Source organism: Acomys russatus, chromosome 6 (assembly GCF_903995435.1).
Source record: "Acomys russatus chromosome 6, mAcoRus1.1, whole genome shotgun sequence".
Lineage (NCBI taxonomy): Eukaryota > Metazoa > Chordata > Mammalia > Rodentia > Muridae > Acomys > Acomys russatus.
Window position 1 is genome coordinate 42,143,950 of NC_067142.1, and position 72,089 is coordinate 42,216,038.

At 37.7% G+C, this 72,089-nt stretch overlaps 2 protein-coding genes across 2 annotated transcripts; one reads left to right on the forward strand and one right to left on the reverse strand.

Annotated features, from left to right (window-relative positions):
• Positions 1-27,788: 27,788 nt before the first annotated feature.
• Positions 27,789-57,396, reverse strand: Rgs13 (regulator of G protein signaling 13). Its single transcript, XM_051147538.1, has 6 exons — positions 57,274-57,396; positions 55,913-55,981; positions 50,468-50,537; positions 46,717-46,778; positions 29,108-29,274; positions 27,789-28,057 (listed from the first exon to the last, which is right to left on the reverse strand). Exons 3-6 carry the CDS (start codon positions 50,530-50,532, stop codon positions 27,875-27,877), a joined length of 477 nt encoding a protein of 158 aa, XP_051003495.1. The 5' UTR covers positions 50,533-50,537; positions 55,913-55,981; positions 57,274-57,396; the 3' UTR covers positions 27,789-27,874.
• Positions 52,018-52,514, forward strand: LOC127190501 (60S ribosomal protein L27a-like). The gene has a single exon (XM_051147536.1). It carries the CDS (start codon positions 52,036-52,038, stop codon positions 52,348-52,350), a length of 315 nt encoding a protein of 104 aa, XP_051003493.1. The 5' UTR covers positions 52,018-52,035; the 3' UTR covers positions 52,351-52,514.
• Positions 57,397-72,089: the final 14,693 nt, after the last annotated feature.

The following is a 72,089-nucleotide window of genomic DNA, read 5'->3' on the forward strand; positions in this document are numbered from 1 at the left end:
GGAATTGATGGGTAACATTTCTAAAGAAGTTCATAGCAAATGGAACAGTTTTATTTGTGTGGATCTAAGCCATGAAGGAGTAATTAAAAAAAAAAAAAAAAGCCCAGCCAGTCATGCTGTCATCTACAACAAGAACATAAACTAGTATTAGGTAACAAAATGGGTTATGATGAAGCTCGCTGTTAGAATGCTTGGGCATGTGAGAAGCTCCAGGTTTGATCAACAGCACTAACTACAAATTGGGTAAAAGTAAATATTGTTTGAGTTCAAAGTACTCTAAAAAGAGCTATGTGTAAGGTCTAAGTTCTATTATGTCACAGTCACGAACTAAAAATTTAGGTACAGTCTTTTTTTTTTTTTTTCAGCACTTTTTTTTTTTATTAATTTATTCTTGTTACATCTCAATGTTTATCCCATCCCTTGTATCCTCCCATTCCTCCCCCCCCCCCATTTTCCCATTATTCCCCTCCCCTATGACTGTTCCTGAGGGGGATTACGTCCCCCTATATATTCTCATAGGGTATCAAGTCTCTTCTTGGCTACTTGCTGTCCTTCCTCTGAGTGCCACCAGGTCTCCCCCTCCAGGGGACATGGTCAAATGTGAGGCACCAGAGTACGTGAGAAAGTCGTATCACACTCTCCACTCAACTGTGGAGAATATTCTGACCATTGGCTAGATCTGGGTAGGGGTTTAAAGTTTACCTCCTGTATTGTCCTTGGCTGGTGCCTTAGTTTGAGCGGGACCCCTGGGCCCAAATCTGCCTATCATATTGTTCTACTTGTAGATTTCTAGGACCCTCTGGATCCTTTTATTTTGCTGTTCTCCCATGCGTCTCTCATTTAGAGTCCCAATAGGATGCCTTCCCCTCTGTCCCAGTTTCCTGGTAAGTGAAGGCTTTTGTGGGACATGCCCCTTGGGCTAGTATGCAGATATAAGTGAGTATATACCATTTGATTCTTTCTGCTTCTGGGTTAACTCACTCATTATGATCATTTCTAGCTCAATCCATTTATCCACAAATTTCGGGAATTCCTTGTTTTTAATAGCTGAGTAGTATTCCATAGTGTATATGTACCACAGTTTCTTTATCCACTCTTCTACTGAGGGACACTTAGGCTGTTTCCATGTTCTGGCTATTATGAATAAGGCTGCTATGAACATGGTTGAGCAAAGTTTCTTGTTGTGTGCTGGAGCATCTTCTGGGTATATTCCAAGGAGTGGAATAGCTGGGTCTTGAGGAAGCCCTATTCCCATTTTTCTGAGATAGCACCAGATAGATTTCCAAAGTGGCTGTACTAGTTTGCATTCCCACCAGCAATGAAGGAGTGTTCCTCTCTCCCCACATCCTCGCCAGCATGTGGTATCGCTTGAATTTTTGATCTTAGCCATTCTGATGGGTGTAAGATGGAATCTCAGAGTTGTTTTGATTTGCATTTCCCTGATGACTAAGGAGGTTGAGCATTTCTTTAAGTGTTTCTCAGCCATTTGATACTCCTCTGTTGAGAATTCTCTGTTTAGTTCCAAGCCCCATTTCTCAATTGGGTTATTCGGTTTGGTGGTGTTTAATTTCTTGAGTTCTTTATATATTTTGGATATTAGACCTTTGTCAGATGTAGGGTTGGTGAAGATTTTTTCCCAGTCTGTAGGCTGTCGCTTTGTTCTCTTGACAGTGTCTCCTGCCTTACAGAAGCTTCTCAGCCTCATGAGGTCCCATTTATTAATGGTTGACATTAAGGCCTGGGCCGTTGGTGTTCTGTTCAGGAAGTTGTCTCCTGTGCCAATATGTTCCAGGCTCTTTCCCACTTTTTCTTCTAAGTGGCTTAGTGTCTCTGGTTTTATGTTGAGGTCTTTAATCCACTTGGATTTGAGTTTTGTGCAAGGTGACAAATATGGGTCTAGTTTCATTTTTTTACACATAGACCTCCAGTTAGACCAGCACCATTTGTTGAAGATGCTATCCTTTTTCCATTGAATGGATTTGGCTTCTTTGTCAAAAATCAAGTGACCATATGTGTGTGGATTCATATCTGGGTCTTCGATTCGATTCCACTGATCAACCAGCCTGTTGCTGTGCCAGTACCATGCTGTTTTAATTACTATTGCTTTATAGTACAGTTTGAGATCAGGTATGGAGATTCCTCCGGAGCACCTTTTATTGTACAAGATTGTTTTAGCTATTCTGAGTTTTTTGTTTTTCCATATGAAGTTCAGAATTGAACTTTCAATGTCTTTAAAAAATTGTGTAGTTATTTTGATAGGGATTGCATTGAATCTGTAGATTGCTTTTGGTAGGATGGCCATTTTTACTATGTTAATTCTCCCGATCCATGAGCAAGGAAGATCATGCCATCTTCTCAGGTCATCTTCAATCTCTTTCTTCAGAGTTTTGAATTTTTTTTCATACAAGTCCTTCACTTGCTTAGTTAGGGTAACTCCTAGATATTTTATATTGCTTGTGGCTAATGTGAAGGGTGTGGTTTTCCTAATTTCTTCCTCTGCAAGCTTGTCATTTGTGTATAGGAAGGCTATAGACTTTTTTGAGTTAATTTTGTATCCAGCCAATTTGCTGAAGGTGTTTATTAGCTTTAGGAGTTCTCTGGTGGAGTTTTGAGGGTCACTTATGTACACTATCATATCATCTGCAAAGAGGGATAATTTGACTTCCTCCTTTCCCATTTGGATACCCTTGATCTCCTTTTGTTGTCTTATTGCTCTAGCTAGAACTTCGAGTACTATATTGAAGAGATATGGAGAGAGTGGGCAGCCTTGCCTTGTTCCCGATTTGAGAGGAATTTCCTTGAGTATCTCACCATTTACTTTGATTTTGGCTATTGGCTTGCTGTATATAGCCTTTATTATGTTGAGGAAAGTGCCTTGTATCCCCGATCTCGATAAAACTTTAAACATGAATGGGTGTTGAATTTTATCAAATGCTTTCTCTGCATCCAAAGAGATGATCATGTGGTTTTTTATTTTCAGTTTGTTTATATGGTGGATTACATTGATGGATTTCCGTATATTAAACCATCCCTGCATGCCTGGAATGAAGCCTACTTGGTCATGATGAATGATATTTTGATGTGCTCCTGTATTCGTTTTGCAAGTATTTTATTTAGTATTTTTGCATCTATGTTCATAAGAGAAATTGGTCTGAAATTCTCTTTCTTTGTTGAGTCTTTGTGAGGTTTAGGTATCAATGAGACTATGGCCTCATAGAATGAAGTTGGTAATTTTCCATCCATTTCTATCTTTTGGAGTAGCTTGAAGAGTATCGGTATTAGCTCGCCCTTAAAGGTCTGGTAGAATTCTGCACTGAAACCATCTGGCCCTGGGCTTTTTTTGGTTGGGAGACCATCGATGATTGCTTCTATTTCTGTAGGGGAAATGGGACTATTTAGCTTGTTTATCTGTTCTTCATTCAACTTTGGCAAGTGAAATTGTTCAAGAAAATCATCCATCTCCCTTAGATTTTCAAATTTTGTGGCGTATATGCCTTCAAAGTAGGATCTTATGATTCTTTGAATTTCATCAGTGTCTGTTGTTATGTCTCCCTTTTCATTTCTGATTTTGTTGATTTCAATACTGTCTCTCTGCCTTTTAGTTAGTTTGGCTAATGGTCTGTCTATCTTGTTGATTTTCTCAAAGAACCAGCTTTTGGTTTTGTTGATTCTTTGGACTGTTTTCTTAGTTTCTAATTTGTTAATTTCAGCCCTGAGTTTGATTATTTCCAGGCGTCTACTCCTCTTGGGTGTTTCTGCTTCTTTTTTTCTAGGGCTTCCAGTTGTGTTGTTAAGATGCTTATGTGCGATGTTTCCAATTTCTTTTTAAAGGCACTTAGTGCTATGAATTTTCCTCTTAGCACTGCTTTCAATGTATCCCACAAATTTGGGTATGTTGTTTCTTCATTTTCATTGAATTTCAGAAACTCCTTGATTTCTTTCTTTATTTCTTCCCTGACCCAGGTGTCATTTAGCAGAGAGTTGTTTAGTTTCCATGTACGTGTAGGCTTTTTATTATTTCTGTTGTTGTTGAATTGCAGCCTAAGAGCATGGTGATCTGATAGGATACAAGGTATTATTTCAATCCTCTTGTATCTATTGAGGCTTGCTTTGTGACCTACGATGTGATCAATTTTGGAGAAGGTTCCATGGGGTGCAGAGAAGAAGGTGTATTCTTTCTTGTTTGGGTGAAAGGTTCTATAGATATCTGTTAGATCCATTTGACCCATGGCATTGGTTAATGATGTTATTTCTCGGCTTAGTTCTGTTTCAATGACTTATCCTTCAGTGAGAGTGGGGTGTTGAAGTATCCCACTATTATTGTGTGGGGATCGATGTGTGGTTTAAGCTTTTTTAGGAGATCTTTTACAAATGTGGGTGCCCTTGTATTGGGAGCATAGATGTTCAGAACTGTGATGTCATCTTGGTTGACTTTACCTTTGATGAGTATGAAGTGTCCTTCCTCATCCCTTTTGATTAATTTTGGTTGAAAGTCTATTTTGTTCGATACTAAAATGGCTTCACTGGTGTGGATGTTAGGAGGTTAGCCCTGTTGTTCTGGTCTCTCACAGCCAGTGATCCTCAGTCCCCCTCTGCTGTGGATCCTGCAATTGTTCTGGGTCTCTGAATGAGCGTTGGGTCAGGCCAAGGTATCCACAGCCTCTGTGTTCCCTGCCAAGTCCAGCCAGGAGCACTGGGACCGAACCACGGGCAGAACTCAGCTAGATTCTCAGAGCCTGAACCGTCTGCCAAGCTCAGCTAGGGATTCTGGGCCCAAAATGCACACAGGGTCCAGCCAGAATTTTTGGGCTGGGACTACGCACCAAGCTCCGCTAGGGCCTTTTGGCCCAAAGTGCGTGCTGTGGTCAGTTATTGACTCAGGGTCCGAACTGACCACCAATCTCAGCCAGGAATTCTGGATTCAAACTGCACACTGTGTCCAACCAGAGTCTTAGAGCTGGTGGAACCGAGAGCTCTGTCCAGCCTGCGCCACAGCGGGAGAACTGCGGCTGCTCTGAGTTAGCGCCAGTGGTGGAACAAGTGCTCCGCCCAGGCTGTGTCACTGCAGGGGAGTTGCCACTGAGCTGAGGTGGTGCCTAGGATGGAACTGAGCACGTCACCAAGCCTGCGCCACAGCAGGAGAACTGCGGCTGCTCTGAGTTAGCGCCAGTGGTGGAACAAGTGCTCCGCCCAGCCTGTGTCACCGCAGGGGAGCTGCCGCTGAGCTGAGGTAGTGCCTAGTGTGGAGCTGCGAGCTCAACTGAGCCTGCGCCACAGCAGGGGAGCTGTGGCCACGCTGAGTTAGTGCCTCAGGCAGAATTGCTTGCTGGGCCGGGCCAGTACCCGGGACTCTGGGGCCGAACTGTCCGCCGAGTCCAGTCTGGGTCCAAAGGCTCCACGCGACCCAAATCCTGCCCCGAGTCCCCTCTCCCGTAGCAATTCCCACCAGCCACCACACCAATCACCTCCACCGGAAGCCTACGAGCTGCAAACCTCAGCCGCCGCTGCTGGTGCCGCTGGTGCTGCTGCCTCTGCCGCCGCCGCTCCGATCAGAGAAAATCCACGCTCCTCCCGTGTGCAGGGGCACGCAGGTCCTCCGCACCCTGGTCCCTCCGAACCATGGAGCACTCCCGCTGCCGTGATGTTCGGACCTCGGTGTTCCTGGCTCAGAAATCTGTGCAATTCCCTGAATTGTTCACTGGAGCCTCCAAACGCGGTCCACACTGCTCGCCGCCATCTTGGATCCTCTCGGTACAGTCTTTTTTAAAAAATATATTTTATTAATTTATTCATATTACATCTCAATTGTTATCCAATCCCTTGTATCCTTCCATTCCTCCTTCCGTCCCATTTTCCCCTTACTCGCTCTCCTATGACTGTGACTGATCTTAGTCTGATTTTATTGACAGATTTAGATGTTTGAATGAGTTACTTTTCTGTTGCTGTGATAAAGTATCACCAAGGCAAATTATAGAAGACAGATTGTATTTTGGGTTATAGTTCCAGAGGATTCCATAATGGCAGACATAGCATGGCAGCAGGTCTATACTGCTGAAACTGAGAGATCACACCTTTAACCTAAAACATGAAGCAGTGAGAACAAACCACAGCACGGGGAGGCTTAAGCTCTCAAAGCCAGCCCCCAAGGACATGCCTCCTCCAAGAAGGTTGTACCACCTACATCTTCCCAAAGAGCATGACCAGCTGGGGACCAACTGTTCAGATGCCCAAGACTGTGGGGGACATTTCTCGTTCACTTTAGTATTGTCCTCACTAAAATATACCAAAGAGGGAAGAGTATAATCACACACACACACACACACACACACACACACACACACACACACATAGACACACACACATACACACACATGCTACCCCACACATGCATGCATATGCACAAATGCAGTGCTACCCCATAAGTATTTTTGCCAAGAAATAAGTCTATTTAAGAAAAAAATCTTGCAAGAATAATGTCTTTATTATTGAGACTAACATCTGTGAGGCATGGACATGATATTTATATAATTTGTTAGTACCAGAGAAGACAAGCTTATTAAAAAATTTTTTTTTATAAAATAGAGGTTATAGGCATCCTATTGGGACTCTAAATGAGAGACGCATGGGAGAATAGCAAAATAAAAGGATCCAGAGGGTCCTAGAAATCTACAAGTAGAACAATATGATAGGCAGATTTGGGCCCAGGGGTCCCGCTCAAACTAAGGCACCAGCCAAGGACAATACAGGAGGTAAACTTTAAACCCCTACCCAGATCTAGCCAATGGTCAGAATATTCTCCACAGTTGAGTGGAGAGTGTGATACGACTTTCTCACGTACTCTGGTGCCTCACATTTGACCATGTCCCCTGGAGGGGGAGACCTGGTGGCACTCAGAGGAAGGACAGCAAGTAGCCAAGAAGAGACTTGATACCCTATGAGAATATACAGGGGGACGTAATCCCCCTCAGGAACAGTCATAGGGGAGGGGAATAATGGGAAAATGGGGGGGGGGAGGAATGGGAGGATACAAGGGATGGGATAAACATTGAGATGTAACAAGAATAAATTAATAAAAAAAAAAAAGAAAGAAATATTCTCCTTAGGGATGACTATAATGACAAAATAAATGCATGCAGAAGAATTATGATGTAATGGTGTCGGGGAACATTAAGGGATAGAAGTATTTATGTTGCAGGATTTGGTGAATGATGAGGAACCTCAGTGGGATTTCCTATTTTGTTCTCCACTGGAATACCTTAAGCTTGTGCTTTTCATCTTGCATAATTAGGCCATGATTCTACTTGTAGGCAGAGAATTAATGTACCTGATAGTTATCAAGGTATTTAAATAGCAGCGATTTGGGAACTGCAAATGTTTTTGAAGGAATTGATTGTAGAAATGCACTATGAAATGACACAAAGAGACTATAGAATTTTGTTCTCTGGGTAGTGAAAAGTTGCTATGACTTTATATAGGTTGTTTAGTCTCTCAAGACTGTCTATTTTTAGCATCTATTTTCTGCCTGGCAGGGATTTTAGATGATTGTCATTTACTTATCCAATTTTAAAAATAAGACATTAGTACTTTGTGTTCCAAAAAGCCTTTCAGAACAGGAAACCCTCCAGGTAGTGGAAATATTTAACCATAAATAGTAGAGGCATTCAACCTGGCCAAGTATGTGGTTTTGGATTAAATTCATCTACATGTCTATTTAGAGTTTTATTGTAGTGGATCCCTGGTATGTGATGTCTAACTTACTGCTTTATAAATATTTAGGGTAGAAATGACTCAATAAAGTAATATCCATGAGGCAAGTTTACACTACAAAACAATTTTCTCTAGACAAACTTTAAAATTATATTTAACTAAGGTAAAGCAAAACCAGAAAATATTTGCTGATGATTCCTCTAGACATATGGATTGTTTTGGCCAGGAAGTATAGTTAGTTTTAGTGCATTATTAAGAAAACTGAGTATATGAGCTTGAGTTCTTGTCATCTGTCTTTCAAATCCTCTGGATTTACATGTTTCCAAGGGCTTGTCACTGCTTTCAGGCAACACACGAGGCATATAGAATAGAGGTCATAGGCACCATCTTCATCCATTGTGGGTAATTTTTTCAATATGTGAATGTTAACATTTCCAGCTAGATGCTCCCATTGACACTGTAAACATATTCAAGGGTCTTTAATATTTTGCAGTATAGAAAAAAGTAGATTTAAGGTGAAACTTAAGGAACATGATTAGTCTTTATAACCAAAATTACTTTGAATTGCTTCTTGAAGAAGATGTTGTCTAAGTTCTAGAATATTATTAGTTATAAATTGTCTGAAATATATAAAGAGAAAAATGTATATGCTATTGAAATTGTGACCATGTTTGGGTAGAATTAGCTTAGTGTCTGCTTTGAGCATAGCAATGCAGTTGGAAGCTGTGAAGTAGAAAATGTTTGCCTAATGAATGACCCATTCTCAATTGATATTTACTTTAAAAGTTCTATTTTTCTATATCAAAATTAGCATTAGAGTTGGGTATGATAGTATGTTTACATAATGCCAGCACTCGGGAAGATAGGACATGAGTTTGAAGGCAGCTTGGGCTATAGAATGAGCTCCTGTCTAGCTGTGGCTATAAAGTAAGACCTATCTCAAAATCAAAATAAAAACCTAAATAATTAAACACAACAAAACAAAACAGAATAAAGCAAACAAAGCAAACAGGTAGGCAAGCTGAAGAATATTTCTCTTCCCTTGCTTCTCTGTGGAGAATGTAAAATAATGTGGCATGGACTGTGATTGCCTTACCCCAAACTGAAAATACCATATAAATGGAGGAGGGAGGCCTGTCTCATGCCCTGTGTGAAGCCTGCAGCTGGCATTCTGCAGTTTATTGTTTGAGCAGAACCTTCCCCCCACACCCCAATCAACCCCCAGCTATAGCACAGCATGACTAAAGAGACTGCTTGCATTTAGATAGATCTGTATCTCAATTCCAGTCCATGATTTCCCCACCTTGTAACAATGAACCTCACAGTTCCTGTAAGCACCAGTTTCTCTAACTACAAAGGGAATGTAAACATGCAATGTAAAGTTCCATCAATATGACACAAAATATAATGTATTTGGCATAGTGATCGGCAAATATTTATTAGTCGGTGTGGCTGTATCAGAATGTAATGGTTGATCTCAATTTTGAATATTCTGTACATGAGAAACTAGACTAAAAAAAAAAAAACCAAGATCCTGATACCCAGGAAACTCTTATATGGTAGATTAGGAAGACATAAAAAAGAGTAATGTTACCATTAAAGCCCAAGACCTAGAGAAGGAGAAGAGAAAAAAAAACTATATCAGATTGACTCTTAGCCATATTAACTGGTGTTTTGCTTATTCCATTGTGAGAGAATGTGAGTATCTATACAGATTCTCATTGTTAACTTAAAATATTGTTATCTACTTGTATAATGCATTCACATATGTTCTAGTAGAACTTAGGTATGCATCCACATGCATATTATTAAACTTATGATTAGCCTTCCTAAAGTACTCAAGATTTGATTATTTCATTAAATGTTGGAAGAAGAATATCATTATTATGGTTACACATAAAGTACTGGACTAGAGTCCTCTGCTGAGTGAGAAAAATCAGTGGTTTTGGAATATTGCCAAACCTAAGGCTTGGGGTCAGAACTGCAAGCATTTGGGTTTTGCATTTTCCAAGTAAGATTAAATAGCATTCTTATTTTCTCTGAAATTTGATTTTTCATCTACGAACTGAATATAACATTCCCTCCTTTGTATAAAACAGACTAAAAATTGATCATAAGTAGGGCCTACTAAACTCTTCCAGCTGGGTTCAGGTAGACTTCCCCAGCTTACGTTTGTTACAAGCACAGCTGTTTCCACAGTGCTCTGTTAATCATTACCATGGTGTACCGCTTATGTTTATTACACCTCACTAAGAACAGCCACTGCCCATCTAAATTTATATTTTGCCAACATTTACTCTTACAATGTTCTTGATTATGATCGGATTTATTTTTAGATTCCTAGAAGCAGAGAGAGAGAGAGAGAGAGAGACAAATTACACTCCTTGGCTTGCATTGTTCTTTTCCCCTTTTGTTCAATCTGGGACCACGGTCCATGGGACAGGGCCACCCACGTTCAGGGTGGGTCCTTCATTGCCATTTAAACATTTCTGGAAAGGCTTTTTCAGCAGACACCTAACGCTGTGTCTTTTCTTTACAAATTATTTCTTTTATTTTTGAGATTATAATACAGTGACGTCATTTCCCTCCTGAGATTATAATATAGTGACGTCATTTCCCTCCTGCCTCACCTCCCTCCAAACTCTCCCAAATCCCTTCCTTTCTCTGTTTCAGACTGTTGGTTTTACTTTTCATTACCTGTTGTTACTATAAACAAAACCTGTTCTGTCTGTATAATGTTAGTTGTATGCTTTCAGAGCTGATCACACGGTATTGAATAACCAATTGGTGTGCTCTTCACTGAGTGTGGCCTTCTCTTGCTCTTAGTATCTCTTAGTTGCCTGTAGTTTCTTTGTGTAGTGTTGAGGCTTTGCCGGCTGTCACTCCTATCTGTGTTAAGAGGTTTATCAGGGTCTTTCTTGCTCAGTTCATGTTTAGGCAGGTCATGTTGGTGAGACTGGACGAGTGCAGTTTCTGATGTTTCTACGAGTCATAATCTCACAGCAAAAATCTTGATCATCTGGTATAATCTTTCTGCCATTTCTTCTACAATGATCCTTGAGCCTATAAATAGATGTATTGTAGATGCATCCAATAGATTGGGCTCCACAACTGCATTTTGGTTGGTTGTCATTTTCTATACTGTCTTTGTTGCAAAGAGTTTCCTTGATGAGGGCTTAGGACTACACCCATCTGTGGGCATAAGGACAGACTGTTAGGGATTATATTGGTTTAATGAAGTGATGATTGTAGGTTCTTCTCCAAGATCCATGACTTCATTAGCCCCGGGCAATTGGCTGGATTTTGAGTACTAGGCATAATTTTTCTCTTGCTGAGGGCTCTTGGTCCTATCAGGCAACTGTTGGTTACTGCCAAGGCATGCAAACCTCTATTGTACCGTTAGGTTTATCATGCCATGCTCCTTGTTGTTGTGGGTTGTAAGTGTCATAGACTGTGTATGAAATACATGGTGTCTTCAGCAATAGAGACTTCACCTTCCAACCTTGCAAACAAGCTTAATAGTGACAGCCTGTGACATTTTGTGAGCCTCTTGGACAGCCTTGACTAATAACCCAAAAGAGTGTCTCTCATGCCTGATGTTGGGGTTTTTGCTAGATTTCCTTTATCTCTTGGAGGGAGGACAGTCAACCTAGATGAGAACATTTCATTTAAATTACATATGCATATTTATTCACAGATGTGCATATTATGTTATTTTGGTAGATAGTTAATAGTATGATTCCTCATGACTTTTCTAGGCACACTTAGTGTTATTTTACGCACCTCCCTCATCCAGTATTTATCTCCATTTACCCTCTATAATTAAAGGCCCCCAAATTTCCCTGTAAGATAAATTGTATCTTGCTATTTTCTTCTCCATAGCTTCCTTACTCCCTCACCCAGTAATGATGTTTTTTTTAAGTTTCCTGGTTTCTGTAGTTGCTCGAGGATATATCATCACATCAGAAGACTTGGAGCTAGTAGCCTCAAATGAGAGAACATAAAGATCATCCAGACCCAGACACACAAAAGCATGTCTTCTCAGTGATTCCATGTCTAGCAGTGTCAACAACATTAGCCATCACAGCTAAACAACCTGTAATGCACAGGTCATGGTCACCCTCTCATCAGAGTTATTCAGTCCAAATTGCCAGTAGGGCTAAGGCTGAGAAACTCTGCTCTGTCTGGATAAATGTGTGTGCTGGAGGAACTGGAGATGATAAAGTTTTATGTTACATCCTACAATTTACCATGAAAACACTTTGGGCTATTAGGTGCCTGTTAGTTTAAATGTATACCTCAAGGTCAATTAGTTAATTTAATCAAGGCTTCAGATCTGGTTCATGAATGTTCCAGGCAGAAACAGAGATAATCCTAGGACTTTGAGATCTGTTAATATAAATTGCTTTTGAATTAAGAAAGTGGATGGGACTGCTTTTTTTCATCTGTAAAATACATTTTACAGATGAAAAGAGTTTAAGTGACTGGCTTAGTAATGGTCCAAAGCATTTGAAGCAAGTTAGTGCAGGTGTGCTTGGAGAGATTGGTATGACGATGATTTCTAGAATGAGTGTGTTAGTGATGGTGCCAGTTTCATAGGTAAGAGAGGACAGAGCATGTGACCATGCCAGATTTGAGCTGATACAGGGCAGAACTTTGGAGGTTGGCTTATGCACAGCTATTCACAGTGTCTGTCAAAGCTGAGCCAGAAAAGACAGAGCCAAAGCCCTAAGTTAACCAAATTAAATTGTATTTTCTTTAGTTGTGTGTGTGTGTGTTTTAAAAAGTAGATTTATTTAACATTTAGTGCTTCAGTAATACTAAATAGCAGCTGTTGACTTTTGTTTTTCTGCATAATATGTATGGGAGTAAGGTCCTTTAAAAGTTACATCAATTGCACCATTTTACGCTGGGTTTTAAAACACACATCTCTGATAATTAGATATATTAAAACACAATGTTTGTGGAAAGAAAGGCATGACTTTCAGGTGACTGTATTTCCAGGAAATTCAGGTTTTATGGAACTAGTGGTTTTTAGGTATATAGACTAGGTACACTTTTTATTCCCTGAATTCACATTTGTAGCAACCTCAGAGGATGAGTCAGAGCCTTCCCGAGAACTTTGTGAAAGTTCTGTAGCTCCTCAAGGGACATTAAAGTTTTTCAAATTCAGGGCATCAGTCCTCCCAGAGTTGCCTTGGCAAACAGGTTAGACTATCTGATCCTGGTCTTAGTCCTGAGGCCGAGTACTGGATGTCAGTGGCCAGACCCAAGCACTGGACTCCAGTGGAAAAGTTCACAGTCATTCCTATTGTGTCCTGGAGACTCTGCTAGACATTTTACAGGAAGGTATGTCCTCACATTGTCCTTATTGACTTGCTTACTGTCATAATGACATAGTCGTTTATTTCTTTAGCAGCCCCTACTTCTTCTAAAGGTGTGGCCTATGCTCCATCTTATTGTACACCAGTTCTCTTGTTGGAGTACAATTGTCTTGATAGTTGGGAGCCTTTTTTTAAGTGCCTAAATTAAAGTCTGACATGAGGATAGAAGCTAATTCCAGCATCTTTGTTGAAGCTGCTGAGACCAAAACCAAACATGACTTACAAAAACAAATTGCCCTCCAGCTCACCAGAGGTTACGTTAGTACCTCATTTTACTGAGCTGGTCACTCCTAGTTACTGAGCTGGACCTATCTTAAAACTGCCCCAAAATGGGTTTCATAGCCCTGTAATATACTCCATGATTGTCTCTCTCTGGAGAATCTAAACCTTTGGTACCCTTGCTTGCTGCAATGGCTTTATGGAACTCATCCTTTCTTGACCAACAGGTTTTTCTTGTTGACTTCATGAGCACTTTTAACTGAGATGATAAACATTTTATTGAGTTATATGTAAAATAATGGTTGGTATTTACTGTTTAACAATGCTACATACTAAAGTTTTCCTCTAGTGTGTAAGGAAGTATAACGAAGTGCTTACCTTAGTATATATGCGTACTTTATGTGAATACAAGTCAACATTTTTTCAGTCTTTCTTCAATGCACAATATCGTTCATTTTTTAGGTCCTGTGAACCTGCCTGAACATGCATTATTTGGGTGGGAATGTGAAAAGAGGAGATAGAGTATTTGTGTGTATTGTCTTTTGTAGAGGATGGACCAGGACTTGGGGAAATACCTATTTTACCAGCTCCTACAGGGAGCGTGTGCTTTAGTTGAGTTAGTGAAATTGAGTAAGAATATATTATTTAAACAATGGTGAAAAGAAAGTAGGATAAAAACTCTAATCAATATATTCTCAAAATGAAAGGTTTTATCTCTAAGGGATAAAGTGGATAGCTAAATGCATAGCAGATAATATCTGTGATATTAAACCTTCATGGGGAGAGGAAGGCAAGGAAAACTTTTAAAAAATACATTTTAGGGGAATATAGAATAAAAAAGTTTAGTACACTTTTACTGTGGTAATATCTTCTGGAGGGCCATGGTTTCAAATCTATTACTTTTGATTCATTAATTTAAAACCTAATACTGGATTTGGTTCAAACCACCTATGGCTCACACAAATTGTTGGGTCACTTAGACATAGACGCTTATATTTAAAAATCAATACTTTAAAATAATTTGAAATTGTTTTGTTATGTATTTATTCACTTATTTATTTGCTGTGTATGTATGGGGAGTGATAGAGGTATGTGCATGGCACAGCATGTGTAGGGTGGGTAGAGGACAATGTATGGGTGTTGAGTTTCTTATTTTTGCTATTTGGGTCCCAGGGATTGAACTCCGATTGTCAGCTTTGTGTGCCTTTACCTATTGGACCATCTTGATAGTGCTAAGATGTATTCTAAAAGAGAAAGAAGATCCTGTACATATTGGGTGTTTTTTAGTGCCTTTGTAGGTTTAGCTTCACATGAAACTGAAGTGTGTGTTAGGGCTGTCAGGGGAGGGTGGTAGGGTAAAAGCTTGGGGAAATCAACCAATTCACTTGACTAGAAGATGCCACCAGTCTCCCAATGTGAAATTCACTTTGGAAAAAAAAAAAGATTACTTGAACCTACCAACGTGTTGGCAGATTGTAGAGAAAGCTACAAATGAGGCATGTCATTAGTGAGCATGATTTCCTTGCCCAGGAAAAAAAATAACAGGCCCTAATATTTACTGTACTCCATAACATTACAAGATGTACCAGTCAAGTGTAATCAATCACAGACACTAGAGAGCAAATAATTAACATATTTCATCATCATTCATCCTGCTAGCTGGCCGGCAGATTTGATAATGTGCACTGTGTGACATGACTGTTTGCATTTTATTTGGAGTGTAATCAGAAAATGCTCAAAGATTCTTAAAACACTAGATGGCAAAGACACTAGTCTGGGCTTATCAACATAACAGCTGATTATTTCTTTCTAAATAATTAGTTTCCAGGAAATATTAAACACTAAAGGATGTGCTGCTTTATAAAAATATTTGCTGAAATGAAATTGGTCCATTAAACACCTTGACATCATGTAGGTGTGGTGTGAGAGAGAAGAGCTGGTTCATAGTGTAATGAATAGAACAACCAGGCTGGCTTTGGATTCAGAGATCTGCCTACCTCGGCCTCTGGAATGATAGGATTAAAGGTATGTATCACCACTGACCAGCTTGGACAACCAGCTCCTTAATGAGGTTATTTTCTTATTCTACTTTACAAGTATAGATGAATATCCAAAGTTATTATTCATAAAAATGCAGGCCAATATGCCAACGTATCTCTCAGTTTTCAGACTAACAATGATTGTGTTTCATACTTTTCCATTTATAATATTAAATAAGCACATCCTGGATAGCTGTATTTTTCCACTTATAAACAACAGAATGGCACAGTAGAAACAAAATGTGGTTTGTGGACATGTATTGAGAACTGTTGTGCGCCTTGTTGGTTTGTTGGATCCTCAAAATATTCTACCAGTCACCTTTCGGTTACTCTGACAAAATCAATACTTTAAAAGAAGAAGGATTTAGTTTGGCTCATGATTTCTAAGTTTGAATCTATGGTCTCCTGCTCTCATTGTTGTGGGCTTGTGGTGGTGCAAAAACATTGTAATGGGAAGTGCTTGGGGGAGTCAGTTCATTCCATGGTGGGAAGGAGCAGAGAGACAGACACGAAGGGGTAAAGAGACAAGACATGGCCATCAAAGCCTGCAGTGACATATTCCCTCTGTGTCACACTTCCTCATAACCCACTGAGCTATGAATTCATAATGGGTTAGTCCATTCATGCTAGCAGAGCTTTCTTCAAAATCTGGTAACTAAGACTTTAAAAACAAGCTATCCAGATGAGACCTGATAGGCTGTGGTCAGAAGGTGGGGGAGGAGGGTCCCACCTGTCAGAGGGGAATAGGGTACAAGAGAGAAGGAGGGTGGGAGCAGGAGGATAAGATGGAGAGGGTTACAATCAGGATGTCATGTGAATAAATTATAATAAAAGAAAATAAAAGGCTTGAAAAAAGAATAAATAAATAAAGAAAGAAAGAAAGAAAAGAAAGAAAGGCTCTTAAGTGAAGAAATAAACCATTTTCATCATTGAAAAAAAAATTAAAGTTAAGCCATAATATGTACACTTCATTACACCTTTGGGAAGTGAATTTCATTTAGTAAGCAGTTCCTAAGATCTCTCTCCTACTTATAGTCAGTTTCCTTCTATTGTATCTTTTAATATTTTCAAATCTTTTATTTTTCAACCTATAAGTAAATGGAGGCTCACAAATACCAGCTTTCCTAAATATGGTAAACGTAAAAGAAATAGTAGATTCTACAAGTGATTATTATAACATGTTTCCTTTATTTTATCTCATTTATTTTGCTTAATACATGTAGTATATTAAGCAAAAAGTCCAAATATATAGAATGAGAATAAAATATTGATCATCAAACAGGGTAATAGTTATATTTCAAATGATTTCAAATTACAGATATGCAAGGTGAATAAGGCCAGAGTTATTATCCAGACGCAAAGAGTAAATAAAATTGTATGGCTTTAAGAATTTTTGTGAAATAGATTTTAACAGTTTTTGTCCTTGGATGAAGTTCCAGACTCATTTGTCTCCCCAAAATTGGATGGAATTGGTTATTTGTTTCAGTTTAGTAATAGTTTATTATCTATCTGTATCTGCATTGTAAACTTCAGTTATAAAAAGGGTCTGAGTCTCGTATTATTTTTATATAATATGAGATATTGGAAACTAAGATAATTTTTAAAATATAGATTTGCTCATGCGGGTACTTAATGAAGTCTTTCCTCTTTGGAGGAGAGTGGGACTTGTTTATAATAGGGATTGTCAGAAAGCAAAAATAAAATATGTGACAATTTTTGTAAAGAAGAATAGAGATAGAGGCTAGAAAGAAATAGCTGCAGCAATGTTAGCTTAAATGGGGTCACCAAAGAACATCTGGATCATTTGAGCAGAAAACCAGCTCAAGGATGATGAGTGTGTGTACATTGGGGAGAGAAGGAAGAGAGCAGACTGGAACAAGAGGCCCAAGCCTGTAGATGTGAGAAGGTGGTTATGTTGCTTAGAGTCGTTTGAGGGAAGTAGATTGTAGGAGAACAAAAGATTAGGTCGTTGTGGGGCTACTGGAACCCTTGCAGAACATGTTTGGATTTTGAATATTTTTTTTTATGTGGAGTAGAAATTACTTGAGGAGTTTGAAGAGTGTGAAACATTGTTCAATGAACACTGTGGTGTGTGTGTGTGTGTGTGTGTGTGTGTGTGTGTGTGTGTGTGTGTGTGTGTGTGGTGTTGTACACAGAAACAAAGTGAGATTGGGGATGTAGAAGATGAAAGGCCACTTAGGAGTCTATTGTTATAATCCAGGCACAATAAATAGGCAGTGGCTTGCTTCTGGGAGAAAGCTATGAAGATGTTAGAAAATGGGAGTTTCTATGATCTATTTCAAGGGAGAGATGACAAGACAGATTGATTATCAACATATAAGATGTGACAGCATAAATTTCAGGAAGAGTCCATGTTTGGGTATTAAAGTGGTATTTTCTGCAAACAGGTAAAAATAGGGAAAAACAGGTCTGGAGAAGATAAAATTTATTTTGGGGATATTAATTTTGAAAGGTATTCTTAGAATCCTCATAATTTATGTCTATTCCTTAGGCATTTTATAGTCCCTTTACTGGAGAGGTTCTTTTTTTCTGCCTGTCTGGAACAGTAAACCAAGAACAAATAGTGCTGCACTCATAGTGCCTTTTAATCTCCCTGTTCTTATTTTCATTATATCTGAATCATGCAGATGATTTTCTTCTTGCCAAATTAACATTCTATTAGGAAGAGTTTATTGAAAAAGAAACCACTTCGTTCTCTCATAGTGCATTAGTTGACATGAACTCTTCCATAAAGCTTCACAGTTGACATGAACTCTCCCATAAAGCTTCACGCCTTGACCACCTCGCTGTTCTTTATGATCGCCATCAGCTTGATGGTTTTAAATTGCTGCATACTATCTGTGAAATGTGATTATTGATTTAGCGTTCTGATACACTTTATATTTTGCTAGGCTGATTAGTTTTTCCATAAAATTATTATTTCTTCATTAGAGCCATGAGCCAATTTTATCATCATCTATGTTTTACTTTTTGGAGTCTATGTCAGGGTGCTGTTTCTTTGTTCCTGGTGACAGAGGTACTTTAGCAGGCATTTGTTGCTGATAAAAAAAATGCATTTCCTAAAACATTTTTTAAAAAAGGACTGTTCCTGTTCAAACAAAGATAACACTGTAATGAAAATACAGACAAGTAGACATACAATTATTTTAACGAATGACCAACAATACTATCCTTTAAAATATTTTTCTTCAAGACAGGGTCTCACTAAATAGCTCTGGCTGTCCTGAAACTCATTATGTAGACCAAGCTGGCCTCAAAGTCAGAGATCTATCTGCCTCTGACTCCTCAGTGATAGGATTAAAGGCCACTACTCCTGGCACTCCCCATTGTGGCATATAATATGGAAAGAAAGCAGACACAGAGTGTAGAAAATGAACACACATAGTTCTGGGCCATAAAAAGTGCTGAGAGATATTTAGAACAAGCAAGGATTGGGGTTGTGGTGAGAGGAAATGGAGAATGCAGAAATGAAAACTAGCCTGGGTTTTACTGCCTGGTTTCATCTCTTGTGAAGGTGTGACTCCAGACATGGTAAATTTCACTCCTGAAAAACGGGAGTCAGGTTGCTGACCCTGCATAGCTTCTGCCACTGAGTGACAGGAAGACATCACATGCTGTGCTATATGGGGAGAGAGACTACTCCTGGCCAAGGGCAGTTTCCAAGAACTGCCTTGATTTCTAAATATCTTTGACCTTCATGGTTATTCAGGTCTGTGTCAGCTGAAGGGTTTCCTTACTTTGGTGTGACAACGTTAATCTTTTAAAATATCTCTTAGATTTTAAAAATTAGGCCTTTATGATTTTTATTAGATTGTATAAGTTGGACTTTTTTTTCTCAGAATTTTCTACTGTGTCTATGTTTATGATGATGAGTGCAACCATGCCCTGGATATCACTGGGACACCAACTGCAGCCATCTTGGGATTTATTAAGAAAGTCTCCTGTATGCTATACAGTACCTATTGAGTGTAAAAGGCTGGGTGATGTCATGAAGTCTGCACTTTGGCCTTCCTGTGCAATCTTGCATTTGGTTTATACTAAATCATAAGTTTGGAGTTAGACAGTCCAGGGACATAGTCGTGGCTATGTTTTTTTTTTTCTTTGAATACGTTTGCATAAATTTTAAACCTGTCTGGCCCCAGTGTTCTCAAGGGTTAAAGTGTAGTTCATAATAACACTGTAAAACACTTATTGCCAAGCAGGAGGCAGGAGGAGAGAAGTGATCATCTGTGTTGCCTGGTGTCTCATAGCATCCAAGCTTTTCCTGGAAACAAGGTCTCAGAATCTTATTTTTTTTTTTTCTCATTCTTTTCCCAAAAATAAGCTCTCATGACACGTTTCACAAAGCCATTCAGCTAATAAAAAAGAAACTATCGTGGAAAGCCTAAATACACAACTGCCAAAATGAGGCATAAAACCTTCTCACACGTGCTCTCCAATTTTAGATCGAGTTGCTTGGGATGGACCTTGCGTATGAGTCACTGATGCAGAGGGTGCTGCCAGCTAAGGACAAGACTATATTTACCTTAGCTGTCACATATCCTTCTCACTTGCAGAGTCGTGTGTGAAGGGACTCGTTGACAAGAGTTGCCCGAGGAACATGTCTAAGTGTGCAGTAACATAGCTGATACATTATTAGAAGCAACAGCTCACGCTATAATCTTGTCCAAAGTCCAGTTGTACACGCCCTTCTTTCTGCACATTGTTCATTTTAAAGGATGTATTTCATGCTTGGTGTTCATAGATCTACTATACTTCTTCCTTGTCTCCATTTCTTTTTTCTTTGCTGGGTCCAGGCATTCTCTATTTATGGATATTTATCATTGTAAACATTACTTGTTGGCCATTATGACATTTGTATTGTAACTACTTATTCATTTGTCTTTCCTTCCTTCTCTCATCTTAAATATTTGGAACTAATTTCATTTGCCTTCTGCATGCTACCTACAGATAGGCAAATACTCAATATGTATCAGATGCTAATGAAGTGCTAACAAAGCAACTTGATGAATTTGAGCCTATTAAATAGAGACACATTAGCTCTGTGCATACTGTTTCACATCTGAGGATGCTGCTCCCCTCAACCCTCTACCCCTCCTGTTTCTCTTTACGTATTTCATTGTTTTATTTTATCTCATAGCAAACACTGTAATCCATTCTGATTTTCATTAGCCACATCTCTCTAAATCCACATGCTCTCTTTTATTAACTGTTATTGTTACATATCTGGTGCCTCACCCCCTATGTCTAGTACCTAGCACTCTCTGTTCCCACTTTCTTTCCCTCTTCATTGTTTATGAGAATGGATAATGTTGTTTATTAGTGACTAATATGATGGTTGTCAACTTGTCCATTATGTACCGAATCTACATTCTTCAACACGCTCACTGTCCCAGCATCCCGCAGGACAGGCTCTGCAATCACAGAGTGGCTTGTACCTCACCATTTAACCACTGGCCCACACAGCACCAAGCTTTCTGCCTCTTGAGTTTCATCACATTCCTTCTACATATATCAGGGATAAATATGCATTTAAATGGTTTTGGTTTGAGGCTTAAGAAAATAAGACCACTGAAGGCATTCTGTCTATAAAGTGTGAAATATATATTTATAGATGTACACATATAAAGTCATTGTGCGTTTTCTCTACATTTGGCTTGTTTGTGAGAAGTTGCACTCATAATGGATAACGAAGTAAAATCAGTAAACAATCTTAGGTCTAATGAGGGCATGCCAAAGAAAGGTTATTTATCCAAGCCCCTAAACAATGTTAAAAATAGGTTAGCAGATTTGTTTTTCCCTGTTGTAGGAGTTATATATTTGGGTACTAACTTCTTATCAGATGATTTGCAAATGCTTTCTCGCATTTCTCTAGAGTGACTGTGTTTTCCTGTTATTATTGTCTTTGCTTTGCTGAAGTTTTAGGTTTTATGTAGTCTGTTTGTCTTATTGTGTTTTTGTTGCTTATGTTTTTGGTGTGACCTGAAAGGACCATTGGATTTTAAAAAATATTTTGAATTGTTTACATCCCTATTGTAGCCCCATCCCCTAGCACCTGCTGATCTCACTCTCCCTCCTTCCCCTAGTCTTGAGAAAGAGGAGCCTTCCTCCCCTAACATCTGACCTTAGCCTATCAAATCTCATCTGTACTACCTATATCCTTTTCCTCTGTGGTCTGGCAAGGCCGCTCTGCCAGGAGGAAGTGATCAAAGTCATGGAGCCAGAGTCCATGTCAGAAGTAGTCCCTACTCCCCATATTGTGGGATACATTGACTGTGCTCTACTACATCTGAGCAGAGGGTCTAGGTCAACATCTTACATAGTCCTTGGTTTGTGCATCAGTCGAAGAAGACCATTGTTAGAGATAGTTTCATGAATCTTTTCCTTGTTTTTGTTTTTGTTTTTTGTTTTTTGTTTTGTTTGTTTTTTTGTTTTTTAGGAAAAGATGCAACTTCAGTCCTATGTTGGAATTATTTTTTATCTGTTTAGAGTTGATTTTTGTTTGTGATATAAGATTAGGGTCTACTTTTACATGAGTGCATCAGTTTTTCCAGCAGCATCTTTTCCCTTTTGTTTATTATTAACGAATATTAATTATATCAATTAGTGCATTTCAATGGTGACATTTATGTACATGAAGATATTGTGCTTTTATTTGCTTATCTTATCTTGTCTCTCTTCTCCCTTTACTTCCCTCTCTGGTCATCTTACTTCTCTGGCCTTCTTAAGACTCCATCCTTAATAGGTAATGTTACTTCTGCTGTTTTCATGTCACCAGGTCATCTTTAATATTTTAATAAGGTTTCCATATATGGGAAAATGTGATTTTTTTTTGAGTCATGGTTAATAGCATTCATTTTTTTCTGAAACTATTAGTATTTTTCTAATTTATGACCAATACACAATGCATATATTTCTATACTTTATTCAGTTAATCAGTTGACAGATATCTAGGACAACTCCACATCTTGGATATCATCTTGGCGTTCTCATTGCTGTGATACCACATCTGACTAAATTAACTTGAGGAAAGGTTTATTTATGATCCCAGTTTTAGGGTCCAGTCCAGTACAGTACATCATGGCAGTGAAGTCATAGGCAGCTGGAATATGAGGCAGGTGGTCACACTGATTTCTCATTTAGGAAACAGATGCATGCCTGTGGGTACTACCCTTGTTTTTGCATTTTTATTTAGTCTCAGGCCTCACCCCATGGTATGGCAGACTTAGTCTAAGTCTTCCTTCCTGCATTAAATCGTTAGGAAACACTCTCATAGGTATACCCAGAAATGTGTTTCTGCAGTAATCTTAAATTTAGTCAAGTTGACGATGAAGATTACCCATCAGAGGTATCATAAATAGCACTGTAATAAACATGGTGTTCCGGTTACCACCTTTTGCTTGAACTATTTCATGAAAGATATATTTTTCTCCAACATGTATTATTGTCACTTCTGTAAAAGCTCATTTGACTCAATATGTACACACATATTTCTAGTCTTTGTGTTCAGTTCCACTGAATAATAGTCTATTGAAAGAATAGAATGTTGTAAAGAAGATATATGTATGGCAAGAAGTTATACAAAACAATATTAAATGTTAGTAATAGTTAGGAAAATGCAAGCAGAAGAGAACGCAGACTTTATGACATGAATGAATGGATGACTTAAATAATTCTCTTCCCGCAATAGAATATTATCCAATGTAAATAAAGTCCCCATTTCTTGTCACAGTATAGGTGAATGCTCAGAACATAATCCTAAACAAAAGAAACATGTCAAGAAGGACAAACGTTTCATGATCACAGGAACCTGTGATGTCTACAGTCATTAAACTTCAATACCATGACGCTTTCTATGGTTGAAGAGAAAAGGGAACGGCAGAGTTGCTAATCAGTGGGCAGTAACTTACAGTCATGTAAGCTAAATGAAATCTGGAGATTTGCTGTGTAATATTGTGTTCATGGTTGTACTGAGTTTTAAAATACACTTAAAATATGCTGAAAGAGTGGAACTTGGGCTCATTGTTCTTAGCACACACGTGCTCACATACACATGGTACATGTAAGTGGTTTAACTGTTTGTTGAATGAATGAACATGTCAAAATGCTGCATACTACTCCTTAAAACACCACATGTGATCCTAATCATTGCTGTAACATCATAATGAGCCTATAACGAGCATCTAGGAATTTATAGACTGTAGCTTTGTTTCCTAGAATTTTTTTTTTTTTTTAAAGAGTTTCTGCTTGCTTTCATGCATAACTTTCCTCCAAGATCCACTTTCTTGGTTACTTGGTCCTACAAATGGTTCTAATTTCATTTCTGTAAAACACCTGAACAAAAGCCACTTAGGGGAAAAGTGGTTTATCAGCTCACAATTACAGGTTATAGTCTATGATAGCAAGAAAGTCAAGGTGTCGAGAACTTAAGGTAGCCAGTTGCATTATAGCTAGCGTCAACAGAAGAGAGGGGTGAACGTATTTATGTCTGCTTGCTTGTTTGCTTCTACTTAACCTCCAGTTCTCTACTCTTTCACAGTTCAGAACCCCTTCCATTTTCCCCCAGTTAGGGAATCCTGATGCCTATAGTGGGCTGGGAATCCCCACATCAATTAATAAGTCACTGAGACTCTCTTCTGAAGTGATTCTAGATTTTTCCAAGTTGACAAATCTAACCTCTACACTTAAGGTTTCCACAACATGTAACCACTGCTCCCTCAGCTTTTTTTTTTAAATTTTTTTTCCAAATCCAGCTTGTATCAATGTCTCACATAATGGTATTTGAACTTATCGTGCTGGTTGTTTTAGAAACTTTCCCTTATTGTTCAAATCTGATTTGTTCACAATTTCTTCTTTAGGAATATTCTCTTTTCCTCATTTTCAGGACTTCACTATAATTTCCTTTAATTTTGGCTTTTTAGGTGACCTATATGGCTACTTTCTGTGCTTTTTCTGAATAAAGAAGCCTATATCAGTAAATTAATTATATTATGTCATAAATGAAAATAAAGTAAATTCCAATTAGCAGTCTTCTGAAATATGCATAGATGCTAGGCTTTGGAGCCAGGCTGTGAACTTGAAGCAGCCTTCTAGCAGAACTCCCACCATCTTCTGCCTCTTTCTGAGTATCACACGTTCTCCCATCTCCAGCCCTTTTTCTGGCTCAAATGACTTGTTTCCTGTCCTTTACAGATTTCAGCGTGTAGAAGAAGGTGCTGTTTCTGAGTTTCCAAAGCAGCCTTTGTCCATGTATGCTTGGCCATAATTGCTATGTGCTTTTTTAAAAAAAATCATTACACATATCCAAGAGTGGAAAACACACCGTAATTATTAATGGTTGTCTGTTCAGTGTCTTGGTCCTACTGGAGCCACATTAATTTTATTAACCAGATGCCTCTATAAATGTCACCTATGTATTGATTTCATATTTATGCTACTATTTTCATAGGGACATTATATTCTTTTTTAGTAAGATATAAAATTCTCATGAAGCTTATTTCTCCCCTTTGCTTTTTCTATTAACAAGACTGTGGGGCTTTTATAAATAAAATACTTTGTTTGCGTCCCCTCTCTTGTTCTCAAGCCCACAGATTCCCTAATTAATGTCTTCATTCTCTGAGCCCAGATATTTTCCTATACTATACTATATTACTGCATTTTCTTTTTCCAAGTTTTGTTTTCTGCTAGGCAACAGCTAAAGTGTTAGCATTAGTCATTCATTCTTGCTCCTAGTGTGAGCTTAGATGTTATTTTTCATTTATGATCAGTGGTGGGAATTTTAGGTCCTAGAGTTAAGCAGCTGGGACTTATCATTTTCTCTACATTACAGTCTTTTATGCCTTTGAAGAAAACATTGTGTATGTCTTTTCTGTAGCCATTATCCCCAAGTTGATAGAAAGTCATTTGTAGATGGTAAAATTGTTGTGCTCCTGATGAGTTATGAATATAAAAATGTTCATCTTGACATTTGTCCTTTTGAGGGTGAGTCACTGCACTCAATGTAACACTTTCTAGTTTCATTCATTTACATACAAATTTCACAATTTTATTTTTGTTGCAGCGGGATAGAATTCCATTGTGCAAATGTACCACATTTTCATTATCCATCTTTCTGTTCAAAGGCATTTAGATTGTGATCAGAGCAATAATAAACATGGCTGAGCAATTAAATTCAACATGCCTTATTGATAAAGCCCCAGAGAAAACAGGACTGGAGGGGATATACTTCATGAACGAGGCCATATATACCAATCCTATGGCTGCCATCATCCTAAATAAAGAAAAATATTAACTTAAAAGTACTGAAGCACTGGTCTTCTTGGTAAGGGTGTATTAGTCAAAATTACTTTGAAGACTGAGACAAGAGGATTATGAATTCAAGGTCTGTCTTGGTTATAGAATGAGTTGAGAGCAAGGGTAGGTGACATAGAAAGACTTAAAAGTAAAGAGAGGACATAGAAAGAGAAACTTGGACCCATGAAATGCTTAGTGTGCTCCCCCTGTCCCACTTTCCTGGTAAGTGAAGACTTTCATGGGACATACACCATGGCTAGTGTCCAGATATAAGTGAGTGTAAGGGGAGGCCTGGTGGCACTCAGAGGAAGGATAGCAGGCTACCAAGAAGAGACTTGATACCCTATGAGCATATACAGGGGGAAGAAGTCCCCCTCAGTCACAGTCATAGGGGAGGGGAGTAGGGGGAAAGCGGGAGGGAAGGAAGAATGGGAGGATACAAGGGATGGGATAACAATTGAGATGTAATATGAATAAATTAATAAAATATAAAAAAGAGAAATGCTTAGTGTGTAAAGGTGGTTGCGATCAAGCCTGACAACCTGGATTCTGGGACCCAGAAGGGAACTGTTGTTCTTTAGCCTCTGTATATGTATTGTAACCACCCCCACACACAATAAATAAGATATAAAGTAAATTTAAAAAGAAAGAATTTAAAAAGTGAAGAGCAGAGAGATTGTGACTTTTGCCTCCCTAACTTTTAAGAGTGTATCCAGATCTAAATAAATTCATACAATAGTCAGTTTGGGGAATCCAAAAGTGAAACTTATTTTTTATATTCCATTTAGTATTCTTTGTATGCTTTTGTGTGGGGTCAATGTATTCATTTCCTACCACATTGCCAGTGGTTCTTCACTTACTCACTGTTTTGCTGGCTTGTCTGGAGCTGGAGGAAGGTGGTTTAACGACTTAACATTTCTCATCACCTGAGTACGCTGTGGTTGGCTGTGTAGTTACTTATGCTTGCCCTATGATACATGGAAAACAGTAGTTAAAATGCCTGGGGTCTTGTGAACCATGGAGACTGGCAAATTCAAGGAGTAAGGATTGGTACTATGAGAACCAGGGAGTTATTGGGAAAAGTGGAAGCTTGACTTCACAGGAAGGGTAAAATCTATTTTAAGGGACTTTTCAAAACCAAGATGAAATATAGGGATTGAAAAGTGATTCTGAAAAAAAAAAAGAAAAGAAAAGAAAAGTGATTCTGGGAGGGTGAGGGTCAGTTTTAATGGTTCCGTCCATCACCAACATAAGACTTGACATTTTTTAAAGTATAAAAGGTAACAGTTCAAATTTTGTACATGTGTGTGTTTTGTTGACCCTCCAGAACTCCAGATCCGAGCATTGAGTCTAAATTATTTTAACATTTTAAAATGGCAGTAGAGTGACATCAAACTGCCCTTCATGCAATTTTCTTACTTTTGCCGTCGTTAGGCCCTCTGATTTGTACTGTAAAGTACAAGGTGTTTTTGAAAAATAGGCATACAACTTTTAGCTCCTATTTATTGATTTCCAACACCATGATGAGTTAATATTTTGAAGAAATTAATCTCAAAATAAAAGACCAAATTTTATACCCCAATAGCAATGTAAATATGAAATATAAATGAAATGAAAAAAAAAAAAAGATACACACATAGTAAGAACTTACAATCATTACAAAGATTTTATATGTAGAAGATGTAAGCGATGTAGGAGGTCAATTACGGACATTCTACTAGGAAAATTTTACAGCTAAATTCCCTCTTAATAGCATATTTTCAATACTGTTTACGTTAAGATACAACCATTTATATTATTACTTCTACGTTTATATACTTGTTCAAGACCCTATCTGTAGACTAGCTAGAGATAAAATTCACAGAGCAATGGTTTTAAAACAAGTTATCTGTGCTATGACTACCAAATTTCTTTATTGAAAAAAAAAATAGCACTAGTTGCCTAGTATAGTAAAAATGTTATAGTGTATATAGGATGAACACTAGCTTCTTTTTCCTTCTCTGTTAATTCCTCTTTGTAGTATGATACAAATTGTGTTACACTATTTGGGAGCTCATTTCATTTGGATTGCATTTCCTTTGGGAACTAGAAATCAATTTATGGCTTGTTTTTTTTTTTGTTTCATTTCTACTATCATTCTCATTTGTATACTTTTCTAAATTAAGTTAACACTTGCAACATGCCACGTTCAGTTTAAATTTCGGGAAGTAATCAAGAGCTTTTGGACTGAACAGTTTTTAGAAGTTTTTGGTACATTTCAGACTTTAAAAATCTGGGATAAGAATCCATTTCCATATGCATATACACGATCTTTTGAGCCTCTTCAAAGCACGTTTGAGTTGGGTCTTGAATGCTTTGGATGATAGCTTCTCTTGTTGTACTGTCGATGTTAATCTGAAAAATGAAATTATAGGTTAAGCATAGCAAATGTGTATTCCTGCGGTGGGATGCTTTAACTTACTACCTGCTTTTTCAGAGTAGTGTGGTAGTGTGGGTGTAGTTTTCATAGGCCTCTAAAAAGACTTTTAGAAAATGAAGTCTTTGTTCTTTTTAAAAGTAAAAATCCACCATTAACATCTCAGGGATATAAAGAAAGCATGATGCCCATGGCTAGGGAACTCTAGAAACCACTGCTTACTTGGAACATTGGCAGTGGTTTGTTACTGGCAGTCTGCAAACATGGAAGTCTATGAACCAGAGGGTTATTTTTAAAGAAAAAAGGAAGTTGGTGGCTGCTTTAAACTTTACTTTTCTTAATAGTCACAAAAGCGATGTTAGCCAACCAAATCTTGAAATGGGAAGCAAGCGAGAAGAAGTGAAGAAATAGAGAGAAGAAGTGGTTTTCTCAGAAAACTAAAATTTTCCAGAGGGTTTGTGGAAGCAATTGAATAATACAGGGTTACACTGGGTGAGGGAAACCTCCTATGCTGTCCTCCACCCTTGCATTCAATGTGAGTTGTAGGTTTTGGCTGTCTGTCTGTCAGGAGTCTCAGTGTTAGGCAGCAGTAGTTATGGCAGCATGGGCAAGTTTGTTGGTTTATGCTAAAGTGCGGTGGCACAGAGGACCAACACATTGGGAAGTGCTCATGCCCACTCATGGCATTTCAAGTTTACGCTGCCAAAGAAGTTTTCCGATGATGCCTTTGTTCTTTTTGTCTTTGTTGGGAACGAAGATAGGCTAATGGGCAGAGAATTGTTGGATCAAACAGCTCACCTTTGAATTCTGATGTCACTACTTAATGACTGTACCACACGGGGTGGGGGTGGGGGAATTCAATAAGTTATATAATTCTTGGGTTTTGTGACTGAAAAATAAAAGTAGCAATTCTTGATTTATGCCATCTTAGGGAGATATTGGGATGAAACATAGCTGCCATGTAATGATGCTCAAGTTATTCGTGTTCTCCAAGGGATGTCCCATCTGCCATGACCCACCCTTATTACCTCTCTTGGAGACTGTGGATGGATGTAGATACTGTAAAGCTTTCTTGCCCTAGAAATTCTGCCCCTCCGCGAAGCAATTTTCTTGTAGGTTTCACATGCCATCCAGAATTTAATGTTCTCATCACTGTGCTCCAATTTTAAATATGCTGTGTATACTACTGGGCCATCTAAAAGTTAAAAAACAGTTAAAAAAAACTTATTGTTTTCATGGCTTAACAGTTATCAATGAAACAATAATTCATACAGTTTAATACAGAGGCTTGAAGAATTGTTCCAAAGATACACAACAAGTGGATACCTTCTGAGTATAACTTTTATTAGCTACACGCTCAGGTCTCTATACATTGGAAGCATGTTTAACCATGCCACCAGTTGGTGAAGTCACCCCTTTGTTCTGAGTCACTCAGTAGAAAATAATTTTCAGGAAATATTTGTGCCTATGACAGAAAGGCCAGGAGATCTCATAAGAACCCACACAAATGACTTAAGCTCCATAGGCAGACAGAACTCTCCTCATAAAGTTATATAAAAATATCTAAGACCTCACAACAAAGGATAGGTAAGGACTAGGTTAATAGTCTGGCATGTTAGGGTTGGAAGGAAACTATCCAAGCTATGTATGAGTGATATTTTGATGAGCCAGAGTTGTCTGGAGTGTTTCTCAGTGTCCAATCAGAAGGAGAATGGGAAGATGAAGAATTGAACATCATATTCATAATTTATGCTTCAAATCAGAAATAAGAACCAAGTAAGGAATGGAATCCAGAGAGATGTTGGACGTTTTCTCACACCCTAACACAGGGCAATGTGTTGTGTTTAACATAACCCTCAGATGACACTTGATGCTAAGGTGGCCCTCTTCAGCTGCAGTCTTGAACAGCATCTGGGATGAGTAAATAGCACAGAGCACGAGGACTTTTATTCAGGCCCCATTTTGTGGGGGTTTGTGCTCACGGGTTAAACATGCTATGATAAGTATAAAGCTCGTTATCCCTGGAGACATCAAGCAGTCTCATGGTTTGAGATGAGTACTTTGAGATTGACACTAAACTCATTTCGGTGCCTGTGAAGTCTTCTGGTATATCTGAGTCACTTAATTGCTAAATGATAAAATGACAAAGTAACTTTCCATTAATGTTAATAGAATTGTGTTTAGTCAGACTGAATACAAGACTGCTTACAGAATGACAGTGTAGGTTTTTTTTTCTTTTACAAACACTCAGTCTATCTTTTAATGTTTGCAAGTTGATGAATTTTGAGGCCAGTACCTGTCCATGAAATTGTTTTCAAAAATTGTACCATAAGTGCCCATTAACTCCTAAAATATAGGATTTTACTATCAAAAATCTTAATTGGTATCATTAACTGTCATGAAATGGTGATCATCAAATGGAATAGAAGTGATGAGTAAGGTCATATTTTCCTGCATCTTCATAGAAGACATTATTAGATCAATTTTCTAGCACTAGAAAATCAAGCTACATGCCTCCTTGTTTTTCACTGATTATATCAGCAGTGAAATAAGAAGAAAAGACATTATTTCATATTCAAGGAAAGTAACAAATAGAGTTTAGATACCATTTACAAAACCATCGGGCTTGGAGAGGCTGGCAATTTGCAAGAAATGTGGCATGCAGGGGATACACAGACCTAGAGCATGGCTCACCGTTATGTGGGCAGTTGTAGCCATCAGTACAACAGATGGAAGAGGCTTGAAAGAAATTTCACCTTGGCTGATAGTACAGATCAGATGGGGGCACAATGTACATAGTTGTGTAGCCTAAAAAGTGACATAGTTAGACAATACTACCCAATGGGAAATATACTGTAGCTTATGGTTCAAATAAGAAGTTTGTTTTCCTGCTGTCATAACTTTATGATAGTCCTTGCTTCACCATAAGAATTGAAAATTGAGAGCAGAGAACACAGTGTGGTTATAAACTCTTATGTTAGTGAAATAACCAACACTGGGTCAAGTAAAACACAAAACAAAAAATTTAATAAGATTTAATAAGAAAAATTGAAAGCCCTACATTCTCAGTATGCAGTGAAATAAAGTCTTATTAAAAATAATTTTATATAGTTGGTACTTAGGAAAATTTTGACTGAGGACTTAAGTAGGAATAGAAAAGGACTTTGAGATAGAGAAATAAGCTATAAATCAGAAAATGGATATTGGTAAAGTCCACCGCTCATTGAATGAGATGATTCCTGGCCAGTTTGATGGTTAGGTGGGGATATAATCTGAAAGCCAATAATTGAGTTGTATATTACATCTGAATTCATATTTACCTTTATCTTAAACTTGTACTAAAATGTTTCTAAATTCTTATTCCAGAACTACCTGTGCCTATCCCTGCCTTCTCTGGCTCCCCTTTGGTGAGAGATGAAGAAATATCTTTTTCTCCTTGGCTGGACTAATGGTTCCACAACTCCTGACATAAGCATGTCCTTTGCTAACAACATGTTTTCTGAAGGTACCTTTTTGCACTTTCTAAATTACTGTATTCTGTATGTGATAGATGAAATGTACTGAGTGCAAGTACCTGCTGTATTAGCACCTAATATTATTCTGTTACTTCCTGCTCTTTTTTTCCTGATTTTTAATGCTTAATATCATACTCTTTTTAAAAATATATTTTATTAACTTATTCATGTTACATCTCAATGGTTATCCCATCCCTTGTATCTTTCCATTCCTCCCTCCCTCCCATTTTCCCCTTACTCCCCTCCCCTATGACTATGACTGAGGGGGACCTCCTCCCCCGTATATGCTCATAAGGTATCAAGTCTCTTCTTGGTAGCCTGCTATCCTTCCTCTGAGTGCCACCAGGCGTCCCCACCCAGGGGACATGGTCAAATATGGGGCACCAGAGTACGTGTGAAAGTCAGATCCTACTCTCCCATGAAAGTCTTCACTTGTCAGGAAAGTGGGACAGAGGGGAGGACGTCCTATTGGCACTCTAAGTGAGAGAAGCATGGGAGAATAGGGAAATAGAAGGATCCAGAAGGTCCTGGAAACCTACAAGAAGAACATTATGGCGAGCGAATCTGGGTCCAGGGGTCCTGCTCAAACTATGGCACCAGCCAAGGACACTACGTGCAGTAAACTTCGAATCCCTACCCAGATCTAGCTGATGGACAGGCACTTCCTGCTCTTTTAAGAGGTCCATATTTCCATGTTCCACTCACCTCTTCACTGGCCACTGGGTCTGTGTTGGTCAGTTAAGGTCGTGCAAAAGTGCATTTTAATGTGGAAGCATTAGGCTGCCACCCTCATGTGGCTCTTCTTTTCCATTATCATGAGGGAATTAAATCAAAAGGAAAGCTACTCTTTTAGCTCAATGCCAGATTAAGGCATGGAATACAGACCTCATTTGTCATATATCATGAATGAGAAGAGAGCCTTCTTTATTACAATCAACTGGAATTTTAATGGTACTTACTGTTGCATCATAATTTTGCAAAAGCTAACCCAGACTACTGGAACCTGTATAATACTTCAGACATTCTCTCATATGCAGAAAGACTAGGTTTACATAATTGGTTTAATTTTCAGACACCTGTGTAAATCATGCAAGGTTTTGTCTGAGAATGCCAACTAACTACCTAAGCAAGCAGCTGGAACAACATCTGTGTGAAAACAGTTCAGGAATCTTAGTACATTTTAAATGCAAAATTGAATTGCTGAGTTTATAGTTCTGGTCACTCATACCACAAATGAATTACAGGAAAAATGTTTTCCCTAAATTAGGCAGTGGACCCCAAATAGCCCCATTTTGAAATTGTAAATGGTGCTCAGAAGACTTGATGCTGCTTAGAAGAGTGAGTGAAAGATAATGACCAGGATTGTTCATTGGAGAGGATGAGAAAATAAGTTTGGGTCATAAGTTGTGTATGCATTTTCCTTTTAAAATGCAGGTGGTACCTTTAATAATCTCTATATTGCTCTTTAAAAAGTAGTGAGATTACTATGGCCATGACACACAAAGAGACACGTGACAGTCATCTTGATGGGAAAGGAACACACAAGATTTCTTTGAACTAAGTTGGAATAGTGGCCTATATTTCCCATTTTGTGGTTTCTGCACAAAACAAGTCTTAGCCATGCAGTACATCTGACAGGTGAGCTGTGGCCATTAGTACATGTTGAAGTATGTGTGAACTAATTTTAAATTCATGTACTTTCAATTTACACCACTAGGCATACTAAAATTTATAATTCTGCTAGAATTTCTATAATCTTTTATAGTAAATCTTCTGTTTTATTAAAACTTGTGTTTTGTAGTAAGAGTTTTTCTGACCTTTCTGTTCTCTTTAGATGTTAAAGACATTGTTATACTGCTGCGTCATCTTCTGTTATTTGCACTTTATTTGAGGTACATCTGTAACCATCTTATATGGGAAAGCGCTTTAGCAAGTGCTCCTTTCAGTTTTGTCAGAAATTTTATTAGAGGAAGAAGTTCTTTAAAAATGTAGTCATATTATTATGCCCTACCAATACTTTCCCATGACTCAAATGGTTGGAACTTTTGACTATAATTGTGGGGCTCAGAGGACACAGTACTCTACCCTCCCACCTATATTTAGTCACTCGCAAATGCGGTACCTGAGCAGTGTTCAGACACACTTCTTGAAACACACTTTGTAGTTATGTGGGATGTCATTCGTTTACACAGTCTCTTTCCTGTGTTGTGCTTCCTATCTCAACCCAAGACTTGGATTATAGATCACAACTTCTGCAGAAAATTCTCTGAACTCTCCTGTTTGCAGAAATATGCTCTGTTAGCTGACAAACCTAATATAGAGAGAATCTATAGTTCCAATACATATATTAAGATCTGTCATATTTGTTGGTTTCCTCCCATTCAGCTGAGAAGCTATGGGAATCAAGATTACAGGATGTTAAGCACTGTATATACAGTTCCTATGCACTGGTAAATGTCAGCTACCGGTGGATGAATGGTTTTTAATCAAGGATTCTGTATTCTTCATGCTTCTACATTTTAAAAGACTCTCTCTTAAGTTAAAAAGTGAAGTAGGCTATAAGTATTCCCCATGCAAGAGGCACTGAAGACCTGAGGATTATACAAAGTATACTACTGCTTTCATTTTCTGACAGTGGGGGAAAATGCTAGCTGAACAGCAATGTCTATAAAAGGCTATTTCTTTTTTTCACCCTGTGGGTGAAAAGGTGCATGAGAAATGGAGAAGACAAAATGTGCTAATGGAAATGGCTGAGGCAGAGTTGTACAGTAATATAAGGTGTGACAAAGGTAACCATGGCAACAGCGACAGTTAGCAGGCATTAGGATAAATGATAGTGTAGGAAGCTGCCAATCCTGAGTGGGAGGCAGGGAATCTCTCACAGATGAAGAGAGCTGAAACAATGCATAGAGGGGACAACAAAATCCACTGGGAACTTCTCATGTCAGCTCTGTGACACTGTGACACTGCATCAAAAAAGATGTTCTGCTAGCCTGATGGTTTATCAGTGCAGAAAGATTTCATCGCCTTGAGCAGCTTGTTAATTCTACACTGTTAGACTCCTTCATTTTAAGATTGTCTGCCTGTAATTATGATAATTTAGGAGGAGTATAAAGTATATTCAAATACAATTTTGACCCAAAGTAAAGGACTAATGCCAGCTTTTACTTAGAACCCTTGCCTATGCAGAATATCAGTTCTTGGCAGCTGAGCAGGACGCAGGAAAGCCCACAGCTGTGCTCTCTGAGTTAAAATGATCACTGCAATCATTTTAAATGATCACTCAAGAATGTGCAGTTGTGAACTGCCATTTCTCTGATACCATAGCCTTAGAATTTACCAGAACATTTATTTTGACTCCTTTTGCACTGGCTAAATTTTTCCAGTTTCTCTTCTGCTGTTACTGTCTTCAGTCCTTTACATTTGTTTCTTATACCATGTTATCTCCCTTCCTCTCTGTCAAGCCTTCTTCCATGCCAGCTGTCATCAAATGAGAATGTTGCTGTGTTTCCTAAATGCAATTAAAACAATTATTGATATCACACTCCTTCCTGCTACCAACCAAATGTATCCTTTTCATCTCTGTTATCTAATATATCTAATATGTATATATTAATATACACACACATAATACTGTGTGTGTGTGTGTGTGTGTGTGTGTGTGTGTGTGCGTGCACGCCACTTACTGGTCTGAATCTGACTAAGTAGTCTAGGCTTGGTTGCCCACAGATTTCAGCAGTCTACCTGTTTCTGCCTTCTCTGAACTGGGATTATAAGTATGCACAATTATGTCCAGGCATTTTTCTTTCAAAAAAAAAAAAAAAAAAAAAAAAAAAAAAAAAGGAAGCTCTGGGGATTGAACTCAGGTCCTCATACTTGCAAGTTGAGAATTTTACTGGCTGAAGTATCTATAAATCCTCCTTTCTGTTTTTTAAAAGTCTATTTTTATTTTTAACTGACATATAGTAACAGTAAGTAGTATGTTGTACACACGTAATATTTCAGCCTATATGTACTGTATGTAATGATTAGGCTAGGATAATTTATATGTTTATCACTTCAGACATGTATTTTCTTCTACCTATTCTGAAATATTAAATCCCTTGTCTTTGAAAATAATTATGCTAGTGTGTTACATTTGAAGGTATTCTCATCAAAATTGCAACTTTGGGTCCAGTTTTACCTTTTCTTTGCTCTTCCTTGTCTCACACATGTCTCAGGAGTTGAAGACCAAGTTGTATTCTTTACTGCTTTGAGAATAACCTTTTAGATTCCATGGATAAATAAGAACATGTAGCATGTTTGTGTGGATCTGACTAATTTTATTTATAAAATGTTTGTGTGTGTGTGTGTGTGTGTGTGTGTGTGTGTGTAGGGTGTGTGTAAGTGCAGGCTCAAGCATGCCACGTGGAAGTTAGAGGACAATCTAGGCTGTCAGTCCTTACTTTCCAACTTATTTGAGGCAGTCTTTAATTAACTGGCCCTACAGTTTTGGAGGATCCCTCTGACCCCACCCTCCACCTTGCAGCGGGCATGCTGCAACTACAAGTTTGTGCCACTGTATCTGGCCTTTTTAGATACTGATGATTTGAACTTCAGACTTTACACTTATATGACAAACATTTAATCCACTGGGACATCTATCTGGCCACCTAATTTATTTATTTTTACATAATTATCTCCAGATGCATCCATGTCCCTGCAAACAAAAATTTTCATTCTTTTTGTGGTTAAACAGTATTTCATTATGAGCACACATTCTCTCTCTCTCTCTCTCTCTCTCTCTCTCTCTCTCTCTCTCTCTCTCTCATTCACATTTCAACTCTTTCGGCTATGAAGACAGTAGTAAGGTTGCCAGATCATTTGGTAGTTTTATTCGGTTTTGTTTTTTGAAACTCCAGACATGCCTGAATTCATCTACATTACCATCAACTGTGTACAAGCAGCCCCCTGTTTTTACATCCTTGCAATCATCTTTAATTTATTGTCCTTTTGATAGTGGTTATGTTGATAAGGTATATAATAATAGCCTATTGTGGTTTGATTTGCATTTTCTTTATACTTAGTGATGGTAAGCCTTTTTCCCCATACAATTTGTATCTTCTCTTTTGGGAAATGTCCATACAAATCATTTATCAACTTCAAATTGTATTGTTGTTGTTATTATTTTACTGTTGAATTGTTTTAATTTTTTTGTACATCTTGGAAATCAATTCCTCTTTAAGTGAATAGTTTGTAAGTACTTTTTCCCAACCCTTAGGATGTATTGTTACTTTCTTGACTGTTCCCTTGCCGGTATTGAAGCCTTTCACTTTCATATAATCTTGTTTGTCAGTTTTCACTTTTGTTATCTGTGTGTGTGGCTATACACATAAATTCATGTTTATCCCAAGATTCTAAAGTATTTCTCCTAGGAGTTTTATAGTTTAGCTACATTCAAGTCCATTTTGAGTTGTTAGAGCAGTCAAGTTTCTTCTGCATTTAGATATCTGTTTTTAATCTCTTGAGACGCACCAATTGAAGATTATTTTATTTCTCTAATGTATGTGCTTGTTGCCTTTCTTACAAAAAATCAGTTGGCTAGAAATGGCTGATTTCTTTCTGAAATGCTCCATTTTGTTCCACAAGATTTTAAACCTATTTTCACATTAGTTAGTTGCTGTTTTCAATACTAGAAATCCCTTTGAAGTATGTTTTGAAATCTGGTGATATAAAGATTTTACCTTTTGTTTATTTGCATTTTGTTTCTGGATGATTGGACAATTTTTGTCTTTTATGTTTCCGTAGAAATTCTACAATTATTTTTATTTAATTATGTGAAACAATTAGTAACTTGATAAGTAGCTTTGAAAATATTTCTATACATTTATTTATACAATTTCTAAAATTCCAAATGTTATGGGTATATAGTTTATCTGTGATCAGAAAAGATAAATATCACAATTTCAAGCTTTTGAGCTTGGTTGAAAATTGGCTATGCAGCTAAATATGTGGTATATTCTGGAGATTGCCCTATGTGGTGGTGAGAAATGTGTATTTTGCAGTTCTTTGATGCAATGACCTATAAACTTCTGTTCATCAGTCTTATAGTCTAATGCCACTGCTTGTTGGTCAGTTTTTGTGCATTGACAAAAGTAGACCAAATGAAGTGTAGCTCCTCAAGTAAACACTTCATACATTCAATTGTTCCAGCTTTGGGTATACACATTGTTACAGTTTTTGATTAATTGAGCTCTTTATTACTATATAGCGATCATTTTGCTTTTCTCCTTGCTTTTTATTTAAAGTATGTTTTATCTGACATATGCCTAATTATTTTTGCTTGGTTTTGGGTTCTACATTCATGGTTTATCTTTTCCTTCTTTTACTTTCAGTCCTTGTAATATCTCTTTACTGTTAAAGTAACTTTTGAGGAAAGCATATTATTGAGTCTAGCTTTTTGTGTTTTCTTAAAAAAAAACTATTTTATTGGCCTATATACTTTAGTTGGGGGATTCAATCTGTTTATATTTAACAGTGTTAATGATGAATAAAGACTGTTTTGCCATTTTTCCTGGTTTTATGTATCCTTTTTTTGTTGTTGTTGTTTCCTTCTCTCTTGTTCACTTTGTGGCTTGGTGGTGGCTTTGTACCAATAGACTTGGATTCCTCTTTCACCTTTATACATTTGATCCATCTTGTGAAATACTTGTAGTTTTGTGCTGGTAATAATTCTGTTTTGAGAAACTGCTCTCTTGAACATCTCTTGTAGAGTGGATAAGGTGCTGACAAATTTCATGAGTTCATGTTTTATTTAGGAAAGTTTTTACTTCTCTTTCAACTTTAAAGGATAGCTTTGCTGAGTATAATATCTTTGGCAGAAATATTATTCTTTTATACCTTGGAGTATGTTATACCATCCTGCCCTCATCTATAAGATAACTATCGATAAATCTGCTGTTGGTTTGATGGGAATTCCTTTATAAGTGACTTGCTGCTTTTAATATGTGTGTGTGTGTGTGTGTGTATGTGTGTGTGTGTATGTGTGTGTGTGTATGTGTGTGTGTGTGTGTTTGTGCATGGACACACACACACAAAAGTAATGGTGAGAACTATATCTACAGACTTATGCATTATATTCCAAAGCCTCTGCCACTGATCTTCAGAGCTAGTCTCTTATAATTTATGGAATTCTATTTTCCTTCTAATGTTGACAGTTTGTCTATAACATAATTTGTTACAGAGGAAAACACAAAGACTTCCTAGCTAGCCACCTTCCAATCTCTATTTTTAAATCTTCTTATTTTCACATAAAAGTTTATGTAAATTACTTTATATATTCTACCTTGCTTTCACCATGCCACTGTAAATGCTTCTGTGTAGGTGTAAAGAGTTCTATGTTATCAAGTCATATAGACCTTGCTGTAGCCCAATTTCTCTCCGGTCTTCAACACAGTTTATGGCACTTTTCTTGAAAGAACTGTATCATTTGACTTCCATGGTAGTGTACTATTTTTATTCACCATTAATTCACCTGATGCTCCTTTATATCCACTGTTTTTTTTTTCCCGAATTCTGGAATATCACCAAGCACCCAAGCACCATCTCTCGGTCTTTCTTTTTCATATTAGCTCTTCTAGTAATCTCTTGTACTCCTAGCTTTCACTAGCATCTAGATGCTCATTATTTCCAGGTTTGTCTTCTCTCCCAAGCTCTGCTCTTTGCTAGCTTATTGCAATATCGTTTTAGCCTGTTTCTCTTTGCTTTTCTTCAGAAGGGAGCTGCAGAGATCTTTTAAAAATACATCCTGCTTTTGGTTAGTGTTCAGGATAAGGCCATTTACATGGTCTCATGAGGCCTTATGTACCTAACATTAAAATTTTTTCACTTATTTGCAGATACCAATCTCTCATTTTTTGGGCCCTTTGAACATGTTTTCTTCCTACTTGGCTTCATATTCAAAGACTTCAACACAGATGTCTGCTTCTTACAACTTGTCACTTTGCTGAACTCTTATCCTGTTTTTTTTTTTTTCTGTTGGAGACTCTGGCAGTTCTACTCCTTCTGATAGTCTTGTTCCCTGTCAACAATTTTCAGTTGAATTATTGTAGTCTTACATCTTCTTTCCATATCTCTTGATTTTACTTTTTCAAGCACTTACCACTTCATGGAATTATCTACTTTGCTTGTTCCTTGTCTCCTCTGTCTAAGTGGAGTATGTGGGCTGAGTGCATGTATATCTCCTTCATCTCATCTCCATCCTCATGTTGTCCCCCAGATACATGGAAAGCTTGTTTGAATCATCCAAGTGGCCTTTTTATTTATATAAAACAAAACATTCCAGTGAATAACCTTCTTTTGTTATCTTTTGAAAATGTGTGTTCTCAGAAGAAGTTGAGTTCCTATTGCTGAAGACACCATGTACTACAGACATGGCATCTTCCTGAAGACTGGCGTTCATGGTACAAGAAGGCACCATGTAAGCTTTTAAAAGTATCCAAATGCGCTACCCAGCTCTTATACTTATGAACCACAATGACGACCAGTACAGCATGGTAATTCTAAGGGTGCAATAGTGAGGTGCATATCTCGGCAGTAGCCAACAGCTTTCTAATTGAACTTAAGACCTGTGCAACAAGAGGGAAATAATTCCTGGTACTGGAAACCTAGCCCATTACCCAGTGCTAATGAAGGCATGGATCTTGGAGGAGAACCTGCAACTCCTACTTTATTAAACTAGCGTAATCTCTATCTACATTCTAAATGTGTGTGTTTATACCCACAGATAAGTGCAGTCCTCAGACCTCATCAAGAAAACTTCTCTTTGAAACAGACACCACTCTAGAAACCACAACCAATCAAGATGCAGAGATTTAGAGCCCAGTCCCCATGGATACATTTACAGTACAACTGCCACACTTAAGGCTCAGATATCACTTCAGAAGAGGACAGAAAGAGTGTAAGATGTAGAGAAACAGTCAGTTTGCAGTGATTTTGTGTCACCTAGGAATTTCAGAAGCTACATCCATAAAGTATTATCAGCGTGACTGCCTATCCATGGAATGAGGAAAGCAAAGACAACAGACACAACAAAAGTGAACGGGGGAGAGTCCACAGGGCCTCAACTCTAGGCAAAGAACAGTAGGCAACAAAGTGGGAGAAATAGCCTTGCTCAGGGAACAGCACACAAATTGCTTATCCAGTACCAAATGGGTCAGCCCTGAGAACACACAGATAACATTGTACAAATGGAACAGTTTGTATTTATGTATTTAGGAAAATATGTGCTCGCGCGCGCACGTGTGTGTGTGTGTGTGTGTACGTATGTGTGTGCAAAATAAGATACCATGAATTTGAAAGAAATAAAGGTTGAGTATATGGTTTGGAGGAAATAACCGGAGGGGGAAAATGATGTAACTATATTATAATCTTAAAAAATAAAAGAAATAATTAACAAACATCTGTCACTGGAGCACGTGCTGTGCAGTGCTGGGGAGGTATATTTTACCAGTCTTTATGTAAGCATATCTTACAGCTTCACTGGGCCCTTCCCCGAACCTCAAAGCCCTGGGCGACTAGTACGTGAAGGACGAATTTAGGAGACGTAAGACTGTTAGTTCTGGCGAAGCCCAGCGTTTCTTGCAGGAATGGGAGACATATGCAGCAGTGTTGTGGCAACAAGCTAAGGACAGCAGAGTTTTGGCACTTCTCTCCCAGAAGAAAAACTTAATGACTTTTGTGATGAGCAGATTGGACAGTTGCAAGAACTGATGCAGGAAGCTACTAAACCCAGTGAGCAGTTTAGCATCACTGAGTCTACAAAACCAAAACTGTGATACAGTAATCTTCAGAGAGCGTGTAAAATTTATAACCTCTTACCTCATCTATCAATGGCTCTTTGAAGTATATCCTTTCAGCTTTAATGGTATAGTCCCTTATTTATGGACAGTATGAATGATATATGGATCAAGATGACAGATGTCACACTATGCCATCATTGGAATAACATAGTTATTTACTGTGTGGAATGTAATTTTGTGGAATTTAACTTTTGGACTAAAGAAAGGTATTAAAAAGGGTCCATTTTGGAATTGTGCTGGAAAAAATTTTTGTACGTGAATTTGTTTTAAATTCTGTTCCCATCAAGCTTCATGATTTGTTCCTAGCTTCATCAGTTAAATAAACACATCATGATAATGGTAAAAAAAAAAACCTATCACTAAGAAGATTAAAAGAAATTGATTAATGTATTTATGTATCTTCTGTATTTTCTGTAGATTCTGATTATTTTTAAAGTTTTGGCCTTTCAAGTTTGATGAGTTCTGGGACTTTTAGTGAATTTGGTCTTCTATAAATTCAAATGTACCTTTCTGTGTCGTTTCTGCTTTTACTAATCTCACTTAATGTTCAGTTACCAGACACCCACAGAATGACTTTTCCCATATTCATGCTGGTGAAGCAATTTTGGTTTCAGTGGCAAAGTCTGGGTTCCTATCATCTGAGGAGAAACCTTAGATAAGTCACAGGTATTTTGTTGGATAGATTAAAAGTTTTTATTTCCTGTCATATATTTATTCTTGTAACTTCTGAAAAATGTTTTCTAAAATATTTAGATATTTGAAAGATGAAGAACTTTCAGTCACCTCTAGACTTTGAAAATTTATAGAATATTTTCTGCTTCATTCACTGTGGATGATTTTTAAATGACACTGACTTTCACATCAAACACCTTAAATAAATTACTGCTATTCATCCCCTTATGTAGCCTTAGGAAATTTTTTTCAAAAGGCATTATTTTAAAAAGTATTTTTGTTGCCTTTGGAATTCCATTCATGTTGTTGTAAAAGTTGGTTTAATAACTATTTTCTATCTTCCCACAATCTACCATAAATGGTGACCCTTTCATTCTTTTTAAAAGGACCTTCAGATTCTGAAAATTTTCTTCTTCTTCTTCTTCTCCTCCTCCTCCTCCTCCTCCTTCTTCTTCTTCTTCTTCTTGCTGTGGAATTTTATATGTCTGATAGGCCCATGGGATTTTCCCCGGCATGCTGCCTTAATGAGGCCTAGTATGTAATCATTAAGTGAGAACATAAACAACATAACTTGTTTGCCTGCAGTTTATCATTGATTAACATCTAGAGTGTGTCTAGGTTGCAAACATTCTTAATTTTGAATTAGCATGTGACTTTGCCATAGCTCTGTTCTCAACTTGGTTCTCCTCTTCCTCCTCCTCCTCCTCCTCTTCCTTCCTTCTCCCTCTTCTTCCTTATCTTATCACATGTTCGTCTTTTTTTCAAAATTGTGCTTTTAGTTGGAACAGAACTATATCACTTTTCACCCCATCTATCCCTTCTCAGCCAACCTTCCTTGAACTCCTCCTATGGTCTTTTTTTTTTTTTTTTTGATTATTAGTATGTGCCTATATATGATTTCATGGCTGACCACTGTTTATTAGACAAACCAATAAGGGGTTCATCCCTGTGAGAGAATAATTTTTCTTCTTCCATTTATTAGTGGTCTGAGGTTCTGTCTATGGGTGAGACTCCACAACATTTCCTTCTTTCATGTTTACATATCCATTGATATTGGCATTGTTTTGGTCTTGGCAAGAAATGCATTAAAGTGCAATAAATGGCACTTAAATGATGGTGGCAACCAAAAGCCATCTTAATGGACTTAAAGCCCACTCAACAGGAAGGAAATCATGACTGGAAACCTAGTCGGTCTCCTGGGATAGGAAGGCCATGAACTGTCACTTTGCTAGGCCAGCATAATTGCTTCCCACATTCTAAATATTATCCTTGTACCCACAGATAAGTGTCACTACCACCCTTCATCGAAGAAACCTCTCCTTACAGGAAACAGCAGAAAAATCAACTTGAACAACACAGATATTAACAGTTTGTGGGCTGCACAGCCCAAGTGGATACATCTACATCCCAGTTCCTACACCTGTGGTTCAGGGAGCATTGCAGAAGAGAGGTCAGAAAGATTGTTAAGAGCCAGAATAGTAGAAGTCTGCTGTGAAACAGTCACTCCTAGAAATGGCTGCATAAACTTGTTACTTTTCAATTTCCAATTTTTATAAATCCCTTGAAATTAATGACATTGTGTTGAAGATAGCAATTACTTAATGGTTTTCCAACAAATATTTCCTATATTAATTTCTCATCATTTCTTGAGGCTAAAACTAGCACATTTTATTTTCATATGGGTTTCTGATCTATATGTTCTTAAAGGCTGCATTTTAATCTCAGTAATAATAGAAGTTTACATATTTTAGCCTACAAAATACATTTTATCAGTGTCTTTTGTTAATGTATACACATTCTTATTTTCTAGAACATATAGTCACTATATGTTTCTCAGTTTTTCTAGTTGACTGGTCCTATCTGTAGGATAATTAATTTTTTATCACTTTCTACTTATGAGATTATAGAATTTAAAAATGAATTTCATATTAATTTGACTTCATGATTCCACTGACTTCATTCAGAGCTGTATGATACCTTCTTGCCTCACATTTTCTGTACACTTTGTTCATTCTTATGACATTATATCTCTACATTACTGAGTCTAGATAAATAAGTGCTTAGTCAAATAATTAGTTCTATCCATTCTATTCATTTTGTCATGTCTTCAGCACTGGAACATAATTACATAATATAGTTTGCTCTATTGATGCTTTCTTTTTCTTCTTCTTTTTTATTATCTTAATTTTTATTATTATTTAATTAATTTATTCAGATTACAACCAATTGTTATCCCATCACTTGTATCCTCCCATACCTCTCTCCTTCCCGCTTTCACCCTGTTCCCCTCCCCTAGGTGTTAGACTGAAGGAGCCTTCCTCCCCCACTAGGTAAGAGAAATATAGGAGATGGGGAAATAGAAGGACCCAGAGGGTCTTAGAAACCTACAAGAACATCGTGATAGGTAGGTCTGGGTCCAGGGGAGTCTGCTCAAACTATTGCACTAACCAAGGACAATATGTGCAGTAAACATTGAACCCCCTACTCTGATCCACACAATGGACATGACATTCTCCACAGTTATGTGGAGAGTGGAGTCTGACTCTGACATGAACTCTGGTACCCCATATTTGACTACCTCCCCTTGGTGGGGGGGGCCTGATGGCCTTCAAAGAAAGAATAAACAGGCTACTAAGATAAGACTTGATAGTCTATGACCATATTGATCTTTTTTTTTATGCCTAGTAGGTACAAATGACACTTTTAGTCTCTCAGTGGAATGTGAAATGAATAAACAATATCTATTCTTCAAAGAACTTCACAATTTATTGAGCAAGATACTTTGAAAACAAACGCATTACCCAAGCTAGTTACAATTAAAAGAAGAATAAATAATCTACTAACGAAATAGAACAGGAAGAATATTTTAAATCATTTCATAGAAAAGGTGGAACTTGACTTTTAATTTTAAAAGTGTGGAGGTATGGGTGAGAGAAAAATGGACACTGAGCAAAATCCTGTAGTGGTAAAGCCACTGATGTACATGTAAGGGATGGAGCTGTCACCACAGTGGGTTGGGTTATAGTATCATGGATCCTGAACACTATGTTTGGTAGGAAGGGAAGAAAAAAACGAGTGTACTAAGAGATGTGTACTTTATTACTAGTAAGAGTAAATGCCAATTATTTTGTTCATCGGCTACACTGTGCACCGAAGCATGTCTTTTATGGTTAACCAGTACAATAATGTTGAATAAAGAGGTTATATTAACCCCACCTTACAGAAGAGATGTCTATAACTCTGATTGTGAGATTAAACTCGCAATACTGTGAACATGGGTTAGGACTGATATAAAACTGTTTGAGAAGAATCAATACAGCTGACTTAACAGGGAAGTTTCTCTTCTTCTTCCATTTAAGTGCCCTAAAATTTAATCCAATGATATAATATTTAACTCATCATCATGCTGGCAAAGTTACATCAAAGAACTATGAATAATAATGGATAAATAAAAGGCACAGTTTGAACATTTTTTCAAATAAATGAAAGAAAGAAAGAAACTATGCCATGTACATTTTCAGTGAAATAGCTTAAACTAAAGATAGATGCTTAAGTGCTGCCCCAGATCCGGAGATGTACAGCACTAACAGAGGAGTCTCAAAGTCCACGTTAGAGTGATTAAGGAATTCTAATAGAAAAAAATCAAGAACCAAGGCATCATACATCCCATCATTGCCCTGTGAGTCAGAAATAACAGACACATTAAAGAATGATGTTGGGGCTGTGAGTGCAGGTAATGTTCTAGGAACATAGAGGTCCCCAAGAGTGACAGGATGTACTGTCTAGAATAACCCTGCACATCCACTAACTCAAACATCACAGTAGGACAGTTAACTCCTGTTCACAGTCAGGATACCCAAAAAAATCATTATTCATAGACAGCCTCACCCCAGGAAGTCCCTAATAAAGATATAAGCCCATAGACAAAAGCTAACAAACATTTGAGTACTTTGAGTACCCTCTACCTGTTTTGTTTTTATTTGTTTTCTGTTTTTTTTTTTTTTTTATCACTTCTAATCATCTACCAGTTTTCTGTTACAAACACAATAGACAGTTCTCCCGAGTGCCTCTCATCCTTTATATTAACTGTGTTGTGCTTCTAATCATTTGTTTTCACCTACATTGCTATGGCCTTTCATTTGTATCATTTGAATTCTGATGCTTGTGCTGTTATACACAGAACCACTGGAATTGGAAACTAAAGAACTCCATGGAGTTTAAAGAATGAGGCTCACATTGGTTCTTACTTTTGAAAGCACTTAGAACAGCAACTTTTTAATAGTTTCCAAGCACTAACTTTAGTGACCTATGGGAAGGCAGTATATTTCAGTATGTGCTACTATTTCAGCATATTCCCAATGGGTTTTATTCATATACTTGTGAAGAATAAATACCCACAGTGACTAATCTTGTTTTAATTAACACCAAAGAAAATAACAGTGGTTGGCATGACAAACTATTTTCAGGTTTTCCTTTTTTAACTATGTCAGTTGCCATTTAGAAGGTGGCAAGCAGAGCGAGCAGCACCCATCATCTGGCATCCCTCCCACCCCTTGCTCACGAGAAAGAAGCAAGCCACTTATTAAAAGATGACATATATATCATACTCACATTTTGTAGCCATCAGACTTTCCAAAGATTGGGCCCATCCTAAAACTTCTTCCAATGTAAGGCTTTGAAAAGAAACAAAAGCACTGATTGGGCTAAATTTTTATGAACATTTTGCAGAACTAAATAAATCTATGTCATCTTGAGAATAATAGTAAAATATAATTACACTTCTTATTTTTCTTGGACCCTTTATGTTTTACTTTTCACTGAATTTTTGCACAAAACAATATAAGAGGTACATACTTTAAAATATAAAATAAATACTAAAGATATGAAATATAGTTGTATAATCTCATACTTAATTTTCTATTAGAATTGTGATAGACTCATTCTTACATATGTTTGTGCTACTAATGAAGAAATTATATTTTGCATACATAGATTCTGTGTGTATGCTCATCTTATACACACTTTATATGTGATTAGTATGGCCTTACTCCTTAACTTATAAATTAATCATCTATAGAACCTCTTGGTGACAGTGTATTATTCTACAAGGTGTCTCCTAGAGCTTACATAGTTGGTCTAAAAAGTTTTGAGTATTTTTCAGTTTTCATCATTAAAACTATGTGCAGTGAAGCTTGTGTGACCATGTAGCTGTGATGATTTTGTAGACTAGTAGAAACAGACTGAAAACACATAAAAGGCACACACACTGCATGATAGGATTGTCTTGTTTTTCTGCCACTGTCACACATGCACCCACTTACCTAATGAGTGCAGAGTTTAATTTGCAAAGCTTATGTGCATATTTTCTTTCCTTTCCTTTTTTTATTCTTTTGGAGCAACAGAGTGCATCTTTATTCTTATACTTTACATCCCGTTGTCTATGCAAGACAAGGCAGAAGCCCAAGGCAGGACCTTGAGGCAAGAACTGAAGCAGAGACTGCAGAGAAACATTGCTTACTGGCTTGCTTCCCTTGCCTTGCTGAACTAACATTATTATGTTGTCCAAGTCCCCCAGCATAAGTATAATGGTGGTTAGAGTAGACTGGGCCTTTTGCTATCATTTATTAATAAAGATCCTGTTCCACAGAGAATTGCATAGTCTAATCTCAGGGAGGCAGTTGCTGAATGGAGGTTGCCTCCTTATTCATGACTCTAGTTTGTGTCATGTTGAGTAAAACTCAGCAGTACAGGGTGGATTGATTTTTCTCCTGCAGTAGTCAGTATGGTCCCTTTGTTGCAACTTGACATTGTAGACTACCCACAATGCACTCTTCCATCAACACCTCTATCTTCTCTTATGTGCATATTTTCATGATATCTTGTCTGTTATTTTTGTAGTTTCTTATTTGATATGCATTCACTTATATGTTAAATTTTGAAAGTTTTTACTTCAATGACAGTAGAATATGTCAAGTTACATTTGACCTAAACATAATGAACACAGCCACACATGTAAGATGTCTGTGAAAGATATTGGCTTGAAGGCGCCATTTCTGTTTCTGTTGATGAGCTTCATGAGGAGACTGGTAAGGGATCCTACTTTCTAACACATAAATAACTATTTCTCTGTATCAAAATTGCTAATATGTTCATTACTATTTTGCTCCTGCTTCATGTGCGTCTTTCTGCCTCTAGCACCAGTTCAAACTAAGAAAACTGAAAAAGCAAGCAAGGCCTGTTCTTTTCTGCTGAGATAGAATCAGCCTGAATGTTAGTTCATCAGTAATGACCATCAGAATTAATTAATTATGAACATAACAAAAGATTAAAGAAGTTAAATGTAATCTAGAACATGGAACACTATTAGTCCTAAGAACTCTGGTGGTCCTCCCGGATCCATGTAGATTTTCATATCAGCTTCAAGTCTGAACAGTGCATGGTGTTGAGTGCTCTCAAAAAACATTTCCGTGGCATTATTTCTGACTCATTGTCTTTTCCTCCCACTAGAACTTCAGAAGAATAAGCTGAAATAACACTTTCAATCTACTGAAGTGGGAAGTGTGAGGCATGTTTCTTGCATAATTTTCTATCTCACTGATTCCCTTGTAGAGGAAAGACTAAAATCTACAGTGATGGGAGACAACATCACTGTGTTGGGAAATTGTTGCTAAGAGAAAGTCTTTGCCTGAAAGATTTATGAGACTTACAGATGCAGATCGTGCTTTGGGGAAATTGTTTTTTTGAACTTCATTTTTGCTTTTGCTTATTTTTTTTTATTTTTTATTTTTATTTTTTTGTCTCATGGGCTTTGTGCTGCCTCATGATGAAGATGATATCCTTAGAATGATTTAAAGATTATTTGAAGGACCTCTGGCTGTAGATCAGCCTGTGTTTCCCAATCTGAGCTCTCCAGTGCTGGATTTCTTCCTTTTTCTGGGCAGGAAGGCAGTGAAAAGCAATCAGACATTGGGGATATCGTGAAGCTCATGGGATTAGTGCTTAGAGTCTGAGGACTGGAGGATCCAATCCCGAAGCTGGAATCAACACATCTCCATACCTTAGTTTTGTTATTGTTTCTATATTTGATGAAGTTATTATGAATGTAAAGCCTCCTATCAAATGACCACAAGCAGCCTTTTATAAACATGAACTCTTCCTTTACATGGAGGGTCTGCAAGACAGACAAGAAACTCACGTTCTGACCTAGCCATAGGGATGGAATCAGTAGAAGAAAATTGGCACCGGTCAGCATATATCTTTTACTGTGGGTATACTTGCACGGTTCACAAAACAATTGGTCACTAGAATGGTGAACGCTGGGTTTTACTGCCCACCATGACAGCTGCCTTTCTCCAACAAGCAGTAGCTTGTGACCTTCTAAGACCTTCCCTACTTCAGTGATTGGTGAGACAGATCAAGAGTTATGATCTGCAAGACTGTGTTCAGAAGAGAAGCCTTCACTTTACCTAAGTTTGGAGTGTGTGTTTAACCTAACAGGGGTCTTCGACTGGTTAATCCTTTGTGATAAATCCAGCCATTATGGTATACTTCCAGTCATATTTTTCCATTTTAGTTTACCTGCATATACCAAGGGGAAAAGGGGGCTGGACCTTTATAATGAAACATATTCCAGTGCTCCGGAGGCTTGGGTAATAGGATCACAAATTTGGGGGTAGCCTGGCTTACATAGCCAGACAGTACAGAAAGCAAGGAAGCAAACAAACAAACAAATAACACATTTCCCCGCTTTCAGAAAGGATTGGGAGCTTGTAAACCTCATGAAGAAACGAGAGGTTTAATTATGAAAATATGTTGGAATAAAAATTCCCTTTATGCAGATATAAGTGAGTATATACCATTTGACTCTTTCTGTTTCTGGGTTAACTCACTCATTATGATCATTTCTAGTTCAATCCATTTGTCTACAAATTTCGAGAATTCAGGGGGAGGAAGTCCCCTTCAGTCACAGTCATAGGGGAGGGGAGTAAGGGTAAAATGGGAGGGAGGGAGGAAGGGGAGGATACGAGGGAGGGGAAAACCATTGAGATGTAATATGAATAAATTAATAAAATAAAAATTTTAAAAATTCCCTTTAATTTAAACACAAGAGTGTTTTTTAAAAGGATGTTTGTAACAGAATCTCTAAGATACTAAAGGTGTCATGTTTTCAGGTGTACACCATGAATAATGGAAGTGAATTTTAGTGTGCCACTGACTGCTCCTCTGGTGCAGTTTCTCGTGTGTAAATGAACATTTTACTTTCTCACAAAATATATTTAGAGCACAGTTAAATAAATATGTACCTGCTTATCATGTGACTAAAAATTTTTTAAAATGGCTATCATATTTAAAAGTTACTTACTTTGAAGGGAGCCTCTTAGATTCAGCTCTGCAAAGCTTACAAATCCAACAGATATGCCTGCTCATTTTTTCTAAAAAAAAAAAAAAAAAAAAAAGAGTATATATATATATACACACATATATAGTAAAATGACTACATGACAGATCCAATTTTCAAAGAACACATAAAATCATAAATCAGAAAAAGGTAAATTCTTAAAGTTAATAGAAGTCACTGTGGGTCATGAAAAAAGAAGGAATAAAGTGACTCACCTCATGCATATTTCATAAGATTTTTCAGTGACTTTAGAATTCCTCTTACCCACTTGTTAATTAATAGCAGGGTTTTAAAAATACAGAGCTTTAAGAGATGTATTTTAATTAAAATCCACTGTACAATAAATCCATCAATTTCTAAGGCATCCTTTTTGGGACAATTCTTATTTTTAGAATGCTCCCAAAATATATGAAGAAAAACTTGCCTCTTTGTAATTAGGCAAATAAAATAGTATAAAGGGCCATATAAAAACTGCTTAAGAATGAATTCCGAGAAGAGTAATTTTTATGTAAATTTAGGCATTTTGGACATTTTAACTTTGAAATTCTGACAGAGTTTGACTTCGTCTAGGCTAAGTATATATATATAAAGCAACACATGTTACGGTTGGTTTTTTAACTCAGGACTTTGGGAAAACAACTAAAAAAACATGCTAGGGATAATTGAATTCACATTTTATATAAATTCTGGAAATAGTTTTGTAATTGTACATAGGTGGTTATATGAAGTGGATCACCGAGGATCAACAGTGAGCTTTTATGACTTTACTGACTCATTCAAAGCTCTTTTGAGCTCGCGTCCTTTGCCAACCTCTCAGGGCTAGTGAATGACATAAAGGGGCCTCATTTCCTCTCTTCCTGCCCCTGCAAGCAAGCCGTGAGAAAACATGTAGGACTCTGTTAGAGAGAGGGGCTGTGTATGCCTGTAGGAGAACTGAGTGAGACTTGAGAAGAGTCAACAAAGACGTCCCAGTAATGCATCACGTGAGTGGGAGCCAATCGGATACGGTGGGAAGTGTTGAATTGCAGAGAAGTTGCTTAGGCAAAGTTTCGGAAGTAGTGGTTAGTTGAAGAAAAGACAGGAATTGGGTTGCCTAGAATGAAAAGAGGAGAGATCCGGGGAGAGAAGGCTCGAGAGCTGAGATTAGCAATAATATCTTTGGCTATATTCTTTAGAGGAACATGATGGACGCAAGGTTAGCTGAGTGATTTGACTTGAAGGTAAAGTTGGGTATTTTCATAAAAATTTAAGAGAAGTCAAAAGTACACTGAGATGCCTTGGGAGAAAGTGTGAACTGAAAAGATAGGCCAAGATGACTGTCAAACACATACACATCTCAAAAAGACTGTGGAAAAGGAGCCCACTAGGCAAAAGTCAGAATAATACTGTATCACAGGCATCAAAGAGCATGACTATTAATGATGAACCCCTAATTCATGGTTGAGTTTCAGAAAGAGATATCTGTTGTACATTTATATTTAGAGATCATTTAAAAAACCAAAATATTGCCCTCTTTCCTTTCTGCCGCCGCCATGCCATCCAGACTGAGGAAGACCCGAAAACTCTGGGGCCACGTAAGCCACGGGCACGGCCGCATCGGTAAGCACCGCAAGCACCCTGGAGGCCGCGGGAATGCTGGAGGCATGCACCACCACAGGATCAACTTCGACAAATATCACCCGGGTTACTTTGGAAAAGTCGGTATGAGGCACTACCATTTAAAGAGGAACCAGAGCTTCTGCCCAACTGTCAACCTGGATAAGCTGTGGACACTGGTCAGTGAGCAGACACGGGTCAATGCTGCAAAAAACAAGACTGGAGTTGCTCCCATCATTGATGTTGTGTGATCGGGTTACTACAAAGTTCTGGGGAAGGGCAAGCTCCCTAAGCAGCCAGTCATTGTGAAGGCCAAATTCTTTAGCAGAAGAGCTGAAGAGAAGATTAAGGGTGTTGGAGGTGCCTGTGTCCTGGTGGCTTAAAGCTGCCTGGGGAGGTTAATTAAATATTAACATTTTCCCAAAAAAACAAAAAACAAAAAACAAAAACAAAACAAAAAAAAAAACACCAAAATACTGTATTGTTCAAGACTTGTACAATTGCAGACAAGATTTGGAAGTGAAAAAAATTTTAAAAATGAAGGATTAATCATGTTGATATTAAAAGTTGGAAAAAGAGTAAGTGGGCAAGGATTTGAAGATGCTTCGAGACCTGTTAACGAGGATGCTGTTGATGAGCACAGTGGACCAGGGTGGGTCGCAACAAGGAAGAGAAAGTAATAAAATGGAGTGCTAATTCCTCCACCCCCATTGTTTGTGAAAGCTGGTGAAGAATGATACAACAGGGATATAGAGGCAGGACTCGCCTTCTTGACCGTTCTAGCTTGCATGTTGGAACTGTGTGCCAATGAACTCTTTAGTGCCATAGTGTGAGTTTGGTAAAAGGTATCTATGGACCGAGGAATTGAGAAAAGTCAGAACCATAATAGAATAAGAATCGTGCAGATAAATAGATGGACATGAGGCAACAGGTTGAAGGGAGGGCGGTTAATTGATAAACTAAGACTCTTTTGATTGTAACTATAATACTAAACTGTCCTTTCTATTAACAGAAGTTCCTTCATGCATGTCTATGTGTATGCAGTTAGATTCTAGATGACCTTAAATGCAGGAACGAATTATTACATTCTAAACTGTGGATAATAGTAATTTGCCGAAGTTTTAAAATCTCAAAGTGGGAAAACAGAAGTCTTTTTTTTTTTGGAAAGGTAAAGCTGACTAAATATGATTAATGATGAAATGATTGAGAATAAGAGGACTGTGGAATTGACTGGCTATTTATAATGATGCTGTACATAATAGGGCCCTGAACTTTATTTGTGCAGTTAAGTTTCCATACCCAACGTCTCTTGCTTCTTCTTGAACATCCTTATTGTCAACGTAATCGCTCATCCTTGTCTCCTGCAAGGAAGGACTCAATATTTCTTCTTGAGCAACTGATGTTGTTTCCTTGTCTTTTTACGTCTACTAAAGCCATGTGTACACATTTTCATATTTTTAATCATCTGTAGCTTTAGAATACGTTTTTTTTATAGATTATAATATTCCTAGTAGATAGAATGAAATCAGACAAGTGTGACAGTCAGTATGCAGCGCTGACTGAGGCCAGATGCACAGTGAAGGTGCTTTGTGGGTGCACTAGTACTCAGGGGTTTCCCAGAGCTCCTGAGACCAGCCAGTCTATTCAGATAGCTCAGTGTTCTGAAACTAGAATAGCACGTGCTTGAGCTGAGGCTTTTATTAACTGTGTGACCTTGGGCATGTTAATTTACCTCTCAGATTACCTACTTCCTTTTTGCTGAAACGGAACAATGAAGATTAGAAAAATAGCCGCACGCAGAAGTTTCTGTTCCAGTTTATCTGACCTTCAGCTTCCTGTACTCGGCCACTCAGGAAGTATTTCCCAAGCCCTTTTGTAGGAGGGAAGCACACATCCTATCAGACCGATCATATTATCTCCTTTTTACATTTCAACTCAGGTGACCAGTTTTCCTTATTAATATTGCACATTCTTCTACATGTGAGTAAACTCTCTGCAAATCCTGTCCTTTCCCACCCTCACCCCACCCCCTGCTTTTAAAATTGCTACCTCATTTCTGTTTGTAGTTTTAGAGATTAGTTCGAAGGTTGAGTTAAGTGAGTCGGCTACAGGTATTTAGACTCCTCGAGCAATGTATGCCATACTGAAGGGCAGGAAGCACAAGATAGGATTTGCCTGGCTAGAAGTTTGAGTGCTAAAGTGGAAAGGTGAGAGAGAACAGCTCCTCTAGATTGCCCTCTTGGATATAATTGTCTGCATGTTTCTTCTATAGAGACGCATGGTTCAAAGTGTAACAGGAGACTGAGATTTGTGTGGGTACCCTTGCCAAGATACAGGACCCTGAGAAGCTATCCTGTGTGTGATCCTAATTTTTCTAATCCAAGCAAAACTCTGTCTAGATAAACAATATCCTTGTGCTCAGTTAGATGATTGATACAGAACAAGGTTCTATGTTACAAGCCATTCATTACTTGGGAAACACTTGAGTGACTGATATGTAACTATAAAAATACATACATTAATTACATATACATACTGTTTAGAAGTCCGAACTTATTGACCTCTATTATAAGCCATTTCAAATATTATTTGATAAACATTTGTAAGCAGTTTTTATATTGTTTAGTATTCCAAGTCACACTCAAAGACTTATTAGATTATAGAATACAAATAGAATACAAAGTCATAAAATTGCCAATGATTAAATTGCACAAAATATTTAGAGATATTATTATACGTAGAGTGCGTAGATGTTGTGCTCTATGATGTCCTCTGGCTTTTTAGTCACTGAGAGGCTGAGACTTGATGGGTGGATCTTGTTCTAACATTGCAGGACACTTCCAGGTCCGCCCAAGACCTTCCCTTCAGCCCTCTCTTGCCCCATTAAGATTTCCAGAACTGGATGTCCACCCGCATGCCCGTGAGCCTGCATGCCAATTGTTATTGGACTCATGATCACCACGCACCACAGATTTGCTGGGATGAAGGACAACAAAAAATATCTCATAATGTTCCCGCGATTGAAGCAAAGAGGTTAAGTACAAATATTTAATTTTGAAGAAAAAGATCAGATTGACCAGTTGATCCACGCTCTCTTCCAGCCAAAACACTGGTAAAATGGAGGTAAAGAACGCACAAGACTCAAACATGAAGGAAAAAAAAAAAGATTAAAGAAAGGAAAAAATAATAAAATATTTTAAAGTAGTTTTGGAAGATATGAAGCAGATGGAGGGTAAAGTTAAAATTCTCAAACCTCTAAAATGAGAACAAACACAGACTTTGGAATTTCATTCTGACCAGATGAAGAACATATAATTCACAGTCTGAGGACAAAGAATTTCTAAAATAAGTATTTCCTAAATACTTCTAATTTAAAAAGAAAAAGAAATAGCTGCAATTTTACATCCTACAATTCTTTGTCACTAAATCCTACATCTTCATCTGTAGTCTCCACCAAAGTATGAAGTGACAGGGTCAAATGCACTCAAATGTGCACTTGAGGAACTTTAAGAAACGTAACTGGTATTTAAAAAAAAAAAAATGCTGAATTCTAATTTTAAAAATAGGTATAATAAGGATTTAGTTAATCTACCCCATTAGTAAACTCAAATTTGTTTTATTGGCTAAATCCAGGTAAACACATCTTTAGTTAAATTGAATTTTTTCAAATTGAAGCAAGAGCAAAACAAAAAAAACAAAAACAAAAACAAAAGTTAACCTCATATGTTCCTTAGAACTTCAACTCTAATTTGGTAAAAACAGAGACCTAAACTGACGTGATGTAGGACTGATTCGTACAGCAGACAAACTTACCGAGCTTCAAATCAGTGGTAACCCTGTTTCTTTCATTCTGGTGTAACGATGTAGAAATATTCCATTAACCTAAGAATAATGTAGTGATCAAAATAAGAGGAAGCAGAACGATGGGTGTGAAAATACAATACTTCACAAGCGTTCTGATAAGACCTTTGCCATTGTTTTCATCCAGAGAGTTCCACTTTATGGGCTGTGGCCATCCTCATTTCTGCTTCTCTAGAATTTTGCTAATTTGATAGATTATTATAAAAATACATAAAATGAACTTTATCTCTTTCCATTGATTTCACTTAATTGTCTTATGATTAATTATGTATTAATTTTCTTACCTTTTTTCTATATTCTATTGATAAAATTAATATGAACTTTTACAACTCTTTTTTTTTTTTTTTTAGAGCTGAGGCCCAAACCCAGGGCCTTGTTCTTGCTAGGTAAGCGCTCTACCACTGAGCGAAATACCCCGACCCACTTTTACAAACCATTAAGCATAGTATATTTACGATAAATTTTGGACTTCATAATTTTTTCCAATATTTTCATCTGATAACTATTTTTTCAAGAAAAGTACATCTCATTAATAAACTATAAGTAAATATACTACTAATAATATGAGTTGTGTATATACTATGATATAAATAAACTTATCCTCCTGCCTTTAAGTTAAGTCTTAAAATAAAATAAAAATAAATAAAGTTAAAAATTCAACCTTTTAAAGCATATTTAAATTTTGGTAGTCTTGACAGGTAATCAATACATTCTTTTTGTTAATATAAAAACTAACAAAGCCCCCCGCCCATTCTCTTTTCTTTTAGCAGGTTGAATACAGTTTAGAAAAACCTGGACACTTTACATTTTGAACAACTCCTTTTTTTGCAATGGCACAAAAATTCCTGCCCTTAAACAGAAATAAAAGTAATTTTGTGAATTTTTTTTAGGTGAAGCATGAGGAATGAAGAAATCCCATACAGCAAAAATCACCAGTGCTTCACAGAGCCCTTACAAAAACCCACGCTGGAATGAACAGAGATAAACACACAGAAAGAAACAGCAATTTAGTCATCAGTGCTTTTTAATTCTAAATTTTCTGATTTCATATCTCTATCATACACACATGGTCATAAAAACCACACGAAAAGAACATATTATAAAACTGCAAAATATCTTCTGTTGCCCTAGTCTTAGTTTTAGGTACAGAAAATATAAGCCAAGAAAAAAATATGTATCTACAATTTTGTTTATTTCTTGGGGAAAAAAAAGCTTTACATGCCTAACTATAGCCCTGCTACCAAAGTCAGTACCCACTAGGAATTCATATCAAGATAACAGTCTCCAGCTCTTGTACTGAATCTCATACTCACAAATGTGTCCCGTGGAGCAGGCTACCAAGCTACATTTTATTTTCTCCTTGGCATGATCCTTTTGAAATCAGGTTCTGAAAATGCACGAGACACCAAGTACTTTATTTTTCCTGGCATAAAAAAAAAAAAAAAACAAAAAAAACCTACTGTCTGTATAATTACCTTCTATGGCACTCCGGTCTCTGTGCTATGAAATTCTAGTTTTACAGACACATATCTATGCAAAGAGAGGTTTTTTGAATATGGAAAGTAGTGCTGTGGGATTGCAATGCCTTGCTGATAAAAGAGGTTTTATCTAAACATATCAGAACATCTGACATGTCCAGATGGCTGGAAGCAGCAGCTCCGGAGAATTTTCAACTGTTGTAGTCAAAACTTCTCTTCTGAATAATTAATTTTCAAGCTTTTGACAATGTGCAGCCTAAAGGAAAATCCCTTTTGCAAAAATAATAATAATAATAATAAGTCAAGAGAGCTGAGTACAAATGAGCAGACTACCATTGCAGACACTAACAAGTGATGGAACTATAGACAGCAACCTGTTCACAATAGTTAGCTGACTAAGGACTTGTGATAACCTAAGGGCTCTCTTTTCTGCCTGAACCTTGTAGTTCTTACTGCTGGTCTCTGAGGCAGGATTTTTTGACTGTCCGTTGTTATTTAGTCTGTTGACATAGCCAGCTAAACTTGGGACTGAACACACATGTGATCTACTGAGTGCAGATTATGGGGAGATGCTGAGTGCCTTTGTCTTATGTCCTCTCTCTCTCTCTCTCTCCCTCTCTCTCTCTCTCTCTCTCTCTCTCTCTCTCTGTGTGTGTGTGTAGGGCGGTTGTGTGTGTGTGTGTAGGGGGGTTGTGTGGGTTTTTTTTGTGTGTGTTTTCTGTGCATGAACTCTGAGCACTCTCTCATAGAAATGCTGAAATAAAATAGCAAGAAGGAGAAGAATATCATTTAGTACTTCTGAAAGTATTTAGGAACTGTTTAGGGCTCCTTCTTCCCACTACTCCTGCTTTTCTGTCCTTGGTGGATACTCCAAGTTTTATACTGAAATCTAAAGATTTGGAGTGAGGATCCACAAATAAGAGAAGGTATGGGGTGTTTCTCTTTCTGGATCTAGGTTACCTTACTCAGTAAAATATTTTCTAGCTATGCCCATTTACCTGAAAATCTCATTATTCCATTTTTTTCTTTACAGCTGAATAGAATTTCATTGTGTACATGCTTATATTTTGTTATCCATTTATTAATTCAAGGACATTTATATTATTTCCATTTCATAGCCACTGTTAACGGAGCGATTATTGAAGAGCTATTGGCACCAATAGCTGACCAGGGAGGGAGACTCAGTTTCTCTAGGGACATACTCCCTATGAGGTCTTACAGTCTTTAATGATCAGCGCCTACTTCTCTTTCAGTCAAGTCAAAAGTAGTAAAAGTTAAAACATGCACAATTAGATATTGTTTAATCATTTACTTTTTTCTGTGACCTGTTTGATGATTTTTATATAGTTAGAATCTAAAGTGAATTTCACAAGGCAGCTACCTGAAAACAAGATTTGTTACTCCTTCGTTATCAGTGGTTTACTGGTAAATAAACTTATTTTCAGTGCACCTTGGTGATATCGTATAGATATTATGTGCCACCCACAGAAAGCACAGTTATTAATGAAAAATCACAGCTTGGAGGTCATCTCTAATGGGATTCTAAAATCCTTTGTGTTCAAACAATTAAGCAGAGATGCACAATTGCAACAGAAACAGAACTTTTCTTTTCTTTTCTTTTTTTTTTTTTTTTTTTTAAGGGATAGTATGTTTCCAGGCTTGAGGAGAATTGGCTCAAATTGAGCAGTTCAGCAGACAGACCTACAGCATAAAGGATGAGGCTTTTATGTCACATAGCTCAGGCCTTTTGATTGTTGCGTAGTGTGGGTTTTCCATGACTGCTGCTACATGTAGGGTAGGTCTACATACAATGTCATGCTTCCCATATCTTATTAGCATCTTACATCTCTACCCAGGGGCTGGGTGTTTTAGCATACAGAGCAGCCCTGGGTCCTCTTGAGATGCTGAGGAGTGCTCTGTGACTGTAGGTAGCTGAATTTATTCAACCTTGGCAGAGGGGTTTTCCAGCCTTCCTCTTTGCCAACAAGTTTATTTAATATGCTAATTTCATAATTTCGTAAGGCTTTGTGAAAGGCCTTCTGACCTCACTCTCAGTCCCATTCTCCTGCCTCAGTACTTTTCATTTTACTCTGCAAGCAGCATAAGCTCTTAGATACTGGAGAAGTCTCAGTGAACTATCCCCAGCAGGCAATTGCTGCTGACGTTCGGAGGGAGATTTGTATCTGCTGCTTTCCTGAACTCTAGGCCCTTGCCTTTTAGCCCTTTATTAGTCTTGGCTCTTTCTGCTGAATTTCTTCCCAGTGTCTTATCTCTCAGAATAACTACAGCTGGTCTACGTAGACACGTTACCCAGACATCCAGAACATGGCCCAAACAATTGCCACCCAAAGTCTGGACCCAGGAGAGCACATGCCTGTTTCAGTGTCCCCTCTGGCTTGTTGATAAATAGACACGTGTAACTTACTTTGGGATCTGATATATAAACATCAAGTTTAGTGGCAACAATAATTAGATTATGGGCATCTAACATTGTTAATTACACAAAATGCAAATAAACAGCATACAAGCTAGTAGCCAGTTTTATCTGCATTTACTCCAGTAACTTGTATTAAAGGTGCCTTTGATTATAACCATTATCACATCGTTCCATGAAGGTCAGGCACTAACTGCACTCATTCTTAGTTCCTCCTGAAGCTGCTGTAAATGCTTCTCTTGGATTTCCCAGGGAGTCAGCACAGTGAGGCTGCCGGCCTTTGGAACTGCAGCCTAAAATTGAAGAGAATGCTGCATGGACTCAGCTACCACTTTCTCTAGAGCACTTAGAGATCACTCAGACCTTTGTAACCAGACTCTAATTTACTAGTTAGAATCCCAAAGTTCCCTGACATGTGGTAAAGGCAAACACCACATGTCCTTCATGAGGCAGAGTATTTTGAGGACTGAGTCAAGGATGCCCCTTCTGAAGATAATTTGTATTGGCTCTTCTAGGTAGCCAGGCATTACCATGGTAGGATTGCTTTGTTACTTTTTATTATTTTTATTTTTAATATTTATTTATCTTTCTATATTTTCTTTAAAAATTTTATGTATAAATTTATATTACTACACGTATATACAATAAACTACCTATAGCAAGAAGAACCATAACACAATCAGGAATTATATAAATATTACTTTCTTAGTGCTTTGGCTATTTGTATTTGACAGCTTGAAGAAAACATCTTTCCTATCTTGGTACATCTAAAATTCTGAATGTAAATCAATCTCCATCACATCATGTCATTATCAACTCAAAACATCTATCTAGACCTAAAAACATCTTAACCCCTAAACAACTAAGGTTTATTGTAAAATTAAGCTACCTGGTCTTCAACCCCATCTGAGACTTGAGAAGGAATAAACTTGATTACCTGAGTATGCCAGGAGTGCAGGTTAGTAGCTTTCCAAGTGAGAAGATGACAGAGACAGTTAGCTACCTGAATAGTCACCAAAACTTTCTATTATGTTGAAGCATCTTCTTCAGCCTTCTGACCCAGTATATCTGACAGACATAATTGTGAGACAGGAACTATTAAGAACTTTCTTACACTGTCTTGGCAGAGTTTGGCCGTAGACTCTGCCTGTATCCAAACATGCCCATTTTTAGGCAGAATTCTGTCTGTGGTAGAAATGACAGTTTTTCCAGTGGCTTGTTTGCCACATTTGAAGCCATTTCCATAAGGAGGTTCTTTGATGCTCATCATCTTCTTTGAGGCAGGCTGGGTGTTGCCAGGAGTTTACCTGTCTCATTGTCAGTGAATCTTTAAAATAATAAAAATATTTTTAAATGCCATAGCCTGCATGTCTCTGAGGTTTTTGAAGACCTTATCTATGTTACCTTATCTTTCTGAAGAATCATATCTATCTGCTGCACCTAAGATGTATATTCTTGTGGTAAAAGTAAACTAGTAATTGGCATAACCATGATTTGATCAACTAGCAAATAACTTGTATAACTTATTTATCCTAAACAGCCTGCAATAGCACTTTCAAAGTATTGGAAGTAAACCTTGTATTATAATTGAGTTATATGGTTACAATACCTCATATTAGAGTAGAAATATATATATATATATATATATATATATATATATATATATATATATATATATATATATCTTGTGAAGAATAATCTTACATTTGAATTCTATACCACTGTATCTAGAAATAAACTTATTTTGAATCTATATACACAATTCTGTACTACTGAAGTAAAAAAAACCTTGTGAGTGACAAGAGCAATCTACTTTTTCACTAATCTACTTTTTGTTCTATCTTCCCCATATATTTCCATATTCCCCCTCCTTTCTTTTCAGCCCCTATCTCCAATCATAAGAATGTAAGATGAAGGAAAAGAGAGACATCTCTGAGTCTAACCTTGCTTTCTCTCTAAAGAAGACCAATAGTAACTTGTAACCAACTCCCATTGATAATAACCCTCTATAGCCCAAGAAAACCACCAAAAACCTACCCAACCTCCTTAAAGGAAATGGGGTATCAGTCTTTTAGGGTTTTTTTTTGGCTGATTTGGTATGAATAATACCTTTGTAGGGGCCCAAAGAAAATTGGAAAAATTGTTAAACAAGCTAGGAATAGCTTTGTGGTTCAGTTTCTAAATGTTGAGAAACTCTAGGCTTAATTAGAGTCCTGTGTGGGACAGTCTGAAATGCTGGACCAATTGGGATTGTAAGCTTTCTTTGCAAGCGTCCTGGGAGCTGTCTTGTTCTGATGAGGAACAGCAATTGAAGCACTTGGTGCTGGAATGTGAAGGATACAGGATGTCAGTGTCCAGCACGTTGAGAGGAATGCATCCTGTTAGGTCTGATCCAATGTCAGTGTCCGATTCTTTTGTTCTGAAAGCATATAATTTCTTACAAGCATTATATAGTCCTAAAACTATAAGTGTATAAGATGTGCGTGGTGCATGGAACAAGTAAGGCTGTTTTTTTGTATGAGCAGAAAAAAGAGACATCTATGAATCTTTATTCATGCCATATAAGAATGACATCTAATAATAATTTATAGGGATTCTGTATCCAAGAAGAAACATTGTCTACACCTAGACATTCATGTCTCAGCCAGCCTCAGAGATATTCCCATATAGTGGGATTAGCAATATAAGTTACCTGATTGTTCTGCAGTTTAAATTCTTCATCTTCCAATTGTGTCCCCCTCCTTCATTCCCTCCCGATACCCCCTCTCTCCTTCATCCCATCTCCCTCCTTCTCTTAGTCCTTAGAAAAGTCTTAGAGACCTACAAGAAGAACATTATGATGGGCAGATCTGGGCCCAGGGGTCCTGCTCAAACTATGGCACCAGCCAAGGACAATACATGCAGTAAACTTCGAACCCCTACCCAGATCTAGCCAATGGACAGGACATTCTCCACAGTTGAGTGGAGAGTGAAGACTGACTTTCACACAAACTCTGGTGCCCCATATTTGACCACATCCCCTGGATGGGGAGGCCTGGTGGCACTCAGAGGAAGGATAGCAGGCTACCAAGAAGAGACTTGATACCCTATGAGCATATACAGGGGGAGGAAGTCTCCCTCAGTCACAGTCATAGGGGAGGGGAGTAAGGGGAAAATCGGAGGGAGGGAGGAATGGGAGGATACAAGGGATGGGATAACCATTGAGATGTAATATGAATAAATTAATAAAATATATTTAAAAAAAAAAAAAGGGAGCCCTCTTCCCCTATCATCTGACCTCAGCCTATCAAGTCTCATCTGTACTGCCTGTAACCTCTTCCTTTGTATCTTGGCAAGCCATCATGCCAGGGGGAAGTGATCTAAGTTCAGTGGTCAATGTCAACAGAATGAAATGATAGCCCACAGACTGGCAAAAGATCTTCACCAACCCTGTATCTGACAAAGGTCTAATATCTAAAACATATAAAGATCTCAAGAAATTAGACACAACCAAGCCAAAAATCCAATTAAAATATGGGGTATAGAACCAAACGGATAATTCTCAGCAGAGGAATATAAAATGGCTGAGAAACAGTTAAAGAAATGCTCAACATCCCTAGTTATCAGGGAAATACAACTCAAAATGACTCTGAGATTCCATCTTACACCTATCTGAATGGCTAAGTTAAAAAACTCAGATAACAGCAGATGCTGGCAAGGATGTGGAGAAAGGAGAACACTCCTCCATTGCTGGTGTGAGTGCAAACTTGTACAATCACTTTGGAAATCAATCTGGTGCTTTCTCAGAAAATTGGTAATAACTCTACCTCAGAACCCAGCCATACCACTCCTGGGAATATACCCAAAAGATGCTCCAACATACAAGGACATTTGCTCAGCTATGTTCATAGCAGCTTTATTTATAATAGCCACAATCTGGAAACAACCTAGATGTCCCTCAACCGAAGAGTAGATAAAGAAACTGTGGTACATTTACACAATGGAATGCTAGTCAGCCATTAAAAACAAGCAAATCTTGAAATTTGCAGGCAAATGGATGCTACTAGAAATGATCATGCTGAGTGAGGTAACCTAGACTCAGAAATACACACATGGTATATACTCACTCATAAGCAGATATTAACCATGTAATACCAGATAACTACATTACAACACAGAGACTGAAGCATCAACCAAGGACCATGTATGATGCGGATCTAGACCCTCTGCTCAGACGTAGTTGTACAATCTCCATGTGGGTCCCATGTATGGAGAGTAGGGACTACTTCGGATATAGAAGATTCTTAAAGACTGGATTTCTAGGTCACTGAAGTGATCAAACGCTGAGCTCAGTTGTATTTTAAATCTAGGTTACCATTCTGATTTAGGATTCCTATTTTTTTGGATTTTTTTTTTTTTTTTTTTTTGCAACCTTTACTATACATTTAACAAGATATTTACTATTTTTTGTGTGGGTTTGTGTGGGTGTGCATATATGTATGTGTATTCATATGCATGTAGGAACAAGAATGCACATGTGAGTGTGCAGTGAATTGTGCACATATGTGTGTGTTGTGTTCTTTCATCACTCTTCACCTCACATACTGAGACAGAGTATCTCACTTGAACCCAGAGCTCTAGATCCAGCTATGTTAGTTAGCCATTTTGCTCTAGATATCGTCTGTCTTTGCTGCATGGATGCTAGGATTACAGGGAGGTTGCCATGGCCACTGACATTTACATGAGGATCCAAACTCAGATCCTCATGCTTGATGAACAAGTGTTTTATCTACTGAATCATCTCCCAGCCCTTACTTCTCCCCCTAACATTTTTAGGTGTTTGGTAGACAAGTGTTTCAAGGTATACCATGCCCTTTAAACTCCACATTTCACTTTATATGAATTAATGTTACATATTGACTTTTAAATAAACCAAATGCGGTGAAATATGAAGGCCAACGGGACTTCAGCACTTCCATATTGTCCTAGACAGAAAGTAGCGTTCTTTGCTTCACAAGTGAGGAACATCCTGGGGATATAGGGCTCAGTGATGTCTAGCTACAAAGCTTAGGTCTATCTGCTTTGAAATGACCTAATCAACTCACTCTTCTTTCTATAGATAAGCATCTTCCCTTTTCATGGACAACATAGAACAAAGCAGCACAAACTTGTGCTGCCTTTCCTGTGTTTTTTCTCTGTCACAGAGATTAAAATGCCTTTTTGATTTTTTTTTTTTTAAAAGGTAGATCAGTAAGATCTTGAAAGAAATTCATCCTCGTTGCAATGGTGAGTGGTGGTGGGTACCCCACCCATTCTTGGAATTCCAGGTGGGGTCTAGTCATTCACTCTCAGAGGTAGATAGCAAGAAGTAACTCTTTGGAGGATGCAGTTGGAGAAGGATTCTCCCACAAACGATGCCTGCTTCACCTGCATCTGTGCTTATGATATTGAAGCTGGTACAGTTGATTCTTAATAAACATTTGAACAATGAATAAGTCTATTTCTTTCTCATGAGATTCATCTAAGGTAAACAATGAGAACACCCTTAATGTTCTTTATAGCTCATTTTACTTATATAAAGACTTGAGTGTGAGGTTTGAGAAGGATTATGTTCGTCTATATCTTCTCCCCTCCTGTAGGATAGTCCTGCTTTTATGTTCTAAATTTCATGCCCTATAATTAGTGTAGTCTTTATGATGCACATTTGGAAATACTAAACTTTGTAAGTATAATTTACACAAATACATATTTTCATAGTGCATGCAAATTTGAACAATGGAGTCCTTGCAACTCTCAAATAAGGAAACGCAATGAAACACAAAGCCATTGTTTGTCTTTAGGATCTGAAAATAACTGACTGAAATTCTGTCTTAAGCCTCTGGAGGGACATGATATGCAAATAAGATTGTATAAACAATTTTAGTATTTAGGAAAGGCAAGAAACAAAAAGCATTGTAATCCTTGAAGCTCCTGAAACTTAAATTACTCTTTCACTAAAAAAAAGTACACAATTTCCCCTCCAGTTTGAATAGTTCGGGATTTGCCCCTTAGCAACTCTAAAACTACAGCTAATCGTCAAGTCAATGTTTTTTTTTTTTTTTTTCCTTTTCTAAGAAGGAGCAAATGTAGTCTTAAAACATTTTTATGTGATGGAAAAACCATTTTGCCCAGATAAAATTATATCCAAAGGAAAATGCCATGCAAAAAGGCATGGTCGTGCATGCCATGGGGCCACTAAGACATCCCACATGCACACCATGGCCAGTGGAGATGTGAGAGTGGGCGCTACAGGGGAAGCTGAGAAAAAGAGCAGTATGATTATAGAGGGAGCAGGACCACGATGTACAAGACAGATGACTTTCGTCTGAAAAGTAAAAATGCCCATTTTTTTTCTAAATAAAATTCTACAGAGAATAATTTATAAAAAACATAAAATTGGTTTACCTTTTTTTTTTTTTTTTGAAAAATTCCATCTATGGAAGTTTAGGAAAACCACCTTTTTTTTTTTTCCCCTCCAGGTAGGTGGGCAGTTCTCTCAGTTCACTGCTTTTCCAAGTGAATAGGCAGAAGGCAAATAGAAATGAAAATTTACAACAGTCATTTGCTTTCATTACACATTTGTGGAACTGCTTTGTGAAGGCGGCCATTACAACTATGGGGGTATTTTTATACTCAAATGTAGGTTGTACATACAGGAAACAGGAGAACATGTTTTAGAAGCAGCCTTCCTAACCCCATTTTAAAGCAAAAATTTCATCCCTAAAATTTAGAATTTGAAGAAAGTTTAAATAGGTGACTTTAAAGCTTCCACATAGTTGAGTAAAGAAAGCAGCCCTGTGGTGTCTCACCCTGCTGTTCACAGGATCTGTGGTGGAAGTAGAGTGAACCTTAGACCCTCTAATGCTGAGGGGCTCTTATAATCTTTTTTATATAAGGTTTGTCATTTTGCTTGTTTTGTTTGGCTGAAAATCAAACAAATACATAGATTTTTCCTTGTCTGGCTGTGCTTATGTTCACATATGTTCTCTCTTTTCTTACTAGAGAGATGCAATGTAGTGCTAGGTTTATATGAATTCCATCTACTTTTATTGTGTCATCTGTATTGTAGTTACAATTGTCTCTTAATTCCACAATTGTCTCTTAATCTGTGTACTGTTAGCTTGACTCAATTGTGTTGAATGAATGTATATACTTTTAAATATAACTTGTCAAGTGATAAGATTGGAGCTTTATTTCTAAAAAGAATTCAATATTTCCTGCCTAACAGCAGAATATACTAAACTACATGAGAGAAATGATTGCTACAAGGATGATTGCTACAAACAAAATATGATTTATTTTAGAAAGGATTACCACAAAGATTCTTAATGAATTTTATCTTAAAATTAAGATTCATAGGGGACGGGAATGGGATGAAAGTGGGAGGGAGGGAGGAATCGGGGGGGGGGGATAGAAATGATGGGATAACAATCGAGTTGTAATATGAATAAATTAATTAAATAAAAATAAAAAATTAAGATTCAGTTTATGCTCAGTATTTCAGTTATATAATATAAGACAAAGTACATTTAAATTCAATGCTGCATTAGTACCACTCAGACTTCTAAGTAACTCTAGGTCTTCAAAACACTAGTCACATCTGATAATAGAACAAATAATATACTTAGTATATTTCCTTTTATTTTATTTTTACTTTCTGCCAAGGGCCAGAGTTGGTTTATTTATTTATTTATTTATTTATTTATTTATTTTAGAAGAAATGATGCTATCTGCAGATTGGAAGCAGGCTTAAATTACTAAATACAATGCCTAGAAATACCCTGGGGAGCCACAACGTGCTTGAGCAGAAGGGGTCAAAAAGTATTACAAAACAGCAGTAATTAAGGAATATTCCACTTGGGTCTGTTTTAAGTCAAGCACTTTCCCAAAAGGATCATGTGGCTTTATTTTTAGGCATCACTTATTGATTCAGGATGTAGCCCCTGCTGACTGGCAGAGCCAGTTCTAGGCTACAGACATGGTATTGGCTCTAAATACTGAGACTATGAAAGTCTTGTCTGCTATGAAAGCAATTACTTAGTTAAAGAATCTTTGTCCAGGTCAAGCCTTATTTACAGGAAGACCACCTGCAAGGTTACTTAACAGATAATTGAGAATCACAGTGCCCATGTGCTCAGGAATTCCCTGCTTAACTAGTGACAGGTTAGTCAGTAAAAAGGTAGCCAAGATTTTAGAAATCATAGTTGAATGAAAATGTGAGAATTAGACATCCCAGGTCCCATTAGACTCATTTGGTCCAGTGAATTATCTTGCTCACAGTGTTGTCTCTGAGCATTTGATACAGAAGACTATCAATTAAAAATAGACTAAAATAAAAATCTACGGAGCCAATATACGGGTGAAGACATTATTGTCCTTTGTTTTGGGAGAAAGGCAGTGCTTTATGCCCAAGGAAGAAACCAGAGTCTACACCTGTAGAAGTGTTATTGTGAGACCCTGGCTCCACAAGCACCTGACACTTCTCACAGTGCCACATGGCCCGGAGGATGCCCTGCAGCCAGTCTAACTGATACTTCTGAAAAGGTCATAAAAGATGAGGAGGTAGACACTGGAAGGCAAAACATAGTGTTTACTTAAATTTGAGTTGTAGAAAATTCTTTATTACAGGCTTTAAAGACAAAAACCATTTAAATAATATACCAAATGATTTAGTTATGGAAAATGTCGAGAGGGCATTTGGCTGTGTGTTGCTGTGTGTGGAAGGCAAACAGCACAACTGATAGTGATGTTTCTGAGTGGAGGAATGGCAGTGTGGACCCTCACAGGGTAGAATGGGGAGCTAGTAGAGGATGCAAGGCCAGAACCTGGGGCCTCAGAGTAAGACTTCTGCACCAGCCACCTGGTGGAAGATCCCCAACAACAGTCATCAACTTGGGCAGTCACAGTTGACTTAATTAGGAGGGCTTGAAGAATGCACAGGAAATAGACACCTACTTTGACTCCAGTGACTGGTCCTGAAGAGAAAGTCACTTGACTGCTCATGTTTCAGAGTACTTGTCAGGATGACTTTTTGTGCTAGCTGCCCTCAGTGACCAACAGTTAGGCTATGATAGCATCTGTGAGGCACTGAGGGCCCCTAAATGATAAGTTCTTCATCTACTTGCACAGTAGCCTGTTCCTTACAACAGAAACAAATGAACTTGAGGTTGGGTAGAGCTGCTTCTGAGGATGTGGTTTGAAGGTTAGCTCTTGCTGGCAGTTCTCTAGGAGGGCATCATGTGCTGTAACCACCATTGTCTATAAAAATCTGTATATGATCTGGTTGTTTCCTTACAAAGTTAAGTACTGGGTCACACACAAGACATTAGATGTCTAGGATATTGTTGGAGAGCCATGATTAATCTAGAGGAGCCATTAAATTGATTTTATGTGAGCTCTTGGTACATTATAGTCTATTAAGGTTGACTTCTTAAAACTGTAAATGAGAGAGAGAGAGAGAGAGAGAGAGAGAGAGAGAGAGAGAGAGAGAGAGAGAGAGAGAGAGATGGGGTAAGTGTCGCTGGGATTAGGGCTAACTACCAGAGCAAGTCTGGTGGCAAGGCTCTGACTTGGTACTTTCCGATTTTGCACTTTTCCAGCAGTCCAGTTCAATATGGGTGTGTTTAAGACCTCAGCTGCATCATATTCTTACAGATTCCTCATGGTTATTATGGTGTATTTCTTAATCCTACTGCTCACGATGGTAATGCTGTTTATTTAGGAACTACAGTGTACACAGGGAAACAGTAACTTGACTTAAGAAGTAGATATGAAAAAAAAAAAAAAAAAAAAAAAAAAAAAAAAAAAAGGAGTAGATGTGACCAGCTTCATTTTTCACAGAAGAGGAAACTGAAAAAGTCATGTGGCTGTTAATGAGAGGGGCATCAGGATTTCTTCAACCTTCCAGAAGATTCTGGGAACTATTCTAATCTGAAAAGACGCCAGTGCATTTAGGATTCCTCTTTAAAAGGAGGTGTACTGATTTCTCCTCTCTCTCTAAAGATTGTTCTAAAACAGCCTTGTTAGCTTTGAAACTTTTCCATTCGCCACCCCAAATGTCTTTTATTATTTTGCTTTTTAAAATTAGCCTGCCGTTTTAGCAAATGAAGAAAACAGGCTTTAGAAGCACAGGGAGGGCATCTGCTTTGCAGAAAGAGCTAATCAGTCCCCGTCTCTTAACGCTGAATTTTGCTATTACCCAAAATAGGAAAATATGCAAATACATGACACATGCATTGATTATATTTTTATCCCAAGGCTATTCTACATATCTGAGGGATGGATGTCCATATGTATACTTAATTACTGGCTCTTGACAAGAAGAGGCTTGTGGATTCAGGAATGCAGTGTGATCTAGAAGGCATAAAGCCATTTGTAATGTGGTCAGATAGCACCTGTGCCTTCTATGCCTCAGCACTGGGGAGGAAAATGGACTTGATTGCTAATAATGACTGCAGTGTGTAGGTCCTAAGTTGCATGTCTCAGGGCTGGACAGAAAATGGACTTTATTTCAAATAACACCTGTAGTCTGAAGGTGCTGAGTTTTATCCTTTAGGCTATGGTTTGAAGATATTAGAGAACTGAGTCTTCTAATTATCAGTGTCCTAGAAGTGTACTGTCCTTCCTTCAGCTTATCACAAGACACTATGTCTTCTTTTCAAATTGTTTGTGTTTTTCCACAGAGGCTTCATGATTTTGGAAAACAGAGTCTTTGTCTGTTTTGTCCCTTTTCACAGGCTCATCATACCTAGTGGTCAGTTATAAATATTTTTAAACTGAATTAGTACCTTCAATTCTACTTTAAATAGCTTTAATTTGCCAGGTATGGTAAAAAAGTTTTTTTTAAGTACTCTGAACAAACTTTTCCTTTCCATTCCTCCCAATAGCTATATGATCCCTATTTTGATCTTTGTATTAGTGAGAAGAATTCTAAAGCCCAGGCAGGGTAAGCAGTGCGTTTATGTCTGCTTGCTGTGCTGTATAATATGGAAAGAGGCTGTGGGGACTGCAATTTAGGGAGGTAGCATTTGCTATGTCACATTGTCTTGGATGGCAGAAGGTGGAGTAACAACCATCACTCAGATCTGGGAGGACACTTAGAAAATGAGATCTTGGGACATGTGCAGATTCATGAACAAAGGAATATTGGCAAAAGGATGAAGCATCTACTATGACTCCAACCAAGGACAATATGTGCAGTAAACATTGAACCCCTACCCAGATCTAGCCAAATGGACAGGACATTCTTCACAGTTGAGTGGAGAGTGGGGACTGACTTTCACATGAACTCTGGTGCCCCATGTTTGACTATGTCCCCTGCATGGGGAGGCCTGATGGCACTCAGAGGAAGGATAACAGGCTATCAAGAAGAGACTTGATACCCTATGATCATATAGAGGGGGAGGAAGTCCCCCGCAGTCATAGACCTAGGGGAGGGGAGTAGGGTGAAAGTGGGAGGGAGGGAGGAATGGGAGGAAACAAGGGATGGGATAACAATTGAGATGTAATATGAATAAATTGATAAAAAAGGTAAAAAAAAAAAAAAAGGCTATCACAAGACTCCATTGTTGGCTAGAGATACTTCCTGCTGTTTACACAAATGAGACAGATAAAGCCTGCCTGATCATTCCCCTCCCACCGCCGTGTGAACTGATACTGTACTGGGAAATTATAACCATAGGTAAGGATAGCGTAGCTATTACTATTTAATTTCAATGGTGCTTCTGAGCACATTGTAATTCCAAGAATGGTGTTGGGTGGGGATGAAGGTGGGAGCAGAATAGAGAGTAGGAGGCACGATGATAGGCTTGTTACTGTCAAACTAACAGTAGAATTAGTAATGGACTGGATGAGATTATTGTTACCTTCAGATAATATAATAGATGTAGGTAAAGTGATGCAATTTCTAGAAGGCTTAACAGGAGAAAGAGATGATATTTGGTCTGTGATATATCAGAAATATGTTGTGGAAGTGTAGCACCGGAGCACCCTTTTAAAAACGGACAGAACTTAATAGCTTCATGTGCAGAACATTTGAAGATGGTCTACTGCTCTCAGCTAAGACTCACTGATAAAAAGGAGAGTTTGAGTATTGGCAGATTAAGGAACAGTGAGCTAGAGAATGTTAGTAAGAAATAATTATGTGAGATAATATTGGAAAAGTAACATGAATCTTTTTTTCCAGGGGAGCCCTAAAGAC

What these genes read in the sequence shown, in the direction of transcription:
- LOC127190501 (XM_051147536.1), top strand. Translation starts at nt 52,036, where the DNA reads ATGCCATCCAGACTGAGGAAGACCCGAAAACTCTGGGGCCACGTAAGC.
- Rgs13 (XM_051147538.1), bottom strand. Translation starts at nt 50,532, where the DNA reads ATGAGCAGGCATATCTGTTGGATTTGTAAGCTTTGCAGAGCTGAATCT. An exon ending in TCTAAGAGGCTCCCTTCAAA is followed by an intron (nt 46,779 to 50,467) that starts GTAAGTAACTTT and finishes TTCTTTTCAAAG; the next exon opens with CCTTACATTGGAAGAAGTTT. An exon ending in AAGTCTGATGGCTACAAAAT is followed by an intron (nt 29,275 to 46,716) that starts GTGAGTATGATA and finishes TTTAACTTTTAG; the next exon opens with ATGGCCCAGTAGTATACACA.